The 60,948-nt window shown below is 42.2% G+C and overlaps 2 protein-coding genes across 6 annotated transcripts; both read right to left on the bottom strand.

Annotated features, from left to right (window-relative positions):
* Nucleotides 1-2,602: 2,602 nt before the first annotated feature.
* GZF1 (GDNF inducible zinc finger protein 1) lies at nt 2,603-20,583 on the bottom strand. 2 transcript variants are annotated; one of them, XM_061622486.1, is made up of 7 exons: nt 20,069-20,266; nt 19,636-19,715; nt 15,052-16,412; nt 10,807-10,901; nt 9,318-9,485; nt 6,890-7,047; nt 2,603-5,793 (listed from the first exon to the last, which is right to left on the bottom strand). In XM_061622486.1, the coding sequence occupies exons 1-7, from the start codon at nt 20,097-20,099 to the stop codon at nt 5,434-5,436; spliced, it is 2,253 nt and encodes a 750-aa protein (XP_061478470.1). In that variant the 5' UTR covers nt 20,100-20,266; the 3' UTR covers nt 2,603-5,433. The 2 variants fall into 2 exon arrangements, with proteins under 2 accessions (XP_061478470.1, XP_061478471.1); XM_061622487.1 differs by lacking the exons at nt 19,636-19,715; nt 20,069-20,266 and adding an exon at nt 20,386-20,583.
* Nucleotides 20,584-25,283: 4,700 nt separating this feature from the next.
* Nucleotides 25,284-41,888, bottom strand: LOC133382881 (GDNF-inducible zinc finger protein 1-like). 4 transcript variants are annotated; one of them, XM_061622483.1, is made up of 9 exons: nt 41,324-41,888; nt 41,008-41,058; nt 40,820-40,896; nt 38,306-39,601; nt 35,578-36,486; nt 34,573-34,667; nt 30,459-30,626; nt 29,501-29,658; nt 25,284-28,624 (listed from the first exon to the last, which is right to left on the bottom strand). In XM_061622483.1, exons 4-9 carry the CDS (start codon nt 39,598-39,600, stop codon nt 28,385-28,387), a joined length of 2,865 nt encoding a protein of 954 aa, XP_061478467.1. In that variant the 5' UTR covers nt 39,601; nt 40,820-40,896; nt 41,008-41,058; nt 41,324-41,888; the 3' UTR covers nt 25,284-28,384. The 4 variants fall into 4 exon arrangements, with proteins under 4 accessions (XP_061478467.1, XP_061478468.1, XP_061478466.1 ...); XM_061622484.1 differs by having other exon boundaries at nt 41,431-41,888; XM_061622482.1 differs by lacking the exon at nt 41,008-41,058.
* Between the last annotated feature and the right edge of the window lie 19,060 nt (nt 41,889-60,948).

Raw genomic sequence — 60,948 nt, 5'->3', positions numbered from 1 at the left:
GCTCCCGCACCATGTTGTTTAACTCCCATGCAGCATGGCCAGTCCTCAGGGATGATGGGAGTCGGGAGTCCAGCATGATCAGGAGGAGCATAGGTTCTCCCCTCCCACTGTTTTTCTCAATCAGCTTCCATAAGCAAGGGAGTAGGCAGTGCGGTAACTGGAATCACAAGAGGACTCTTCATAATGACTCACATTCTTTTTGTGATTTTGCTTTCATTTGCAAAACAATGACCTGTACCTCTTCCCTTTTAACAAAGATGCATGAGGGGTAGGCACCTGCAACTCACACAGCTCTGTCTTCAATGGGAGCTACTCATTCATCTTCTCTTGGTGTCTCCTGTAATGTTCCAGTTCACCCAGGATAAGGCCCTTCACAATACCAATGACATGGACGGATGGGGATGAATATGTATGCAGAGGCCATGTTTCTATGCCACTTGTTTGAACTGTTTGTGGTCATGCCCACTTCTCTGGAGAGAAACAAAAAAACAAGATTCCCAGCTTAAGTGTTACATCTGCAAACCAGGGATTATTGTTTTGCTCAGAACTATATAGTTTGTTCTTGGATGACTGATTGTGGTTTGAGCAAAGCAATCCATGACCTCTGGTTTGGATGTCATTCATACTAAGGCAAAGATCATGGTTTGTTTCCTCCATGCACTAGGGGGAGGAGTAGAACAGCCGAGATAGTGTAGTATGGTCACAGCCAACCTTTAGTTAGTGCAAACTGGGCCTGAGGCCCTATACGTAACAGAGAGAATGTAAACAAGGTTTCTGGGTGTTGATTCTGTCCTCCTGTTTTGCAGCAACCTATTGTGCCCCCTCCCTCATTAAAAGATTCTTTTGCAACCTGTTGCAACTTATAGATCATATTTTGGAGGAACAGACTTGCAAACTGGGGTAGAAGTGTCCTTTCTATTATGGGGAAAAATGCCAGACGTTAAAAAAAATTCTGGCATCTGAGAAAGTTGCAATAACCATTAAGTCACCCTGTGGACCAAAGACTACTCCTATGTCAAGGCACTAATCCACTCCTTTAACAGCTATAAATTATTTGGTGATTCACATCAGTGTTTGCAAGCATCACTGAGAATTTGCTCCCTTACAGGAAGCCTTTTTCCATGTGAGCAAGTTTCCATCAAAACCATGAAGATGTTATTACCATGAAGATGTACTGTAAGTGCTCACATCTGGTTCAGAGAATGGTCTGAAAACATTGGCAGAGTTCTGTTGCTGAAGTGATGAAAAGGGCTGACTGGCTCTCAGCAGGGCCTGGGAACCATATGTAAGGTATTCTGAACTCTCTGGGGAAGGAACTAATTATTTGTTTCACCTTTCTCAGTTATGAGTGCACAAACTGTGCCCTACTGTATTTGCTTGCTGCTGTCCAGCCCTTCCTAGTGAATTTTTAATTTCTTGACCAACATTACTTTTATTCAGCAGATAAGCTGATATCACCATATCCACTGTATCATTTATGGTGGTGAAGCTATGTTTATATAGAAAGAATTCTAATCCAAAAACATCCAGATGGCAGAGAAGTGGCACATGGCATCGTATAGCCAGCTAACAGGAGTGAACAGTCCTAGTGTCCCAATTTGATGTTTCTTTCCTGAGATGGAAAGGCACTTCCTATAATGTCATACAACTTCCTGTTGGAAAGGTCGGACAATGGAACAGATGAGCTAGGGAGGTGGTGGGTTCTACACTGGGGGCATTCAAGAAGCCACCAAGGATACCCACCTGTTGGGTATGCTTTAATTTGGATTCCTGCAGTGAGCAGGGGGTTGAACCTGATGGCCTTATAGGTCTCTTCCATCTCTATTATTCTAGGATTTTATACATCAACAGTAATGAAACATACCGTAGTCGTGCTGGGATTTCCCCCTTTTGAGATATTTCTGGACCTTACCTTAAGAAAAAGCTTTTAATGGTGGCAGCACATGAAGCAGACAGGTCTTTAACACATGCAGCAGTCATAGCCCTGCTACCACCACCCCTGGCCATGCAGGTTATTGTGAAACATGTTTCTATTGGAGAAGCAATCTTAAAACCCTCCTCATATTAAAGAGGGCAAAACAACAGGCATACCTCCAGATAGTTCCAGCAACAGAATGCGCACACTGACAATACAACTAGAATTGGATTCCCATTTTTTCCCACGTTTATGGTGAGCTGAAAGTTGACCAATGTAGAGTTGGCTTGTAATTATGCCATTTTAGCATCTAGCTGCTCTAATTATAACACACATATATAAGTTAGCTCTGGTAATTTGAAGTACAGTATGAATGCTTGAGACAGATTTACAGGGGCTAAGGTTGATAGATTTGTAGGCTTGCAGGATTGGTATAATCCTTTAAGATTACTCTTTAACCCTTGGCCATTATAAAACATATATATAATTAGCTATCAGCAGATACATATAGTGTATGTACCCATGGAATGAAAGAACTGCCTTAGTGGTGCTGATTTGAAAACTGGAAATAAGTCAGGGATACACTCGCCCTCTTCTTTACACACATTAGTCACTCTTCTAGGTCACATTAGAATCTCTTCATAGAACTGTATAGCCTTCGGGTAAAATCACAAGTCACAACAAAGATTGTACTATTTTAAAAATGTTTTAATAGGGCTTATCAGTTCATACAAGTTAACCCACTTTCACATCTTTGTAGAATACAAACAAAAAAATTAAAAAAATCCCTACCTACAGTTAACGTAAGGATTTAAATATTTACTACAAATTCTTGTAACTGGTCATTAAAATTCAATCACCAAAAAGGAGCACATGGCTTACAAAATAAATATTTAAATATAAGCTCCTGCAATCTTTCTAAAAAGATCCCTTTTAGTTGATTAAATAAACAAGGAGTAAATGGTAACATCAAACTCCTATTAAGGGGGTTTACAAAAAAATAACCCGTGATACATACTCGGACAAATCTTTTATCGCATTGTGTTTTAGCAAATAATATGTGACAGCAGGACCCTCAAAAGGTATCTGTTTGTGATACTTTTATCAAAGGTGGCCTAGATGTTTTCTTCTGCAAGTGATTTTGAATTTAATGAATGAAAGAAAAAAGTTCTAGAGAAGGTAAAGCCTGAATCCAGAGCATAACTTTGCAAAAACCTACAGCAACATTCCAAGGGCCAGATCTGCAGAAGTAAATTAACTTTGAATTGACCAAAAGCACCTTGAACTGATAAACTGAGTCTATCATTACCTTGAGAAAATAATTTTCTGTTATGCACTTGGATTGCTTTTGTGAAAATTATCTTCCTTTGGAAGTAACAATACTTTGTCACTACTTAGAGCATACTCATTTGTATGCTACTCTCATGAAAGGGTGCAGGGCCAATCCTATAAGTAAGCCAGAGCAAGAGAAGGCTCCCTATCAGGCTCTGTTTAACTCTTCCTTAATTACCATTGTGACCACTTCTTTGAAAGAAATGATGCATCAGAATATATTAACTGAAAAATAGTAAAATCATAGTTTGAAAGGAACTATTTAACATTCTCATTGTATTTTACAAAACTTTGTCCTGTAATAACACTAAGCTAAAACACTTGATCTTATTTTATCTCTAGATGGAAAGAATAGTTGAAAACCAGATTCAATTTGCACTTAAGAGCAATGTTTCATGTTGAGAGGTGCCAGTACCTTAGTGGGCTGAGTGATATATTACTCTAAAGTAAGATTCTTCTCAACAGTTAGACTAGCAAGTTCAAGTTCTTCTGGAATTCAGTGGAATGCGAGACTTGTAAGATTTGGATTTGGCACTTGGATTCCCCCCCCTGAATTTAAAAATAGGAAGGCACAGTATTGATGCATTTTTAGCAAAAACAAAACAAGTCTTCACCTTTGTAACCCCTACAACAAAGAAACAACATGTTTTAAGAGAGACCTGCATTTCTTCACATTGGCTGCTGCTTTGCCTTAGTTATACTACAAGGCCTTGTCTTCCAGCTATCTCCACAAAAGCTCCAATTAACTATAATTTCAGAAAACCTTTAGCAGTTTAACTTGGAAATCTAAACAACTCTGCCTTTCAAATGGCTGCTTACCGTTGCTTTGAATGCCAGGTCTGGTTGTAACTAGAATTCTCCAATAGATTCTGTAGCCTTTGGTACAAATATTGTAGCAAATACAAAAGCAACAAGAGTATTTACCCAGAAAATGAGACTAGAGCTAGAAACCTGAATTAAGAATATTTTACCAGCTTTAACACAAAATGTTAATAAAATTCATTGGCAGGGAGATGAGAGGGAGCCACAACAGAATACTTACCACAGCAGGTGCAGTCCCTCATTTGAGAATTCAGTCATTATTTTGGAGCAATTTGTTCTAGAGGTATGCTGCCAGTGAAATTTATAAAGTGACAGAATGCTGCATCTCCCGGCCAGTATACAACTCTGATAAGTGAAGCACTGGGATCAGAAGAGGTTGAGAACAGTATTAAGGCCCTTTGGGGAATGAAGAACAGTTTAGAAGTGCAGTGCCTTATCAATGTCCCCTCTGTACAGGGAATGTATGCAAGTGAGGGTGTACCTATAACAGAAGGTGAAGCTGTGCATGAAGCTATGGTGTGTGTGTGTTACAATACAGGCCGAAGAGATCAGTAACAGACAGTGAGTACAGGCAAACCAGAGGACAAGGGACAAGTGGTTTGCAGAGTGCCAGGTACTTAGAAGAAAGGCTGAATCACAGAGGGAAAAAGCTTGTGAAATTCCTCCACAAATTCTGAACGAACCTCAGTAGTGTTTCTGCGGAAACCACTTCAAAGTAGCTTAGAACAAGTGCAGATTTATCATATGAACTGCAATAGAGCACCAGCAATTTAACAAACCTAGCTTCTCAAATATTTCCCCAAACATTTCACTGTTTGAAAGAGAAGGGGTACACAATTCCCAATATTTGTTTTAACAAGAGGATTACATTTTTTAAAACAGCTATATATGAAAATTCCATTAAATATTGGGCCCAGAGAAACTGCTATAAGATTTCACATTTATTTGCATACAATGTGGAATGAAGGTTGATAAAGAGATGTTTTAAACAAATCCAGAATTACTCTCCTTTCAGAGGGACAACTGAAAAACAATCTATAGACAAACCATTCTGCCAATGGAAAGGAAAAACCTGGATTAAAACAGTAGTGAGCCGTCACTGTTGTTGCACTGACTGTGTAATCTGAAACCTCCTTCAAAACTACACAGACAACACATGAAAGAGAACAATTTTCTCTTTAACAAATGGGATAAGATAGAATTCTTCAGTTGAGAGACAACTCTAGAAATATTGATTTGGGGAGAACACAGGATGTTGAGATCATCCACAGTAACCCTTAACTATTCCTTTGCAGTTCATGGATACTGAGACAGTCTAAAGAATTAGATTATCCTTAGCTGGGGTTTCTTCTTTGCAGCTGATGCTATTCTATAGTCACCAAGGTGTGAAGAGGTGGCTGAAGTGAGTCAGTCTGGGTGTGTAACACTGTGAGATCATGCAAAGTTGTAGCTATGGGGGCTTCTGGGGGCCCTGAAGTGCCCCCTGATTTGCAGTCCGTTACTGCAGGGGATTCATTTTCATGCAGAGCAGTCACACTCCCTTGAATAGCAGTCAGACTTTGATAGTGCCCATTTTCAGAGAACGACAGCAGTTTCTCAGATATTTTGGAATGAGCCACATCATATTCTGCATCAGGAAGCTCCATCTTATGATCCTCATCATTCTTAGAGGCTCCTTCAACAACTACAAGGAAAGACTTCCAGGGTGTGTTTTTATCATGAATCTGAAAAAAAGAAAAACAACACACATGCAAAATTCACCACTAGCACTCATGACATTATACAGTGCCTTCAACCTACTCTGAATTCTGATTTTTAAATTGCTGTCTAAACAATAACAGCTCACTGTGCACAGGGTTCTAAGTGGATGACTTTTAGTCAGGCAGGGAGCTAGTGAGTTTAGCTACTGTTCCTGCATCCCCAACAAAGACTTACTTATTTTTACTTGTTTTTCCAGAGAACAGCACAACCTGTTTTTTTGGGTCTGCAACTACCTCCAACAACCTAAGCCTGCTTTTAAATAGTTTAAAACCCACTGATGAATAATGGCTAGGAGTAATTAAAATGTAAAAACAGTAGAAAATGTATCCATCCCAAGTTATGGTGTAGGAGATAAAAAAACCCACAAGCACAGGAAGAGTATATAAAAAGCTTAAAATTACAAGCAAATTAGATAAGTGCAGTTTCTCATTATTTATGAGTATATTGTTTTCACTATTTAATCAAGGAACAGCCTTTGGGCTTAGACATGTGTACAACTGAAGCCCCTTACTCTATGCATCACATTGCAGACTACCATGGAAAACTGACACCTGGTTGGGGAAGGTTATCAAGTACCATAGGCCTATTCAGGTTTTGGCTGAACACGTTAATGCTCAGACTCTGGACAGAGGCACAGAGATCTAACCTGCCATGGCATTAATGAAATCCCTAATTTGGTAGCAGTGTCTATCACTCACAGACCCAAGAACATAGTTCTGAAATCCAGAAAACTGGAAAGTCCCTACCTTAGGATTAGCCAAAGAATACTCCCGCTCTCTCTCTATGCAAAAATAACTGCCCATCAATTCTTCATTTTCAGATGGAGCCATGCTAAGGGGTATACACAATGTCTTCCATCTCTGCCCATGATACATCAGGGATAGGGAACCTGTGGCTCTCCAGATGTTGTGGGACTTCAACACCTATCAGCCCCAGCTAGCATGACCAACAGTCAGGGAGGATGAGAGTTGTAGCCAGTGACATCTGGAGGGCCACAGTTTCCCCACTCCTAATTTACAAGTCTTGCTGGAAAATATATAATGAAATAGTCTTCCTTACTGAGGTGTGCCGCCGAAGAGTAGATTTGTCAGTAAATGTCCGACCACAAGCATTGCACATGAATGGTTTCTCCCCTGTGTGGATCCGATGATGGCGTTGCAAGGCATTGAGCTGGGTGAACTGTTTACCGCACTGATCACAACAGTAGGGACGCTCACCTGTTAACCCAGAGCACACTGTTACTATTGCTTTTTGACTGAATGCCAAAAGGACTGCTCTTGTAGACTTTGATGGTAACCAAGTGCAGGAAGAAAACACTAAACAGTATCTGCAATATCTTCATCTTTGCAGCTGCACCAAATGCACCTTAAGATAAACTAGAGTACAATAACCTCAGAGCACAAATCAGAACCTCTGATGATAACAATGGTGCCATTGATTTCAATGGAGCATTCCCAACACAACACAGGATTGGTCTGAAAATTAAATAAGATTCTTTTATGTTTATATATTAATAAAAGCAACTCCATGAGTAGTTACACATTGTTCTTCAACTCTATCCGCAACATGTACAGTAGGTAACCCAGTTAGCCTGCAGACTGCTACACTGCATTCTTGTCATTATTTATCATACTGAGGTGGTGTATGGCCCTTGTTAATGGGGTTTATGTGCATTGCCTTACTCTATGTTATTTATGAAGTGCCTAAAAAAACTAAATTTTGTACAAAAATAGGATGACAGTCTAATTTAAACTAAAATAATGCTTAAACACAGGCTTGCTGAAATAAATTAGTAAGGCGTTTTAAAAAGAGGAGGAAGAGAATCAGTTGAACATCATTTGATAAGAGAGCTCCATAGATAAGGGTAGTAAGGGAAAAAGCAGGAAAGGGAACAGAGGAGGACACAGGGTGTAACAACCAACAGGAAACAGGAGGAGAAATCAGAAATGAAAATTAAACAGGAGGTAGTGAAAGAACACACATGAAAGCAAGAAGAGGAACCTGAAATTGAAAGCCAAGAGAAGATGGTAGCCAATAAAGAGACATCAAAAGCGAGACATGTTAAAATTTGCATGGAGGGAAAGGAATGAAGAAGCCAATGTAAGAACAAACCAAAAGCTTAAGCTGGGAATAGGAAAAACCAACTAAAGGACCATTATGGTTAAAGAAAACAGCCGAGGGAAGGAACTACTGTTTTCAGAAGCACTGAACTCAAACGCCAACAGTCGGAAATAAATGTTTAATGACTAATCATGTACCTAACAGCATTAGCAACATACAAAATCCTTCCAATCCTCTTTTATTCAGTCTCGCAACTCCTTCCATGCACCCACAGAGGTTGATCACAATTATTCTTATTGTATTGGTACAGATCTGATGCTGAGAGTTCAAGTATGGCCTCAGGAAGTCTCTGGCCTGGGGTTTTAAACCCTGGCAGTACAGATCCAAGCCCAACGCATCACCCACCATGCAGATTTCCCCAAGTATAAATGAATTTGGAAGACACTGAAGCAGGTTCATACAGGATTTGAAAGCCGCTGCTGTTAGTAGACTTTAAATACCAATTCCAAACTGACATTTAACCCTTGTTCAGGAAAGGTCCATGGATGTCTGTACTGACATGGGCAAGGTTAAAGCAGAAACATTTCCACAGGTTGCTTGCCTGGCAACCAGAGCTTTGGAAAGTTGAAAGTCCTTCAAAGGTGCTGTTCTGATTAGAGTTGGCCAAAACAGCTGAGCCATCTGAAAGGGGAATTACTTACTCAAATGCATTTCTAAACCGCTTAACATTTTAAAATCTTTTAGCGGTATACAAGAACACAATATAAAAACAGTATCCTAAAAACAGACACTGTTTTACTGTTTTTATGTTTGCATTATAAAAATGGCGTAGAAGAAGGAACATTCAGTAGTAACAGAGTCTAATCTTATGGGTCAGGGAAAGGCTGGGGGAAAAGACACATCTTTACAATATGGCCAAAGCAACTGATGGATGATGCTTCACGTACGGAAGAGTGAAGAGCATTCCAGAGTGCAGGACCAATGGTGGAAAACGCCTGTTTTGGGGCCAACACCCTTGTGATGTTCTGTAGTACATGGTGCTAAGAAATAAAACTTCACCAGATGATTCAAATAATTTTAGAATAAAGAAAGAGTGGAAGCCAAGGCTGAACATGGCAAAAAAATTGTGGAGGAAACAAGACATCACAGGATGAGAGAGTTTACAAATAGGGAAGAATGTCAACAAGGTATCCTTGGTAATGGAGCAACTGATGAAAACAATGCAAGAGAAAGAGTGATTAAGGGGGCTGTATTTTAGCAGAGATCTGTTCAAACTCACAATCCTTTCTCTCCAAGTCAGCTTTTGCCACATATTTCATAAAACCACAAACAGTATCACCAGGGGAACTAAACGTGAGAAGAGCCCCTCTTCAGTTCACACCAAAGCTTTAAAGCCAGAGTCCCTCCTCCCCCTTCATCTTCATACCTGTATGAACTTTAATATGCTGATATAGTGAATTTCTCTGTGCAAACGTTCGGAAACAAACTTCACATTTAAATGGCTTGGACCCAGTATGGATTCGGTTGTGGTGCTTCAAATACTCCTTAGAGGCAAAGCTCTTCCCACATGTTTCACACATGAAAGGTCGTTCCCCTAGAGGGCACAAGAATCAGAGGGGAGAAAAGATGAAAAGGTTATTTTAAACTACTGATGGCAACAATAAGCAAGCAAGTATTGTAGCAAGAAGATGGACTGAGAGTGATCCACTTCAACTGCACTTTGCATTTGCAGTTTTAACTCTTCTAAGCTGCTGCTTCAGCAATGAATTCTCTAAGGTAGGGCAAGGGAGATGGTGCAGCAGTGTCACCATGTAAAGTGATGCACACCAGAGCAAAAATATCCTAACTTCACATATGCACTAATGGGGTGTAAACTGGGAGTGCCTGTTCAGAAAAGAGATCTTGGGGTTGTGGGTGACAGGTTGATAAAAATGTCAACCATAAGGGCTACAAACTTGCATTTTGAAAACAGAAAGTGAAGGTTCTCACAATTCCAATAGCAGCCTTCAACCCACCGAGAAATGGCTTTGGAAGGCACATTTGGCACGTTGAGTCTATGTTACCCAAATTAAATAAAGTATATTTCTTCTAAACTAAGTACAAAGCTAAACTCTTTTCTCTTAAGAGGAACCAAGTAATGATGTTAGGAAACACTAAGCCCATAATAATACTGGAGAGCCAGTGTGGTGTAATGGTTAGGGTGTTGGACTACAACTTTGGGAGACCAGGGTTTGAATTCCCACTGAGCCATTAAGTTCACTGGGTGACCTTGGGCCAGTCACTGCCTCTCAGCCTAACCTACCTCACAGGGTTGTTGTGGAGATGGAATAGGGAGGAGAGAACCATGTATGCCACCTTGAGCTCCTTGGAGGAAAGGTGGATATATATGTAATAAATAAGTAAAATAAATAATAATTTTCAACAATGGAAGAAATAGCATTGATGTGTGGCTTGAACCTATAACCCCAGTTTCAAGAAAATTGAATACCACCCAATGTGAAGTTAAGTCCAACTCAGAAATTGAAATTAACGGACCTAAGCTAGTCATGTCCACTGATTTCAATGTGTCTATTCCAAGTAGGACACAACCCATTGACTATAAAGAATCAGACTAGGCAGCAGACTGCCCTCTGTTAAAAAAAAACACAGAACCTGAATGTCCCTCCAAATCAAGTGCACAGCTATCAGTACAGTATCAACCTTTATTTTCTGTTTTTCTCTGATCACTTATGAATGATGTCAAACCAGTGGGTTTGCAAATCTGCAATGCTTTGAAAGAAAAACAGACCAGTAATACTGCACCTGTTCCAAATTACTTGCTCTTTGGGATCAATGTGGCCACACACTCAGATATACAGGAAGTCAGACCATGAATGGAACAGTTGGAATGTAAAAAAGCAAGACGATGTTCATACCTGTGTGGCACCTTTTATGATATATAAGCATGTGATTTTGTGTAAATCTTGCTCCACAATCACTACAAACAAAAGGCTTTTCACCAGTATGGATTCTGAAATGAAAAAACAATACAAATCAATACAAGTATAGTACGTGTTCTCCTTTACTAAGCAGTAATTAGCAACTGGCACTCTACCATATTGACTGTGGTTGTTCTTGCCAATCCAGTGATGGGACTCTCTTTCTTAGCCCCCAAAGCTCCAGAAACTGAATGCAGCTCAAAACCAAATGCTCCACATCAACTTGTGTAGGAAGTTCACGGTCGAATAGAGGATGTGCACACAGAAGTCATCCTCTGCATGCACACTGGAAGGATGGGTGATAATCTCAACAACTATTACACTCCACCCCACCCCTGGTCTTACTCTCTTGTGCCAAGCCAGCAGAAATGCTTTAAAGTAAGGTACAAAAAAAGAACCCCAAAACTTGTTTAGAATGTGCTGCTTTAAATTAAAACTATATTGAAGAAGTCTTAGTTTTCAGGTATTATTTGCACTTCTTTGTACTAAACAGAACAAAGCAGCCAGCAATATTGGATCAACAAGAATGTTTTCCTGCGGGGGGGAAAATCCAAGCATCATGGCTCACTAATATTTTGGTTTTTTGAAAACTGTGGGGAGGGATGTTTTGCTTGTGGAAGCCATGGAAGAGTTACCTTTTGGATTTTATTCCCTCGACTTAAAAAACACCAACACATATAAAATTAATCACAAGCTGGGTCCTTACCTGCATGCCCTGTTTCTTCTGCTGGGGTCAAACACTGCACAACAACAATCGATATCCCTGGCTCAGCAGGTAAGATGCAAACTTCTTCAACATGCTAAACAGATGGAACTAGGGATAACCCTCCTTTTAGGAGTCCAGTTTTCTAAAACACACCTCTAAAATTGTTACTGTTGCTGAATGAGGCTAACTATGAAGGAGCTGCATGCCCCTTCACCATCTTCATCAAATATGAATTCCAGTCCAAACATGTGAACTGAGAAATGCACCTGAGATATCTAGGTGCCCTGGAAACCCATAGAGCACTTAAGTTTCCTGTGTTTTATACAGACTACCCCATTATCTCTTAGAGGAGGTTGAAGCAGTGTCTCATCCCAGAAAAAGTAAGTTGACTCATAGGGAAGGACTCAGTTCCTTGTCTACTCTGCAGGTTTCAAGTGCTGCTCCACAGTGGGTAGGATGAAAGCAGTGGAAAGACCGTCTAGAGAGAAAGCAATTGCTAAAGCTGGGGTTGAGGAACCTCTGGTCTTCTTAAAGACAGCCTACAGAGAACCAAAGAATTCAAAGCCCTTATTATGGTAAAGAAGTGCCACTTCTACAGCCTGAGATTTGAGGTTCAGCCCAATGAGATTATGACTCTGGGGATGGAAAGTAGCATTGGAAACACTTCAGGAGACCTTTCAGTTTTCACCGAGACAAAATGTTTGCCTTGGATGCTGGCCGCTGAAGAACACATCTCTTTGAATTTTTCATGGGGCAAACGGATCCATCAACAGCACTGAAGTTTTGCTGTCAAACCCATCTCTGAAAATTTGAGAAGGTGAGTGGGAGAAAGAGTGGTAATGTTTAGGATCAAAGGATTCTGCCACTCTTCGTGCTTAGCTAACGTATGGACAATGCTTGCAACACCAAGGGCTACATTCCACCCTTTGCTTCTCTACAACTACAACAGGGATACACAATCCCCATCATCCCTGACTATTAGCCATGTCTGCTGGGACTGATAGAAGCTGTAATTTAACAACATCCAGAGGACCATAGATTCCCCATCCTGAAATTATACAGTACCTTGTTAAGGTTGTAATCTTAAATAAATGTAAGAATTGCCATGCTGGATCAGACCAATCATTTCTTAAGCTCTGTCTCTAACAGATGCTCTTGGGAAGCTCACAAACAGGATACGACAGTGATCGATGCCGTTTGTCTCCATGTTTATTAATCAGTGGCATACTATGAGCACAGATGCTAACAGTCACAGAAAGGCCCTATCCTCCATGTGTTTCTCTAACCCAAATTGCCACATTCTGTGAATTCCATAACTATGCATTGCATGAATCTTCCCTTTGGGCCTAGTTCTCACCGGAGTGTGTGGACTGTACCACCTCAACCTGTACCTGGACTGTACCACTTCAGACTGCTGGCAAGGGCTCACATGACTGAATGATCCTCCATAGTAAAAGATTCACTCTGCACAGAAAATTAGATGCTAGTGAGAAGGGTTCCACTTTTGGCTTTTTCCTGACACTAATTCCCTACATTGTAGGATTGTTTTTTGTATGTGGAAGCAAACAATCAAATGATCACCCACCTGTAGCCTGAAATAGTACAGTCTGGCAAAAGACTGTCCACCTCAGTGTAAACTAAGCCTTTGGGCCAAACTACATGTGAAGCAAGAGATCTGTGATCAGGTATTCCATTGTTTCCATTTTTACATAAAAGCAGTTGGAGACTCTGAACTGGATCAGAGCAGTGACAGGAAAGCATTATTTAGCCCCACCCCTGATATCTAACCCCTACCCTACAAGCTGCTAGTTGCCCTGTGTGGGAACAAACACATGTTCCTATATTTTTATCCCCATTGTGGGTTTAATAGCAGCTTTGGGGTGAGATTTAAAACAGAAAAATGGTGCTGGGAATTTAAACCCCACTTCCCCAATGCCTCTTTTCCAATCTGATTTGGAGTCAGCTGCAGCTGCTGTAAATTTCTCCCCAGCTCCGCTATATACTTTAGACCAGAATATCACACAGCATTCTAAATGTGGTGTCAGAACACACTCTTTTCGATCCATTTGTTACAAGATTCCAATGACCACGTTTGCCTTTTCCCCCGACTTGACACACAGACCTGAACTTTCTACCACTGACCTAAATTTCTTTTTTGTGGTAGTTACAGTCAAACCCTCGTATGTGAAGCTAGGGGTTATGTTGGTACCAATGGCAGCATGTTGCTTCATCTTAGACTGAAGACCCGTCATCTGCTGTTTGTCTACTCTACTGTGTCAGGACATGAGTGACTACACTCAATTTGACTCCTGCTGCTTTCTCTATTGTTCCCATTCAAGCTACCAAAACATTAGTGCTGTTTAGTTCTTCATAACTTAGTATTCTCACACACAATTTTGACGTTACTGTGGTACTCAGCTCATGGTTATCTAAGGACATTCCCACGGGTTTTGGTATTGGACACAACACAAACTTATTACTGCATTAAATGTAAGATGAGGAGTGACACTGGATTATAAGCAGAGCCTCACTTCCCTTGGTGGCCTTTGCCAAAGTGACACTATGATGATGAGACACTATGATGATTTCATACGTAAGATATTGCTCAAATCATATCAGAGTTCAGTATGTTACTTCCGACATAGTGATTGCATTTGGCAGTTTCTTGGACTTACCCATGAGTACACACCATGGAACTCAGTGGTGTTTACTTCTGAGAAGATTGGACTGTAAACTGTGATGATGTAAACTTCAGGGAGCATTCCCAGAAGTATCCAGGTCATTCTTTGACTAAGTTACATTAACTGATTGTCAAGGCATGTGACAGGCTGTTAAGATTTACTTCCACAAAAGTCAACAGGAAGTTGTTCTCAGCCAATTTCTATTCTCTTAGCATGCCATCTCCCAATTTGAAAGTTGCATATATAGAGGTAGAAAACATTCAAGTTTGTATTCTTCCTAGGCATTGTAATGTGTTTTATCCAAATTAGATGACAAAAATCAGACTGGATTGTTAATGATGGTGTTCAATTAAGTCATACTTGGAGAAGACCCAATTTAATAGACATGACTAACTTAGGTTCATTCATTTCAATAGATCTACTCTTAGGACTTAGTTGAATACAACCCAAAGTCTTTTTTTGCCATTTATTTTAACTTCAGTTCTGAGTATTAGTCTGATGAAATCAGGAATCTAATCTGACCAGTTCTTTGCCAAAGGGTTACATATTCTCGCAACTATTTTAAAGACAGGTCATGAGAGTTTGAGCTTGTATTTTAGTGTGATCTGCATAATGGCCTCAGCCTATTCCTTGAAAAGCACAGAATAAACACTACCAAAACTCTTATGAGTAAACCTACTCATAAAACCCTACTTTCTTATTTGACCATTGACAAGCCGCCTTGGGGGATATTACCTGGGTGGGGGGGGGTTGCCCAGAGATTTAACTAATAAGGCCAGTTAAGTCTGTTCATACCTCATGTGTGTTTTAAGTGCCGAAGGCTGAGAAAACTTAGCCTCACACTCTGTGCACCCATAAGGCTTGTCGCCTGTATGTGTCCTTTCATGAAGCCTCAAGGCCGTTTTGGAGCTCAAACCCTTTCCACATTGTAGGCAGTGATGACGCTCCCCACCACCCTCATGAACCTGCAGAATGTGCCGCTTGACGTCCTTCTTCCTCTTGAACTTCTTACCACAGAGCTCACAAGGGAAGTGTCGCTCGCTGCTGTGGACGTGGCGTTGGTGGCTTTTAAGGTTGCACCGGTTGGCAAAAGTCTGGCCGCAGGTTTCACAACGGTAAATAATTTCAGCTGCAATCCCATGCCTGTGCCTTATGTGTTTCAGAAAGCTCTTCTCATACAGGAATTCTCTCTCACAGGTGCTGCACGTAAAGTTACCACCACGGTTCTTTTTCTCCTCCTCTGATTTATTCAAACTTCCTTCCAGATCATCAGTACCAACACACTCTTTACTTTCAGGTTTCACACTGTTTGCTGCTTGCCCTATCTTTTCCTCCTCCTCCTCCCAATGCATGCTGTGGTCTTTGGCGAGCCTGCTTTCTTCAGCAATGGCTTCGGCATACTTTTGCTGCTCTCGCAAGCGCCTTGTATACTTTTTCTTGGGTATTTCCACAAAGACTTTCCTGCCAGCCAGTCTTCCACTGGCCCTCCTGATTTTGGCACAAGGAGCCTTCAGGGCTTCTGTCTTCTTGTCTAACTTCTCCTTTAATTTAGCAGTGGGAGCCTCAAGGCTCTCTCTGTCTCTGGGTCTCTCAAGCGGAGAATTTGTAACATAGTCCATGTTGCCACTTGGTATGTCAACGACTGCCTTTGGCTCAAATAAACCGCATGGCTGGGAAAGACTGTCCTCTTCAGCATCCTGCGATTCAGAAAAATTTTGCAACTCCAACAATACTGATTCAAGCATCTGCTTCTTCAGCTGAAAGCAGGTTTCTGACAAATCCAAGCACTTTAGTTTCTCAGCTATTTCCAACATACGCTGAACCCGCTCTTCTTCTACTTCTACCTTGGCGGTATAGACAAACTCAAGAAAAGATGCAAAGTCAGCTACCTGGACTTCGTTCAATAATACGTTTGTCCTTGGTCCATCCATGCACTTTTCATTAAGAAACACCTCTTTAAAAAACTTGCTTGTTGCTGCCAGGACAGCTTTATGAGCAACAAACTCTGCCCTGACACCTTGATATTCCACACTTACAGTCACATCACAAAGGTGGCCTAGGAGACGCAGCTGGTGCATTTCATTCAGAAGGTTGATTGGCGAGGATTTAGATTCCAAGAGAACAGCATTACTGTCCATCTTCTTCCTTTCTAAAAACTATGAACAGCAAAACCACATATTAATTGCTTGCCAGGAAGTGGATATCAAGAATTATGGAAAATTGTTACCCTAATTATCATTTAAATAGGAAAATAATCCTGCTCTGCAAAAACTGTAAAGCACATGGAACTCTGTCCATTACTGGAAGCGAGACTGTGTGGTCCTAATTTTGCTTAAATAGCAGGAGTTCAAAGATTTGGGCTTAACTGGCAGCTATATTTTTATTTTATTTATTAAAAATTATACCACTTAACAAAAATCTCTAAGCAGTTTACATAAAAACAATAAGAACATAACAACAGCCCCCGATAAAATTTCTTTAAAACTAGTTAAGAACTAGAATGGGCGAAGCTTTCTGCCTCTTACCCTACCTTCTCCTAGGTCCCTGCTAACGTAAAATAGCATTTATTTTAGCCTTGTATACATTTGGAAGAAAAGATACTCAGCCTTTCTGAACCCAAGAGTCCATCAATTCTAACTGTTAGCCTAACCATTTATTTGTGATCACCACCGACCTCTCCTTTCCCCCCGGGGTCCTGTGGCCCATGAAGAGAACCTGGGGGACAAAGGGGGATTTACTCGTGTATCAGATTTTTCTCTCCCTCCCTGTCAGGATTTTGCCATCTATTGCTGGTGTTTACTGCAAAAAACAACCTGCTGCAGAGAAAGAACCTCTCCTTTCTTCCCCATTCTCTGGGAAGGTAAGAGCTGCCTTTTCTCCTGCAAGTTGGAAGTTTTGTAAAAAAAAAACTGGAATAGCACCCCACTGCTGCCCCTTGTACAAATCCAGCAGTAAGGAAAAAAGAAAAAGAAGACCACACTTCTTGGCTGAGAATTTAGAAGGGGGAGGGGTGGTTTTTCTCCCTTCTGTTTGGTCTTTTTCTGGAGGCAACGGTAAGGTTCTGCTGGTAAAAGCCTAACTTGCAGAATTGGGGGAGGGACCTATCCTTTCCTCCAAGGAGAATGGTAGAAGAAAGGAGGGGTAGTTTCTTTCCCACACCACAGCTCTCGCTAGAATTGCAGAGGCAGTTACTGGATCAGGGAAGGGCAGCTGCACTGCTGGCAAAGAGGTGAGAGAATTGATGGAGCCTCATGCTTGATTTTTGAACAGGTGTAGATAACACTGTATCAGTATATAGTGTTTTTATACATAGTTGGGGTTTTCTTTGCAAAATACATAAGAACATAAGAAGAGCCTGCTGGATCAGACCAGTGGCCCATCTAGTCCAGCATCCTGTTCTCACAGTGGCCAGCCAGGTGCCTGGGGGAAGCCTGCAAGCAGGACCCGAGTGCAAGAACACTCTCCCCTCCCGAGGCTTCCGGCAACTGGTTTTCAGAAGCATGCTGCCTCTGACTAGGGTGGCAGAGCACAGCCATCATGGCTATTTTACAGCAAAATAGGGGACACTGTGTCTATGTTAGGAATTTTACCCTCTGAGCCAAATATTAGTTATTTTTGTAATGTTTCCTTCGCAGATGCTCCTAGATGAAATGACCCCAAATTGGCATTCTTGTAACTTGGCATAATGGGAATATAAACATGATTCAGCTGCACACTTAGCTGTAAGACAATTATCACATTTGCTGGCTAGTTAGTATCATGGGATTGTCCACCATGTATATGTAGTAGGTATGGCAAATGACCATACAAATATTAGAAGCTTGTTAAAATGATAATAAAAGCTCAAGGCCGTTCGCCGTGTTCTGCTTTTAGGAGAAGTACATCATTTATGTATACAAGAACAGGCCTCCTCTGCAGTGGCGCTCCAACTGTGAAATACCTCCTGAGGGAGGTGCACCTGGCATGAACACTATATTTTTTTCAGTGCCAGGTTAAACCTTTTTATATGCTCAGACATTTTAATTATATTTTTAAATGGCTGAGTAGCTTTAATCCTTTTCATATTTTGTGGTATTGTTGGTCTGTATTATAATATTTCTGCAGTTTTAAACTACTCTGCATGCTTCCATGGAATTCATTTTTGGATAAAGGTTAATTTATAAATTTTAAAAATAAAATTAATTAATACAGGGATGAGTTGATTTCAGACTTGCATAATCTATGGGTTTTTTTTAAAAAAAAATTAAAATATTCTAAGGCCATATTCACACCATACATTTATTCTATTATTATTCCATTTTAAACTATCATGGCTTCCCCCAAAGAATCCTGGGAATGGTAGTTTGTGAAAGGTGTTGAGAGTTGTTGTTCTCACTGAATTACAATTACCAGAGTGGTTTAACAGCAATTCCTTTTCCCCAGACAACTCTAGAAATTGTAGATTTATGAGGGATGTGTTTTATATTTACAAACCAACAGCACATATTTGGGGTCTCTGAATAATGAAGGTATAGCTAATCTGTGTTCAGTGAACAAAACAGTTGGTCATATCAACAAAAGTATCTCTAGGGATGATAGGAAGCCCTCAGAATCCAAACTAATGGGGGTACAGCTGCTTAACTAGCTGGCTAACAAAGAATAATTCACCAGTAACAAAGAAGTCATCATTAACTCTCCCACCTTCCCAAACTATTGTGGAAAGCACATCTAAGGTGTAGCCTGCTATGTGTGTTTGACTAAAAACACAGTGGGATAATCATGACTACTAAGAAATCCTACGATGCAGCAGTAAAGGAGTTTCAGTGCCTCAATTCAGAAAAGCAAGAGAGATGTGCAACTTGGACCTGGTGTAAGAAAAAAAGCAAAACACCTAGCAAATGCCACATTGTGTGGTGCCTTAGCAACCCACATACTTGATAAAATGTCTATTTTTGTCACGACAATTTCAGTTGCACTTATTCTTATCTCTGGCCAGTGGTTCTGTATGAATAGCATAGCAGAATAAGAATCAGCAGTTCATTCCATCTTTACTCCTTTCACACACACACACACACACACACACAAATGCTCAAGATACTTATACCTCCTGTCATTTTGTTCCAGACAGTCTGGGCATTCCTTAGAAGATAGGAAATGCAGGAGGATCACAGAGCCATGTACATGCTCTGAAGAATACATTGCTGAGACTGCACAACTGAAAGCAGCGTGGCTGTTTTAAGGATTAGTGGCTCACAAACTCATCTTTCTGCATTATCACATTATGATAATCATAGGCCCTAGGCCAGGGCCTTCTTAACCGTGTATGACAATCTAGTCCTGGCCATTATCAGGAAAAAAAAGTGCAGGGCCAAGTGCAACTATTCTTAGTTGTTCCACAACCTTTCTGCAGACCAACTGAATGGGTCTTGTAGGCCACCAGCAGCCCATGGAAAACTGAGCACATCTGATCTCAGATGAACCTGAAACAGATAAACGCTGCAGCTGAACATACTAGCAGTGACAAAATGTGCTTACCCACAGTTCAAAATTCTAACCAACTGTCCCCTTAATCCCAATTCCTTTACTTCAATCAACTCTGCATAGCTTTCTGTTCACCCCAGGATTTGCCACCCAACTCTGTACTAACAGATAGCAAAACCCTCCCTTGTTTTAGAAAGCTGCCCTCTGCAAAATAGCAATTAATTATTTTTACAAAAACTAGTCGGTCATATTATCCTTCCTCTGTACCTCTGACCCCTTCTCCTTAGATAGCACTACTGCCCACCTCACCCACCGCACAGCAAGCCACCACCGTCCCATCTCCCTGGCTCACCTAACACCCACCCTCTTCCTTCCAGCATCATATACGAACATGGGGATCACGATCACCACCCCACCCAGTCTCCAAGCACTGCCGCCCCACGTCCGAGAGACCCTCAGGTGGCGCCCATCTTCTTCCTTGCAACATCCCAAACTAACGTGGGGTGGCTCGCCACTTCTTGCCTCCCAACTCTCTCTCTCTTACACACACACACACACACACCCTCCAAGCATTGCCGTCCTCCAACACCGCCACCCTCTTATCCCACCCCCGCCCCGCATCGGGTTCACAGCTGCCCCCCCACCCCTCACCCCCCACCCCCCACTGACCTGGCAGCTCAGCGCCATCTTCCACGGTGGGAGGGCGACGCCAATGGAGGCGGAGGCTGCGGCGCCGGAGCGAAGAGGGGCGGAGCGAAGAGGGGCAGCCAGCCCTCTTGGAGGGAGCGCTTTGGCCCCTCGGCTCAAACGAAGCGAGGGGGAACGAGGAAAAAGAGAGGAGATTGAAGGCGGAAACGGAGAAGGGGGAAGGGGTTACGTGCAACACCGCAGATGAATGCGTTAGGGCCGCCTCTTAGTCCCCTCGGGGGTTATTTTCAGCGTTAACTTAATGTTTATTAAAGGCAATGTTCAGAAAGCTTTTGGAATATCTTTAGAAAGAAAACAAACATAAAGGCATATCAGATCCCACGTCACTGAAAGTAACCTTTGCATGCATGTTCTTACAAAGAAACACACTGACGAAGATTTAGTCCACATTCCACATTATAAGCAAAAAACAAAAGGCGGCAAAGCTACAGCAATTTAAAATCACCTCAGAAAACGACAAAAGCAACTAATTCTTGATAGTGTAGTGCAGCTGACGGTTCGTTAAACCATTTTCAACAAATATGTTGTAGCAAAAATGCAACAAGTTCTCCCAGGTGGAGAATAACAACACACACACAGGTAAAATCGAGTTCAAGGCCCCTTATTTATTTACTGCAGTAAAGGCAAACCATACACATCACACAAGGGGTGAGGCGTGAGAGAGCCCCGAGGCCCTAAAAACAGGGATTTTTATACCCTTTACAAAACAAGCTGGTTAATTTTACACCCATCGTTTATTATGCTCTGCTTAATCAATAATATAGTTACTCTTTCCTAAGGTCAAACAGTTAATCCTTACTTTTGCAAGCGTATGTTAAACAGTGGGTCACAGTCCACTGACCATGCGTATTTCAAAATGCGAGCCGTAAGCTTTTAAGCAAACAGACAGATACAAGCAGTATTTAGGCAAATAGGCAATACTGTGACCTTTAGATTTTTCAAACTTCACAAATGCATTTAGATCTGAATCTTTCTTGTGTTTTCAGTTTCGTTGCTAATAGTTTACAACTCTCGCAGAAGGGCTGTACCTCAGACTTGTAGTAAAGGAGTACAGAATCGACCTAGCTTGCGCATAGAGGTGAATGTGTAGAATGTACAGTAAAACAATCTTCACAAACCATTACAAGGAAGGAAGGAGGAGCCAAAATAAAAGTAAAACTTGTAATGAGTAGCTCCTGGCACTGAAGGTTTTAACTGGCTTGAATGCTTGAAAACAAACCTGTTGACTAAACTGAAGAGCGTATCTGAAGCCTTGGACATAGCAAGAAGCATGCAGTGCAATTTATGCATGTTGGGAAATAAGTCCCACTGTATTCTGTGGGGCTTCCCCACAGCGTACATAGTTTCTGACAACTAGGAAATTATTACAGTTAAGGGAAGTGTTTTTATTTTATTTTTGAATAGTTTTATATTGTAATGGCCTTATGATCTTGATTTCTTGTGGATGTTTTAATTTATGCTGTCACCCACCCAGGGATTATTGACATGAAGCACATGCTATAAACTGAAGGAAATAAATCAATAAATATGAGAAGGACTGGTGGTCTGGCCAAGTATGGCAGCTTCCTTCGTCAATTGTTCATAAGCACAGAGGTGCATCCTGATGTACTGCAGACATAATCATAAACCATAGTTTTGCATGCTCCTAGTGGCTGCTTACTGAGGTCCTTCCTAGCCCTCCTACCTGAGGTGTTGTTTGTTTTGTTGGAGACACCAGGAACTGAATCTAAGCCTTCCTGCATGCAAGGCACAATGCCACCAGTAACACATAGCAGCCCTCCACAGATTTTTGTACACTACAAGCCAGGGACAGAATTATTACCTGCGCAGAGTACTGCCTGCACTTTTCTTTTTGTCTCTATAAATAAAAGGGCTACAGATTTAATGTGTCTGTGCACGTATGTTCAATTAAAACGGAACATTCATCTACATGGCCTGTCATGATATCCTTGATGGGCCCAGGGCTCCTCTTCCTCCTGCGTGAATGAGTAAGAGCAGCCATCTTCAGTTAACCTTCAGCACTACCTCTCTTGCAACTCCCTTGTCATTAGTGGTGGGATTAGTATATTGCAGAGAGCCCAGGAAACAGAGCCAGTGTGGCGAAGTGATTAGTGTTGGACTAGGACCTGGGAGACCAAGGTTCAAATCCCCACTTGGCCATGAACCTCACTGGGTGCCTCTCAGCCTAATCTACCTCACAGGGTGGTTGTGAAGATAAAATGGGGGGGGAAACTATGTACATCACCTTGAGCTCCTTGGAGGAAAGGTGGGATATAAATTGTAATAAATAATATGGAAGATGACATGATCATACCTTCATGATACGGAAGAAGTCAGACTAGACCACTTCTCCCTAGCATCTAGTTTTTTGTCTGCGGGGATTTTTTTTTATTTATATTTTGGTTTGTTTGTTTTTTGGTATGCAGAAGCATTCACTCATGTGAGTTTCCTTCCACCTGCAGTCTGAAATGATACCGTCCAAACACAGATTTAACCACCACAGTTCATTAACTGTATTTGTGGTCAGGAATCCTGATTTTGAGGACTGTAACTGGGTTCAGCAGGCCACCCTTACTATCACCCTCAGATCTTACTGCTCAAGGCCCATGGCCTCTCTCTGCAGATACAATTAACAGACCTCTGAACAGGGCCAGTGAGAAGGAGGCTTGTTGAAATGGAGTTCTTGGAGGTTCTGCCTGGGGGCAGCTTTAGAAACACTGAATAACAATTGCACAAGACTCACATGGGCCATTTTTTGCACTTACAGGCTAAGATGTGAACATGCAAATATGAGTAACTTTCCTTTCCTGAGAGAAGACTTGCAGACTGCTCAGTGGGTATTATACAGCGGCAAGAAGTGGATTTGTGAATGCTTTACTTGTCTGCTTGTGGTGCTTTCTGTGAGAACTAGAAGGACATGCTTAATTCTGATGCCAAAACAAGCAAATGTCCTGCCCTTTAATCCTCCAAAAAAGGCACAGCCAATTTCTGAGGTAAACTGGGGGCAGGGAAATTCCCAAGGCAACCTACTGACAGAGAAGTGATTTCTGTGGCTCCTTGAGAGGCCCTGAACAATCTTACATAGGTCCCGGAGAAATAAAGGGATTTCTGGAATTTTATTTTGCATATGTGGCAGTTCATGTATTTTGTCACAGAGTTTTACTTTCTGGCATTTATAATACTTGTGAACTAGAATGTCACACTACTGAAGGAGGTTTACTCATATAATGAATCTGAGATGTCCGCAACCTATAAAAAGGGAAACTTATTACCTCAATTGTTTAATTACTAGACTCTAATATATACACTTTATTAATTACATTTACTTCAGCTTTCAATACATTTGTCAATAAAGTCTCTAGTTTGTTGAGGATTGTCCCAAACGTTTACATTAGATTTTTTATATGAAACTTACCATGGAAGAAATCCATACCCACATTTTCTGTTGCAGCGGAACACCCATTTCACAGAAGGCAAACTAGTGAGGCTGAAATTCAAGACACTTGCTGAAGAAATGGAGTACAATGCAGATGCAGGACATGATCCTCCAAATGACTCCTTTGTTGTTGTTATGTGCCTTCAAGGTCATTATGACTTATGGTGACCCTATGAATCAGCGACCTCCAAGAGCATCTGTCATGAACCACCCTGCTCAGATCCTGTAAGTTCAGGTCTGTGGTTTCCTTTGTGGAATCAATCCATCTCTTGTTTGGCCTTCCTCTTTTTCTACTCCTTTCTGGTTTTCCCATCATTATTCTTTTCTAGTGAATCAGGTCTTCTCATTATGTGTCCAAAGTATGATAACCTGTTTCATCATTTTAGCTTCTAGTGATAGTTCTGGTTTAACTTGTTCTAACACCCAATTATTTGTCTTTTTCACAGCCCATGGTATGTGCAAAGTTCACCTCCAACACCACATTTCAAAGGAGTTGATTTTTCTCTTACCTGCTTTTTTCACTGTCCAACTTTCACATCCATACATAGAGATTGGGAATCCCGTGGGCTGAATGATCCTGACTTTAGTGTTCAGTGATACATCTTTGCATTTGAGGACTTTTTCTAGTTCTCTCATAACTGCCCTCCCCAGTCCTAGCCTTCTTCTGATTTCTTTATTGTCTCCATTTTGGTTAATGACTGTGCCAAGGTATTGATACTCCTTGACAAGTTCAAGGTCCTCATTGTCAACTTTAAAGTTACATAAATGTTCTGTTGTCTTTACTTTAGTCTTCTTGATGTTCAGCCGTAGTCCTGCTTTTGTGCTTTCTTCTTCAACTTTCATCAGCATTCATTTCAAATCATTATTGGTTTCTGCTAGTAGTATGGTATTGTCTGCATATCTTAAATTAATTAAATTAAAAATGACTCCTTTGCTCTCACTTCTTCCTGCCTTAACAATACACCCATTTCACAGAAGGCAAGCAAGTTCATTTCCCATCCAAATCAATTCCCTTCAATAAAGTTACTCCCTAGTAATTATTATTCTCAGGTCACCCCTAAAAATTTTTTTCAGTTAATTTGCCTCCCATCCCAAATGAGTATCCCACTCAGAAAATATAAGTCAGTTCTTTTTCAATTACCCCCAATTTCCTACCCATATTTGCCCTGCCCACATCAATTCCTCTTCAATTAGCCATCAATCTACACATTCACACACACCCGCCCCCAGCTGAGCCCCAAAATAATTGCTAGCTCTCTTTCATTTAGCTACCACAATTTTCTCTACCTGGCCAGGTACCTGGGCAAAGAAACCCATTTTATCTACCCATCTCTCTGTCACATGTATGTGTAGTATCAGTTTTGGGGATGGTACAAAATTGTTTTGCTTTCTTGGGGGGGTATTTATATATTATTTATTTCAGACTTTTATTTAATGCTTAATCATTCGCATTTTAAGTGGCGTACATAAAAACAAGCCATACATAAAATACAATAAAATCATCAAAAATTCAAACACTACCTAAGCATGCCTGCTGGAACAAGAAAGTGTGTCATGCACCTGAAGTTCAACATGGGTGTTTGTCTAATCTCAGTTGGGAGGGAGTTCCACAGGCTTGGCCCCACGACACTGAATGCATGACTTCTAATTGCTATAAGCCATGCATCTGAGCCATCCCAACAGAGACTCCCACAAAGATCTCACTAATAGTACCATGCCGGGTGTAGTCATCCAGGGGTGTGGGGCATCACAGACCCGTTACTTTTTGGGGACCAGGGTCCCAACCAGGTCCCTATGTATGAACCAATCATCATAAAAGAGGAGCATGTTAGCCATTAAGAAGAGTCCTTGTCCTTTTGTGCTATTTGGAGCCAATCAGAGTGAAAGGAGGTGAGTTGGCCACTGAAAAGACTCTTCTCAGTAGCTAACACACAGCCCCTCCCTTTCATGCTGATTGGCTGCTAGGGATGTCTGTTATAGTGGTGTGTGGGTTTGCAAAATGATGGGGTGTGCATGAAGGGACCCTGCCCTTCTGAATTTGCCACTACACGAGTGGTACGATGTTATGATTTTAGATATCTGCCTTCCAAATCCTGCAGTCCAGTGCACATTGTGCTTTGCTGGTTCCTGACTTTTATGCTGCAGTCAGAAGACAAAGTAAACAGTGAGCTAATGTATCATAGTGGAATTTTGAGCTATGAGCCCCAGTTTCATTCCTCAGTTCAGTCACACTATGTTGCCATGCAGGGCCATTATTTTTATGACATAAAGACATATACAGTTAAGAATAAACATACAAAATTATTATTTGTTGTGACTTTTACAAAATAACAGGTGTATAAACGGGTGGCATAAATAATAATCAACCAGACAAAGAGAAACAGGTCTGCATTTGTTATCCTCGCCTACAGTTATAAAAATAGCAAATACGCATAGAGACGAACAAAGTTTTCAGGTCCATTTGTCTCAGTGCCTGCATTCTGAAATGAAGAGGACTATCCTTCCAAATGAGGAGCAGTAAAACTTTACAAAGGACTTTTTAATGTTTTCTAGTTAGTATATTAGCAAGTGCCAGTGGTCCATGCAGTCTGGATTGCCCACATGCCGATGTGAAATGTTCTCATCTCAGCAGATTGTCCTGCAACTCCTCTTTCAGTTCTGCCCTTTGTGTCTGCTCCACATCAAATACTTCCCTTTCAATAGTTACTTTCCCTCAACTTCACTTTGTATCCCTGTTTCACAATCAAGGGCAATTTCCCTATTTAATATTGGGCAGATCCACTTACTCTGAAGGTCAAATAAAAAGAAACCTCAGACACTGTGAAGAACATTAAAAAAGGCATGCTTGTGTTTTTAAAATGTTTTTGTGTTTTAAAATTTGTATATTTGTTTTTAATTGCTGTAAACTGCCCAGAGAGCTTCGGCTATGGGGCGGTATATAAATGTAATAAATAAATAAATGCTGGACAATACCAAAGGCCTATCTAATCCAGCATCCTGTTTCCCACAGTGGTCAATGAGACACTCCTGGGGGAAGTACCCAGCCCTCATGACAAGGAGCTACTAGTAGCCTCCATAAATTCTCCTTATCCTCCATAAATTTGTATAATCCCCTTTTAAAGCCATCTAACATGGAGGCTATCACTACATTTTGTGGCAGCGAATTCCAGTTTCACTACACAGTGTGTAAAGAAGTTCCTCATTTTGTCTGTCCTGAGCCTTCCAACATTCAGTTTGATTGGATGGCCCTGGTTTCTAGTATTAGGAGGGGGAGAAAACCACTCTGACTGTGTTTCTCCACACCATGCATATTATTATAACCTTTGTTATATCCTCCCTTTCTCACACTTTTTTCTTAATTAAAAAGCTCCAAAAGTCGTAACCTTTCCTTATAGAGGAGTTGGCTCAATCCTGATAATTTTGGTTGCCCTTTTCTGCACCTTTTCCAATTCTACAATATTATTTGTGAGATGCAGTGTCCAGAATTGTGTAGTGTTCCAAGTGTGGAACACTGTGTATCATGAAAAAGGCATTCATGATATTGGCTCTTTTGTTTTCAATCAATTAATCATTTATTATTACGGTCAAAGACCAGCGATCTGTTTTCTAATGATCCCTAATATGAGATTTGCCTCCCTGCTACCCTCAGCTGCTACACTTTGGGTCAATATTTCCATTGCGTTTATTCACCACAACTCCAAGATCTCTTTCCTGATCACTCATGACCAGTTCAAACCCCATAAAAATATGAGATTTTTGCCTCAATGGAGTTTTGCCTCAGTGCGCATCATTTTACACCTATGTACCCCAACTGCATTTGTTATTTTAATGCCATTTCACCCAGTCTGGAGAGACCTTATTGGTCTTGTAGTCCTTGTAAGTCTTATCCCACGTATAGCTTTAACCATACCCATTAAACATCATCCTTCCCATCTTAAGGTATGCTTCTTTAAAGAAAGTGAAATGATATAATAGAGTGTAGTACAGAGCAATTTCCCCTCAGCACTGAACATATGCAGTCTGTTCCCATACAGGAACACTGCCTTGTTTCAGGGCACACAGCAAAACTCTTACACTGGTCTGAGCACCTATATCTTTTTATTGGAATTAAAATTCCCCACCCCTTCCTTGACAGCCATCTGAGAACAGTCCTAAAAGGGTCTTGAAACTTCAAAAACTTACCACTTATGAAGATACTCCTGTACTCCTATTAAATACAGTAATGCCAGTTCTCCATACTTAACCGTATCTGTTCAATCTGAGCTCCAAGTATCATCCCCCCTGACTCCTGAAAGGCCATTAGTGAAGCCAGAATATAAGCTAAGAAGAAATTATCCATCCACAAGCAATTCAACAACCACCTCTGAGCTGCCCAATGGCTGCGTCTCCCTTCTGAACATGCTGAACTGCTAGTATGTTTAATCTGTAGAACTTGTGGGCAGATGGAGGATGTTCCCCCCACAAGGAACATATGGGAGGTATGTGAAATGTTTTATACCTATGTTTTGCCTTGATTGTTTACAGTCATAAATACATAAGGGAATGATCAGGACCTTGGACATTACTGTTACATGATACGTGTTCCACTTTTTTTACACTAGTGCTTTCTGGTTTATAAAGTTTACTTTGACCATCAGACCAAATCAGAGGAGAGTCCTCTCTCACACAGATGTTAGATAAAGTCTCTATTTTGGACCAGTTATGATCCTTTTTCATAGTAAGATCTATTAAGAAAGTCCTCCAATGAGCATTGCGATCATGGACCTACAGCAGGGAAAGAAAACAAAAAAATACTTTATTATTTAAGTTCTAACCTGATTAAGGCAAACATAAAAGCATCCTAAAACAGAATATTCTTTGTAATTGTGCTAATCAAAACATTTTTAAAAAATGAGATCAGCACCAGTTTACTATCTGATGAACTAGTTGAATATGTTTGTTTTGAAGAGAAAGAGAAAAACCTTCACCATTCAAGGAACCTTATTCTGTATTTAGCTGCAGTGAAACAAGAATATTATTCGTACCACAAAGTTATGGCCTACTTGTTATGGCCTACTTGACATGAAGTCTCCTTCCAGCTACAAAAACTAGGAACGCTATTGCTCTAACATAAGGGAGTGGATCCAGAGAAAGTTGGTCATGCTTTACTTGCATTGAAATCCATGAAACTTCAGTCATGACTAACTTAAGTTCTATTGATTTCAGTAGGACATAAAGTGTGACTAACTTCCTCTGGATCCAACCCAAGGTCCCCAGGGCAGTCAAAGTGGCCTTTGGAATGCTACACTGCAAGGACAGTGTGGGCCTCTCCTTTCCAGAGTTGTGTAAGCCCTGTGCATGGCACAGTCGTGTTGCACAGGGCCATAACATAAATCACTGATGCAATGTTAATTCACTTTGCACAGGCAGCTGTGCATTTAGTTTTCTCTTTCATGCCACAGAAGCTATGCCAAATGGCAGAAAGTGGAAGGGGACGGAGCAAGGACACCAAAGCCATCTAAAACTTGGGTGCTCTAAGCTTCCCCCCCCCCCCCGCAAACACTCAAGGTATCAAGGAAGCATTTTGGCAGACAAAATGGATGAGGGCTTGTTTGTCTGGCCATTCCTATTAAAATTCATAGGACAAGCAGAAGGACATACCAGGACGTGCCTTCTTAAAGTAGACATATCTGTGAATGTTCTCTCACAAGCCCTACATTTGTATGGCTTTTCTCCAGTATGAATACGCTGGTGACGCCTCAGGGCTCCTTGCTGAGTAAATGTCTTTCCACACTGCTCACAGAAATAAGGAGGAGTTTCTGAGAAGAAAACAAATAAACCTCACAAATGTTGGAGCGTTACTAAATCTGTATCTTGCTTATTGACTCAAAAATGGGTCTGCTAAGCGGCTTACAAAGGTAAACACATAAGCTATCAGAAAACAAAGTTCAAAACCTCATTTTTTTCAATCTGTTTCTGAACACTTCTGGCCCTCATCAGAGAAAACCCTGAATATGTCCATCTTGTTGGAACCAAGTGATCTGTGAATCAGCCAGCGATGCAGCTGCTTGTCTATGTACTCTAGAGAACTCGGCTTTCATCAAGGAAAAATGTTGCCAAGTAGGGATGGCACTAGGACCTGGGGAATTTAAAACCCAAGATTTTTAGTGCTGTCAGAAGTTCTACAAATACCGCTGTATATCCAGCATGAATGCAAGGTGAGCAAAAGATTGATTAGGGAAAGACATGGCACACAAGCTTGTTTTAGTGATTTTCAAGGAAAGGCATTATCCACCTTTGCCTAGTACAAGATCAAGTTCAATATGTAGGCTGGAGCACACTTGTAGTACACATGAACTGCAGATTCAAAGATCTGCTTACAAGAGAAATTAATTTGAGTGTATTTAACTAATATAACATTCTCAAATGATGATTATTGCTTCATATTTAAATGAATATGCAAGGTACATTGCTAACTTTGTTTTAAGGTTCTTGATGGTTTGCCTTACACTATACTTGTACAGAATTAACATCACCTACAGTAAAAAAATTCCATCAAAACTATCTGCTGACACATGGATGTTTGTGTCTCCTCCGTCTACCCCAAAGAGTTTATTACCTGCATGAACATTACTATGTTGGGCTAATGAGGCTCTCATTCCAAATGTTTTCCCACACACATCACACTTGTATGGCTTTGCTCCCATGTGGCAACGCTTATGGCACTTTAAGTATTCATTGGTAGCAAAGTGTTTTCCACACACATCACATTTGAATAGACGCTCTCCTGTAAAGGAAATGAATGAACAATTTATTTTATAGTTAATTGCTTGCACTGATGATCATCTGCAGGAGATTTCTAAAACATCTAGGCCACGTATGGGGAATTTCTCCAGATATTGTTGGACTACAGCTCTCATCATCCCTGACTATTGGCCAGACTGACTTGGAATGATTTATTTATTTTTCTCCCAGACTTCTTTTAGGGCAGGCCTTTTAGGTCCCAGGACACTGGTTGGGAGTCCAAAAACATCTGGAGGGCCACAGATTCCCCTTCCCTGGTCTAGGAGGACTTTTCTCCACTCTCTAGCTTTCCCCCAATAGTTTTAGTCTCTTCCTTATCATGGGGTATATAATCTTTTAGTCCTCTGTTACACATCTTTTCCTGTGTTAATATGCTGCAGAAGCCTTGGGCAGATGGACATTTGTAGAAATGGTGAGGAGTATAAAAATGTCGGGAGGAGGAAACTGGGATCAGGTCTGCTGGCCTCATTCCTGATTGCCCTATGTTCAAGGCCCATAGGGTCTATGCGTATATATCCCAAATGCACACATTCTCCTTATATGTGATACATACCATCAATTTTTGTATGGACAGATTACATGCTCAGAGTCTAGGCACAACTGGGACCTCAACCACATGGATGTTGGGGGCAGGGCCAGCAAGCACAATCCCGAATCACATAGGGCTAAGTTATATCTTTCTCACTTATTTTATTTTCTTCTACACAATTGAGTGTAATATAGTTTCCCTTGGCCCCAGTTATAACCAAGTTCTGCATCAAAGACCCATAATTCTGTACCAAGGAAAATCAAAATTGTACAAAATAAGAATGATACATTTTTAAAAGCTTAGGCAGTTCAGTTAATTTGTGCATTGGGTCATTTCCTGCTCATTTTGTCTGCTTTGATCCTAATCAGATATAAGATGGGGCATTATGAATAGGGCAATGTTAGTACAGACCAGAAGAGAAACAGAGAAGTAGACACGCAGGGCCCCACAGCTCATCAGTTACTTATGCCACACCCATCACTATGCACCACGGAAGGTGCCATCACTATACAGGGAAGAATGCTTAACCCTTCCCCTTTTTCCCAAAACCATGTAAAGAGAAAAGCAATTTGCAGGGAAAGGTTTAAGTATTTCCTTCCTTTTGAAGGCTTTTAATTTATTAATTAATTGATTACATTTATATACCGTCTCGTAGCCAAAGCTCTCTGGGCAGTTTACAAAAATTAAAAACACTGAACATTAAAAACAAATACACAATTTTGAAAACCATACAAAGTTTAAAACCATGAAGCACAGATAAACCAGGTGAAAGACCTGGGGACATAGCTCAGCACATGCTGTTAGAATGCCTGGGAGAAAAGGAAAGTCTTGATTTGGCGCCAAAAAGATAACAATGTTGGCGCCAGATGAACTTCATCGGGGAGATCATTCCATAATTTGGAACCACCACTGAAAAGGCCCTTTCCCTTGTGGCCATCCTCCGACCTTCCCTTGGAGTAGGCACCCGGAGGAGGGCCTTTGATGTTGAGCATAGTGTACCGGTGGGTTCATGTCGGGAGAGGCATTTCGTCAGGTATTGTAGTCCTAAGCCGTGTAAGGCTTTATAGGTTAATACCAGCACCTTGAATCGAACTCAGAAACATACAGGCAGCCAATGCAAGCAGGCCAGAATCGGTTTTATATGTTCGAACCGTCTGGTCCCTGTTACCAATTTGGCTGCTGCATTTTGCACAAGCTGCAGTTTCCGAACTATCTTCAAAGGCAGCCTCATGTAGAGTGCATTGCAGTAATCTAATTTGAAGGTTACCAGAGCATGGACAACTGAAGCCAAGACTATCCCTGTCCAGATAGCGGCATAGCTGGGCCACCAACCGAAGGCTACCTGAGCCTCAAGTGACAGAGACGACTAGGAGAACCCCCATACTATGAACCAACCGAAGTCGGTAGAAGGCACTCCGTGCCACCGAGGCTACCTGAGCCTCAATTGGCAGAGATGATTCTAGGAGAACCCCCAAGCTACGAACCTGCTCCTTCAGGGGGAGTGCAACCCCATCCAGGACAGGTTGGACATCCACCATCCGGTCAGAAGAACCACCCACAAGTAGCATCTCAGTCTTGTCTGGATTGAGCCTCAGTTTATTAGCCCTCATCCAGTCCACTGTCGCAGCCAGACACCGGTTCAGCACAATGACAGCCTCACCTGAAGAAGATGAAAAGCAGAAGTAGAGCTGCGTGTCATCAGCATACTGATGGCAATGCACTCCAAAACTCTGGATGACTGCACCCAACGGTTTCATGTAGATGTTGAACAGCATGGGGGACAGAACTGACCCCTGTGGAACCCCATACTGGAGAATTCAAGGGGCCGAGCAGTGCTCCCCAAGCACCACCTTCTGGAATCAACCCGCCAAGTAGGAGCGGAACCACTGCCATGCAGTCCCTCCCACTCCCAACTCAGCCAGTCGTCCCAAAAGGATACCATGATTGATGGTATCGAAAGCCGCTGAGAAATCAAGAAGAATCAACAGAGTCACAGGCTCGGAGGGTCGTAACAAGATCTAGGGCCTTTTCAGTGGCTGCCCCCAAATTATGGAACAGTCTCCCTGATGAGGTCCGCCTGGCGCCTACACTTCTATCTTTTCGGCGCCAGGTGAAAACCTTTTTATTCTCCCAGGCATTTTAATCTACCTTTTAAGCTTTTAATGTATATGAGGTTATTTATTGTTTATATTTATGTTCTATTGTTCTTGTGATGTTATTGTATTTTATCCTATGCTGTACACCGCCCTGAGAACCTTCGGGCTGTGGGCGGTATATAAATTGAACAAAATAAATAATAATAAATAAAATAATTCCCCCTGTCCTTCTCCCGACAAAGGTCATCATTCAGGGTGACCGAGGCTGTTTCCGTGCAAAAACCAGGCCTGAAACCGGACTGAAATGGATCCAGATAATTGGTCTCATCCAAGAGTGTCTGGAGCTGGCCTGCAACCACTAGTTCCAGGACCTTGCCCAGGAATGGAGTATTTGCCACCGGCCTATAGTTATTAAGTTTTTCTGAGTCCAGGGAAGATTTTCTTCAGGAGTGGTCTCACTACCGCCTCTTTCAGGGGCCCCAGGACCACTCCCTCTAGCAAAGAGGCATTAATCACTTCCCTGGCCCAGCCGGCTGTTCCATCCCCGCTAGCTTTTATTAGCCAAGAAGGGCAAGGATCCAGTACAGAAGTGGTTGCACAAACCTGTCCAAGCACCTTGTCAACGTCCTCAAGCTGTACCAAGTCAAACTCATCCAAGAAATCAGGACAAAACTGTGCTCTGGATACCTCACTTGATTCACCTGCTATAACACTGGAGTCTAAGTCCTGGCGGATACCTAAGATTTTATCCTGGAAGTGCCTAGCAAATTCATTACAGTGGGCCTCAGATGGTTCTACCATGTCCTTGGGGCCAGCATGTAATAGACCCCGGACAACTCTGAAAAGCTCAGCTAGGTGGCAAATTGATGATTTAATAGTGGCAGCAAAATATTGTTTTTTTGCTGCCTTCACTGCCCCTGAATACAGCTTACCATAGGGACTTACCAGTGTTTGATTGCACCCACTAGGAATTTGTCTCCATCTGCACTCAAGCCGTCTCCTATATTGTTTCATTGCTCTCAGCTCTGGGGTATACCATGGGTATACCATTTTTGCAATGCAAAAGGGGTTGTTGGGCTAACATTACACATAGCTGCAGTGCAACATGTAGTTTGCCCCTATAGAACTGCCTAGGCAGCTTAGAGTAATGACTTTTTGCTTCACAGGAAACCTAATATCCTCCTACGTTGATCTTTTGTAACTACATGTCGAGGCTTACATAATTCATGAAAAGTAATCAAAATAATGAGGCATCAGGATGCATTGACCTTTGCCATGTTCAAGGAATGGATTTAAACACCTACCTGTATGTGTCCTCTTGTGGCCATTAAGCTTGCCTTTATCTGCAAAGCATGCTCCACAGTCCTCACAGATGTATGGCTTTTCACCTGTATGGGACCTGCAATCAGAAGAACATGAAAATACTGAAAAAGCAGTTTAAGTGTGAAATTGTCTGCTTAGTAAATATTACAAATAGGTTGCCACAATTCCATTACCACCGCCTAAAGCAAGCAACAGAACTTCCAGGGAAATTATTTACAAAAAGGATACTACGTAATCCTGAGGACTGAGATGAAATGATCTTCAGGCTCTTTCAGACTATAGGATTCTATGAGTACAGTAAAAACCTAAATGAAGTCCTCGGCTGACAAAAGAAAAAGTCACCTTACTTATTCTTCTATAGTACAACCGATAACAATAGCCTTGTTTTTTAAAAAATCAGGGAAATTTAAGTCAGGGTGGGGAACCTGTGGTTCTCCAAGCGTTCTTGAACTTCACCTTCCATCAGCCCCAGCCAGAATGCCAATGATCAGGGACGATGGGAATTGTAGTCCAGCAACATGGGGGGGGGAAGAGAGAGGTTCCTTACTCCAGATTTAAGATTTACTGAGAACAAATAGTAGAGGAAAGACGGCATCAGTTGAAGGAAATAGGTTTTTAAATCTGCACCTAAAAAGATGTAAAATTTCTGGAAATTTTGAAGCATAGAAAGTCAGTCCCCACAACATCCTTACTTAGATTCAGTCTGAGGGCTACCTTGTGTATTGTGCACTTCAGATAATACACAAGTAGCATATCATAAGGATTTTACTAGAACTAAATAAATTCCAGTTGTATTATCACACAATTGCTGCTGAAGGTTGATGACGCCACATTAAAAAGTAGGTTGCCTGCACTTATTGGAGCATTTACTGTTTGGTAACATGAGCAGCCAGAATGAGTCAGAAGTAAGTACCTGAAATAGTAGCTGACGCATACAGAATTCGCAAAACAGAAGTGGGAAAAAAAAAAAGACAGTACAGGCTGACCTGGTATGAATCTTGAGCTGCGATGGCTGAGCAAATCTTGAGCAGCAAACACCGCACTGGTATGGCTTTTCCCCTGTATGTGTCCTCATATGAAATACTAGTGCTGTTCTTGAGCTTAAGATCTTCCCACACACAGAACAAAGGGGACGCTTTACTCTTCCCTCGTGCTTCCGCACATAATGCGTCCTCACGTCCCTCTTTCTTTTAAAAGTTGCATTACAGAGGGTGCAGGCAAACCGCCTGTCTTCTGTGTGGACGCTAGCTCTGTGCTCTTTCCAGCTGTTGTAACTTGCAAAGGACTTGCTACAAATGTCACACTGATAAATTTTACCAGGCAAAGAATGGTGGACATTTTTACAGTGGTCAACGTATTTCTTCCGCGATATGAACTTCTCAACACATTTAGTACATGTTATAACATAGGCAGATTTTTTAATTCCCTCATTTTTGTTCACTCCCCTCCTTAATTTGTAATTTGCATCTAACTTGTTTTCTGCTGCATCTTGGTCATTAGAATTGTCGTCACCATCACCATCCGACAAGGGTGCCTCATTATCTTTGTTGCCACTTGTTTCACATTTCCTTTCTCCTTTTACACAGTCTCCTACAGCCATAGTCCTGTGCCCATCAGCTTTTCCTCTCTGAGTATAAGTTTCATCATATTGCTCCTGTCTTTCCTTTTTATTGTCAGACTCTGCTTCCATTGTATGGGAACTCCTGGATTCTTCCTCAAGCTCCTGAGCTTTTTCATCCCCAGGTTCGCTTTTCAAGTTGGTATTTGGTATCTCAAGACCTGTTTTGTCAGCCATGTTGATTTCACCATCTATAACATCTGCTCTTTCTGCTGGTGGGACAGTCATCCAGTAACCTGGCATGTGTTTCCTGTCTTGCCTTGATTTGTGTATTTTTCTGTAGTGGAAAAAATTAGATATAATTTTCTGGAGGCTCTTATTTCATACACAAATCATCCATATGTATATATTCCATATATTCTGAAGTCACTCCCATTGAAAAGCATGTAAGGTTGGAATCCTATAACTACTTACTAGGGAGTAAGCCCCATTGCCTTCAATGGGACTTGCCTCTGAGTAGACATGCATAGGATTGTTCTATGAATGTTTACTTGGCCCTATCCTTACTTGCCTTTCAGTGGGCAGCTAAGATTTAATTTTTTTCAGCAGTTATTTTCTGGCATGGCACTTAGAAAATAATTTTTAGAAAGGGTTTTATCTACTCTTTGCTGTCATCTTAACTTTGTTTTTTTTTAAAAAAAATACTGTTTTTTATTTTAAAATGTTGGACTTGTTTGCCACCTTGGATACGTTTCCTTTTATAGAAAGGTGGGATAGAAATGCTGAATAAAATAAATCTAATTCTCATTATTGGGATTCAGTGAAAGACTGAAGCTGCAGTGGTGTAACACTTTCCTGGGAGGAAGTTCCACTGATCTTAATGGGGATTGCTTCAGAGCAGAGATACATTGGACTGTGCTGTAAAGCATCACTTCAGAATCCTGTTGTCAGCAGCAGCAAGTATAAAGTCCGATGGTAATGTGTATAGATCATTCCTAACAATCCATAGGACATAGACTCCACAGTAGTTTGTAAAAGCTGGCTGATGAGGAGAGCAAATTAAGTGTCACTGTACCTTTGTCTGACTGTGGTTAAGGTTGGCTTTCTGGGCCACAAGTTTTTCAGGCTTCATACCAATTCCTTGGCTAAGAAGCTCATCTATACAAGAGAAAGCATTCATTGCGCTGCCTGTAGGCTGCATGGACTGGATGTAGAAACCATGCAGTAAATACCTTTACACTGATAGAACTACCTAAACGTAACTTTGAAAATATTGCTAAGTTCTACCAGGGCCGGATTAAGCTGAGGAGGGCCCCTAGGCTGATTGGTGTTTGGGACCCCCTTCTCCTCTTAGGCAGAACCACTGAAACAGCCGCAGGAGGGATCGCAGGACAGGAGCTTCTGAGCCACCTGCCATCCCGTCCCATCCCATCCCCCCGCTTCACCTACCTTTCCATTTTTTTTGTGGCTGCGTGCACTGCGCACACAGGTTTGCCATCAACCAAGATGGCGGCTGAGGTTTCCCTAAGGGGCTGAAGCTTCTGCTGCCATCTTGGTTGATGGCAGCAATGAATGTGTGCATCAACTAAGATGGCAGCAGAGGCTTCAGCCCCTTAGGGAAACCTCAGCCGCCATCTTGATTGATGGCAAACCGCAAAAAACAGCAGAGGAAAAGGTAAGTGAAGCAGGGGGATGGCGGGTGGTTCGGAAGCTCTTGCACGGGCCCCCAAGAGCTCCAGGCCCCTAGGCTTCAGCCTACTAAGCCTAATGGATAATCCAGCCTTGAGTTCTACAAAAAGCTAACGGAGACACAAAATTTTCTAAAGCTAGCAAACAAACTCAGGCTTGGAGTACATACTCCCATTTACTGTGAATCCAAGTGCCCTCCCACCCTGGGTTGGGAGTGGTGTACACACAATCTTAGCTACAGTCCATATCTATCATGTATCTAGCCTCTCATTTCTTATGAAATACTACGTTTTCCCCCAAACCAGCTTTTATATGAATTGAGAAAAAGAACGACCTAGCTGCACTTTAAGCCAGTATTGTATACATACCCTTATATTAGCTTTCGTTGTCTGGATACAATTTTTAACATCAAACAGATGAGGATGAAAAACTGTCTCACAATATTTTGAAATGCCCAAAGACTTTACCTTACATGAGTATTAAAGGCAGATCTCTGAGCAAAACTTGCTGGGCAGCATTCACACTTATATGGCTTCTCTCCTGTGTGTGTTCGAATATGAATGGTCAGTCCACATTTGGAGCTGATAACTTTGTCACAGTAGGGACACCTTTGAGGATTCCTTTTCTTTTCATGCACCCTCCGGATATGATGATTGATGTCTTTCTGACACTTAAACTTTTTGTCACACAGCAAGCAGGAGAAGTGCTGCTCAGTGTTGTGAACGGTGAGTCTGTGTTGTCTTAGATTTTGGCAACTGGAAAAGAGTTGGTCACACATATTGCAGCTGTATTTAATGATCCCATCCATGTCGTGTTCTTGTTCCATGTGTAACCGGTACTGCTTAGCAAAATCGAACGAATGATGACACTTGTCACATGCGTATGTTTGCAGTGAGACTTTCGATATATTGCGTGGTGATTTCCTGAGTTTGGTTTCACTAAGTATCAAATTATTTTCATCCTCCTTCTGGGCAGGTAGTATCCTGTTTATAACAGTGCAGTTTTCCTTTGCATCTACCTGATCTAGCGAAGAAAGGCTGATGTTACTTTTCTGCTGGCTGATATTCTTTGTATTGTGAATCTCATGGGTGTCTATTTCGTTACATCCAGTTGACATTGTTGTTTCATCTTTGGGCTCATCAAGAGCAACACCTTTTTTGTTAGGGTGTCCAGGCTTACTTTCATTACCGTCATACATGGCTGTCCATTTTGTATGCTTCTTTCTGTCCCAAAGGTTTCTCTTCATAGGTGTTACCAAAATTTGGGACAAGTCACTCTGTTCCTTGTTTTTTATTTGGTTTGTTTTACTCTGGACAGAACCACCACTTTCATGTATTTTCGAATGAACACTCACATTCAGATTTTCACCTACAGCCTTTGTTTCTTCAAAAACATCAAGCAGATCCTTACATTCAAGTCTTTCAGCTACCTCCTTTATCCGGTGCAATTTGTCCACTTCAATTTCTACTTCTGTTGTGTAGACAAACTTTAGGAAGGAGACAAATTCTTCAGCATGAACGTCCTGGAGGGTCACCCTACAATCCTTGGCATTCAGCATCTCGTCAGTGAGGAACAGGTTTCTAAAGTAATTACTGGAAGCTGCTAATACGGCTTTGTGAACAAAAAACTCCTCCCGTATTCCAAATTGGTCTGTGCATATTATCACATCACAGAAATAACCAAACTGATAGAGAGAATGCAGTGTTCTCAGAAGGTTAGAAGAAGCAACATTGGATTTCATTAAAATTTTCTTTTTCTCCATCCTATCAAACAGAAGAAAAATATAAAATAATGGTTACACACTAGTTCGTATAAATTCCCTCTTTCAACATAAATAAAATCACCTTTCCAGTGTTTTAACGCAGGATTTCACACACTCACACTAATAACAGGACATTATATTTGGTCAAGTTTTTGGAATTCAAAGGATTATATGATTAGTGGCTCTGCAGACTAATAGTGCAATCCTATATATGTCTACCCAGAAGTATGCCTCACTGAGTTCAGAGGAACTTACTTCCAGGAAAATGAGTGTAGGATTACAGCCTAAGACAATGTAACTCAATGTGCCATATATAAGATTGGTTTCATATTCTAGTCTACTAGGGAGCTTTGGGGAAATTATTATATTTTAGCCTCTGCTCTGTACTTGTTGCCCTGTGCAAAACTGAAGACACCTACCTAGGAGAAACAAGGGATGAAGAATAGTAGATATGGATATTTAAATACTACTCAAATCCATGCAATTAATTGGGAGTGGGGAAAATTGAAAAGTGACACCAAATACTTTAAAACCACAGTGTTATTTAATCATTTGTGAACTTTATGTATGAAAGTGGCTAGTGGTAACACACTGTTTGGAAGCTAATTGGACATGGGGGGAGGGGGAATGGAGGGGAAAAGGAAGAGAAAGAGAACCTCTTTGACCCAGCCAATGAGCCAAGAATAGGAAGAATGGACTCTCTTGAATTGCATGATTGTTTACAAGGGATCGCTTTGCAATTTTTATAATGGATCTTCCCCACCAACCGCAACCAAATCAAATGGAATACAGCATATAGGATCCATGACTTTAATGATCAGTGCAGATGCGATGCGTGATTTGACAGTAGTTTTGGGGTATCCCATGGGATAAAAAAACCCCACAAACCCACAAGAAATAGATTTAATCGCATCCTAGTTTATTCATGCAGCAGAACCAAGTGGTAACACATTACGTAGACTGTATAACTTCACATGCAGGTAGAAGTTTGAATAATTATTTCACTGGAAAAGTTCCATACATGTAGAAAAAACAGCATCCCAAGGAGAAGACCAGGCTAGATGACTTCTTTTCAACCTTCTAACTTTTTACATGCAAGGAGGATTCTTGTTCTGGCTAAGGAACATTCAAACATTCCAATTTCTTGCCTGCAGCCTGAAATGGTATAACCCAGGAAAAGCGTTATCACTTGGAGATGTATAAACCTGACCTGACACACCTTTAGAGACAGCTGATAGCAACCTTGGGTAGGCTTCCTTCCTTCATTTCTGGGAATGCTGCATTGAAAGCATCTCCCTAGGAGGAAAAACAACAGTTTTGAGCTTGGAGTTGGAGGGAGAGATGACGGCAGCAGGATAGTGCTTTATAAAATTATGCATGGTGTGGAGAAAGCAGGGAAAGAAATACCTCTCCTGTCCTAAAACTAGGACTTGGGAATCATCCAATGAAACTGACGAGCTGAAGATTCAGAACAAAGGAAAATACTTGTTAACACTCTGCAGACAAAAAAAAGCATAACTTCAAACAATAAACTTAGAGTTTGCTGCCACAAGGTATGGCAATAGCTGGCAGCTTAGATGGCATCAAAACAGGATCGGACAATAAATTCATGGATGCAGAAGGCTTGCAGCAGCTATAAGGAACAGTATAAGCAAATAGAACCTTCATGTCCAGAGGCAGATACCTGTGAATACATGCAAACAACGAGGGAGAGAGTTGTTACCTTTGTGCTCTGCCTTCTGGAAACACGTGGCTGGGCATTGCTGAGAAACAGATGCTGAACTGAACGGACACTTTCTCGGTCAGCTGATCCAACTCCGCTCTGCTTACCTTCTTAGCTCAGTTACCCCGCGACCAGAGGAGCCAGGAGAACGTCAGATGATCCCTCGTGTCTCCAGCGACCTAATCGCGCTGACCAGCCCGCTCTGTGAGCTCACCTGCTGCCCATCCGTTCTCTTTCAGCAGCCCTCAGAGAAAGTGTTTAAAATGATCTGTGGCGGCCACCGTAGCAGCGCAAACTCTGCTAAATTCTAAGCAAATGTGTAGAAAGGGGGGGGTATAAAACCGGAAGGCGCTCGTCAACACCGACCAGATAGCTGCCTGGGCTTCACCCACAGGGACAGAAAGACCTTATGTCTATGGTACTACTCGCTGTTTCACCACTTTAATCTATGGTAAGCATCTTGCTCCAAATCGGCCAGACATCTTTCTCATGGGCTGTGACACCTCAGGAGCCATTTCTGATGTTGGCACAGAAATCTTCCGCTCATGTTTTGTGTGCGGTTGCCGCCTGCTGGAGGGAAGGGAGAGACTATGAAGCGCTGGGTCGGATTTTATACATTTCTACATGGTCGTTTTTCACGGGCTGTGGATATCCTGGCTGTCTCTGGGTTTCTCAGAAGTGGGTGCTCATGAAGCCTAAACACTTAAAAATGTTTATGGTGTTATTTATGTTGTTGTTCATAGTAAAATTCATATGTTATCATTAGTAAAAATGTCGCCATTGCATAATGAGGGTAGAAAGCAGTAAAAAGCAAATTAAGGGTGTGTCAAAACCCATGGTGCAGTGATATGGGTTTATCTGCTGATCTTTTATAGTCGGTTTCAATATATATCTATTGTTTCATTATTGCTTTATGTTGATAATAAAAACGATAAACATATTGATATAGAGCATAAAACCGCAGTAGATAAAACAGCATCACTAAACCACTGTAGTGGCAGACAGGAAAGTGGGCTGCTTTTTCCTACCCATCATGTTTATGCCAGGAACCCTGGTTCCCTTTTAGCTCTTGTTTAAAACAAATCTCCGGTCCTGGAGTTCTTTTCTCAGAAACATTTATCCAGCTAAGAAGTTTTACCCTTTGCATATGCAGGATGGTGTCCTGGTTCTCAAGCTATTTGTTTTTCCCCAGTAAGGGATAACCTCCAATGGAGAAGAATGGTATCCCCAAACAGCTTGGATCTGAGATACTTTACAAAAACTGGGGTGGATAAGCTGGGATGGGAGCAGATGATCTCTTCTGCATAATGTAACTGTACCTTTAAAAAGCATAATGATTTCATCCTACACAATCTTTACAACCACTCTAGTGTGCTACCTTTAAAAAAAAAAAAGCTTCCTAATGCACGTATGCAGGACAAAACCAAACCCAGTGTGGTGTAGTTGTTAGTGTTGGACTAGGACTTGGGAGACCAAGATTCAAGTCCCTGCTCAGCCAAAAAGCTCACTGGATGACTTTGGGTCAGTCGCTATCTCTCAGCCTAACCTACCTCACAGGCTTGTTGTTGTTGGCGTGTGTGCGTTGTTGTGTGAAACAGCATACATTACGTTGGAGTTAAGTTGAGCAAGAAACTTCTTCAGAGCATGTTAAGAGTCTTTATTGAAAGACATTAAGGCCAGAGGCTTAAGAGTAAATACATGTAGAGATTCTTCAGTCACCCCCCTTCTGTTACATCTCTCTCCATTGATAAACACAAACACAGCCTCTCAGCTCAGAGGCATAATTCAGAAGAAAAGAACACATAGACTCTGTTAGAACTTTCCCAGTCGCTATCAGATGGCTACCATAGCAACGACCCTGGCAGTCCGTTCCCAGACAGAGCATAGACATAACTCCCCCTTAACCACAGTTACGTCTTCACACTTGCAGGCTTCATGGAAAACTACTAGAGACAGTAATGCCTACTAGTCACCAGCCCAACAGCTTCCCTTTTTTCCATTAAGACTGCAAAATACACATGAAATACATCTCCATAATACATAGTCATACAGTCATACATTTCTACAATACCTCTTGCAATACATTTCAGTACATTGCATTTTCAGTTCAGTACAGTTCAAAAGTATATCTCAGTACATAGCAGTACATTTCAGAACCTCTCTGTACATTTAGCTAAAACGTTGTTCAATCAAACTTTGGTTCAACACATGTCAAATAAAGTGTCTCAGGATCCATGTCCACAACTTTATTCATTCCAGGACTTGTTATTAATCCCACAGTAAATCTGTCAGGCGGTTTGCCTAAATTCGCTCTTGTGGAGCGTCTTAAAGGAACCAGAGCCTCGGCTCTCTCTGCCCCCCCATTTGTGCTTGTGCTTGGCACAACCTGCGCAGGAGCTTCCATTTCCTCTGCTTTTCGTTTCTTTGATCTGCGTTTTCCAGAAATGAGCTCATTCAAAGCATCTCTGAGAGGTATTTGTGTACCTTCCACTTTAATGTCAACATCTGGCTTAAATTGTGTTCGTGTGTCATTTGTTCCTGTAAGAAGGACTGTCTCCCTTTGATCCCAAGGCTTTTCTGAGACTTTAATGCTTCTGCTCAGAATTAACTGCTGTGTTTCTGGACACCAAACTCTGAAATATGCATTCTGAAATCCCAAAACAAAACCTTGCTGTGCTCTGGGCGCAAGCTTGCCCCTCCTTTTCCCCTGTGGAATGTGGATCCAGCACCTTGCCCCGAATTTTTGAATGTGTTGTATTCTAGGCTTTCTGCCAGTAAGTTTTTCATAAGGAGACATTCCAATAGCACTGTGTAACATCCTGTTGTGAATGTAATTCGCATAAAGAATTGCTTCTGCCCAGAAAGAATTCCCTAAACTGCAATCCAGCAGTATGGCTCTCATTGCTTCCCCAAGCACCCTATTTTTTCTCTCAGCAGTTCCATTGGAAAACGGGCTGTGTGGAGCAGTGAAATTCTGGTTTATTCCCTTACTCTCCAGAAAGTCACTCAATGCTTTACTCGTAAATTCCCCACCTTGGTCTGAGCGTAAAGCCCCCACCGTGACCAAGTGTTGAGTTTCGATTCTCTTAATGAACAGTTTCAGCTTCTGCTCAGCTTCACTTTTATGCTTTAACAGAAAAACATGACAAAATCTTGAAAAATCATCTACCAGTACCATGTAGAATTTCGCACCTCCTCGTGAAGCATTTATTGGCCCTGCTAAATCAACATGTACTAGCTGGTAGGGAGCTGTTGTGGTTCTCTCAGCCTCCCGGTTTATTGGTGCAATAGTCATTTTAGCTTGATTACAAGAATCACAATCCATTATCTGTCCGCAATCTCTTAAACGCATGTCTTTACTGTGCAAAGGGGTTTTCCTTATCGTGTCAAGGTTTGCATGCCCCAGCCTTTGATGCCATTCATGGACGCAGCCCTGATGTACCTGTGCCTCAGCGTTTAACACAGCACACCCTGCTTGACTGCTCTTTATTACAAACTGTGAATCATTAAGGCTTCCCTGCATGCACACTTCATCTCCCCTCATTATAAAACATTGGTCTTTGTGGAACAAAATTGAATAATTACAACTCACCAGTTTGCCCACTGATAAAATATTATGAGCCAAGTCCGGAACGAACAAACAGTCTGTCATTATGCCAAGCTTGTCAAATTTCACCAGACCACGTGCTTTTACGGATTTCCGTGACCCATCAGCAAGTAAAACAAAGTCCTGCTCATCTGTAGATGTGTAAAACAGACTCCTGTCTTTAATTAATATATGGCTTGCTCCGCTGTCGAGCAACCAGTTCACAGGTCGTAAATCTTGAGAGTTCTGTTTACAAACAAAGTTCACACTTCCCTGCTTCAAGCCTCCGTCCCTGGAGTTTCGCTTGACCGGACAATCCCGCTGGAGATGTCGTCGATCTCCGCAAACAAAACAAGCCTTCAGCCTCTGTTGCTGCTCCTGTTTATTATCCTTCGGCACGGCATGTTTCACCTCTTGCTTCCTGACAGCCTCCATCGACTCGGCTCTTTTCGCCTCCTGTCTCCGCTGCCACTCCTGGGACAAATCCTGCAACGCGTCCCAGATCTGTTTAGCCGACGGCTCATCTCTCACACACATCAGTTGAGAATCTGATAGAGCCAAGATTATAAACGCCTGCGCCCTCTGGTCTCGACGCTTCCAGGCCGCGGTCGGTACCGCCGGGGTTTTTTCCTCAATCACGTCCCATAAATCCTCTGTTATCAGCAAAGCCCTCATCCTCGGCTTCCAGCTGCCAAAATTCTTTTCATTAAGTCGTTCCATTGGCAAGCCTCCCCCAGACAGGTTTACAGCCATGTTGCTCACCTCCGTCTGGTTCAATCAATCAAGCTGCCCTCTCTGGAACTCTGTCTGCCGTTCAGACCAGCAACTTACTCCCGTGTAATGCGCTGTGGAGCGTAACCATCCTCTGCTACCACTGTTGGCGTGTGTGCGTTGTTGTGTGAAACAGCATACATTACGTTGGAGTTAAGTTGAGCAAGAAACTTCTTCAGAGCATGTTAAGAGTCTTTATTGAAAGACATTAAGGCCAGAGGCTTAAGAGTAAATACATGTAGAGATTCTTCAGTCACCCCCCTTCTGTTACATCTCTCTCCATTGATAAACACAAACACAGCCTCTCAGCTCAGAGGCATAATTCGGAAGAAAAGAACACATAGACTCTGTTAGAACTTTCCCAGTCGCTATCAGATGGCTACCATAGCAACGACCCTGGCAGTCCGTTCCCAGACAGAGCATAGACATAACTCCCCCTTAACCACAGTTACGTCTTCACACTTGCAGGCTTCATGGAAAACTACTAGAGACAGTAATGCCTACTGGTCACCAGCCCAACAGTTGTGAGGATACAATGGGGAGATTAAGAACCATGTATACCCCCTTGAGCTCCTTGGAGGACAGGTGGATAAAAATAAATAAATAAATAAAATTAAAGACTCTTGCATCTCCATTCATATGCTTTCAGATAATACATTTGGTCCAGCAGAGAGATGTAAAGTACTGTCTGAAGCAATCTGTGCAAATGGTATGCATTCACTGTTTAAAAACAATAGCATGCATTCCTGATTCCTAAAAGATTTCATCATTTGTCAAAATTCCTGGAGGTCCAAATGTCAGTGAAGAACGAGGAATTGAGGTAGACTAACGGAACAGAGCAGGGACTTTTAAATCCCACCTGCCTGTCATTGAAAAGCAAGTGTGTCTTTTGGCTTTAATCAGTCTTTGTAAATTGTATCTAACTTTATTTTAAAATTCTCCTTTCAGTCATAGAAATAAGAGATGCCAAAAACTACTCCCCCCCCCAGTCATTGGGATTGCAGTGCAGGAGGAGAGAGTTAACCTAAACCTCATGGGGGGGGGAGATGCTATTTATTTATTTAAAAGCATTGATAAACCGCATTGTATTTTAGTTACCTTTAGTAAATTTACAGAAGAAAGAAAAAAGATACACATAACGTTGAACACTTGTTGAACTCCACAGGTAGTTTGGGGCTTAGCGTGAAAAGGTTACATGCAGGAATGTTCTTTTCTCATCCTTCTCATAATTAGTAGGTTTTTCTTTTTGCTGGAGTTCCTAGTGAAACAGGAATCTGTATCATCTTTTATGTGAATTTTATGTGAATTGGGGCCCAATGATCATAAGAACATTAGTAGAGGTCTGCTGGATCAAATCAAAGGTCTATGTAGTTCAGTATCTACCACCACCACCCCACACGGTGACCAACCATATGTTGGCCTCTCTGTCTGGCCCTCTCCCCAGGCCACACCCCATCTCCAGCCACTCCCCTCACTGGCTTGCCTTTGCATCTTCCTTGAGTGTTTTTGCTTGGTTTGAATGTGTCCTTGAATGCCGATAATTCTTCTTGCTTGCTTGAGTATTTGAGTTTGTATATAAACAAGCCTACCATACAAAGGTAAAATTAACATTAGTTACTCATCCACTTTTCCTTATGGCCCTGCCCACCGCTGGCCTAGAATAGAATGTGGCCTTTGGTCTGAAACAGATTCTCCATGCCTGCTTTAAAGCCAAACAAATTGCATGTCATGTCTCTTTCAGTTCTAGTAACTTTTGCTGCTGTTGTGTTTTTAATCATGATGAAGCTGCAATTTCTGTGGATGCTGTCAAAACATATGTACCCAACCTGACAACATGATATTATGTTGAGATTTACATGAAGAACTTTTACTCTGCCACTGACGGCTTACAGAAATGTAAAATCCATTTCAGTTCATTTACAAGGAGAAAATGGGCAGGGCACATGCTCATTTTCAAGCAGAGCAAGGACAAAAGGAATGTTCAAAAATTAAAAGATGCAGACTGAGAAGATGGAACATGCACTATAAATTACATCTGGAAGAAAACAACAACAATCAACTGCTGTTAAATCATTTGCCATGAATATGTTTAGTTAAAATATAAGGCTTCGTCTGTTTTAATGAAAATTCAGGGACTATTCCCAAGTGAACAGCCAAGGCGATGGAATGCAGTATTTCTCCCTGGCAATAGCCCATAAAACATTCATGCTTATGTAACGGTATTAGGGTTCTTATTCTTTGCAAAGTGAAGTTGCTATTTATTTAGTTTGATTTATGAAATATGCCTAAGCAACACTTTAGTGATACACAAACACACACAAACACACTTATATTTAACCAAGATTACAAATGGAACTTGTCTATACGTGCTTCCAGTCTGTCATTGTTTTTGGATGGGATTCAATCACATTCAGGTTGTGCAATTATATGGGAGGTCTTGTGCAACAAAACCACTTCCCCAATAGATCAGACTTGTTGGGGTAAGAAAAGTGATGGGGAAATGCAGTGGAAAGTGTGGGATAACACTTGCTTTCCTGCAACACTGTCTAGCCTCTCTAAACAAATCAGAGTGAATGCTCATTAAATAGCCAGCAACAACTAATCTTGCTGCAAACTAATCAGGATGAATGCTCAATAAACAGGTCACCTAGAAGCACCTTGTGATAACACAATCTCTTCTATTTACATTGCCCATCAAATAGAGTCAACTGGGCACAGTCTTGTGATGATGATAGCAGTCAGATCCCAACTCATCCTGGGGAGGTCGGCAAACATCCAGGCCCCAATCTAGCACTAATAGTTCACAAGAAGCCAGTAGCATGTAATGGCAAGTTGCTCTGGGTTGGGATGTACAGCCCACCCACCCCCACATCAGAAGATGCTGTTGGAATATGTGGTTCAGCTCCAACTTGTGGGTTGAGGGTGCATGGAGTTAAAAAGGGTAGCTAGAGAGGAGACCTCCTGATTGCTAGGCTAATACCTATCCTTTGATCTCCTGCTGACTCTCCCTGCTAGACTGATATGCATAGGATGTTGACCACATCTCCTTCCTCCTCCTCCTTTCTCTTGAGAAGGAGAACAGACATATTCTTTTTGTCTCTCCCTCTCCTCCAAGCATGAGGGCAAACACTAGGCTTAGTGTTTGTATCTCCAACTTAGCTGTTAGCTAGATGTAGAACTCTTTCCTATCAAGTATGTACTTCCAGAATAAAGTATTTCTTATTTTAAAGCTTAAAGTCTCTGTCTGACTAATTTGCAGGGAAGGTGTAATCTTTAGCAAAGATTCAAACACATAAAGGCTCAATCAGTCTCTCCATTCCCAGTTTTGCCACTCTGCGACAGATGCATCCAGCCATTTCAAAACCAATGCATGCAGTGAATGCACAGTCATTTGCAGAGCCACATCTGCATTAGGTGTGCGTGTAGAAGAGTCCCTCATTTGTATCGTATAATTTCTCTCTGGAAAAGAGCCTAGCCTGTAAAAATCAGTTTATTTCATACATATGCCAGAGAGATCAGCAACTGTCTGAGAAGTCTTTGGTGACTCTTGTCCTTAGAAACAACATGGATGGCACCACCCAGACACATGGAAGGTGGAGGCAGAAAATTTGTGGAGCAAACACACAAACTGCATGCTCAAGCTGAGAGAGAGCTTGGCAAGCAACAGGTTAAAGACTCAAGTCACCATCACTTCCTGATTTTTCTCCTCTTCACCCTCTTAGCCCATCTATATCCCATCAACAGCTGCTGCTGCAGAAGGGGTGCAGCTGAGTGATGTCAATAGGGACATCCCACAAGATGCAGTTATGGCCACCAACTTGGATGGCTTTAAAAGGCGGTTAGAAAAATTCATGGAGGATAAGGCTGTCATATTAGCCACAATGGCTATGTTCTACCTCTGTTGTCAGAGGCAGCATACCCCTGTATATCAGTTGCTGGGAATCACGAGTAGAGACAGCACTATTGCATTCAGATCATGCTTGTGGGCTCCCCATGGGCACCTCATTGGCCACTGTGAGAACAGGATGCTGGACTAGATGGGTCTTTGGCGTGATCCAGGAGAACCTTTCCTATGTTCTTATCTGACTTTTTCATGCTCCTTATCTCTCTAATTCAGCTGTTCTCTCAACTTTGCCATTATTTTCTAATCTTGGAAGTGAAGACAGAAAACAACAACCTTCCTTCATCGACTTGTCTCCACAACTTTTTAAAAATCTCTTTTAGGTACCCTTCTTAGATCCCACCTTTCTTCAATCATGACACTCCAGGCATTGTATATAGGATTCCCTAGTGGCTTCCCATCCAAGCACTGACCAGACCTGCTTAGCTTCAGTAAGGTGGCTGTCTCATGTTTCCCTATCCAATATTTTCTTCCCGCCCATATTATTAGCCTCCCCACACCCAAGTTTCATTTTCCATAGGCATATATAAAGCTGCTTTATGCTGGTTCATCTCATCCAGGGGACTGACAGCAACTCCCCAAGGTTTCAGGCAGGATCTTTTCTTGGCCCAGCTACCTAAAAACTAGAAATGCTGGGGAACTGAACTTGGCACCTTCTGCACACAAAGGGCTATGCAGAAGCGCTATAACAGACAGTGTAGTCCTGCATGTGTTTATTCAGAAATAAGTTCAGTTGCTTTCAGGCACGTGACATGCCTACCTGTGGATTCCCAGCTCCAGCCCAGCAGGCACATCTGGAGGGCCAGAGGTTAGCCACTCCCTGATGTATGGGTATGGTAGCCTGAGCTAGGACCACTCCAATATTTGTTCATTTCCAAAATCTCCTTCCACCCTGCACAAACATTCTCTGGAAGCAGGACTCAGTCCAAGGTAGGGCTTCCCACAGCACAGCTCCAGCATTTTCTTCTATGCTGGTGCCCAGATCTTCAAAACACTTGAATACACCTCTCAGATATCCGTTGAATGTAAAGGGCTTTCTAAATTCTTAAATAATAATGAAATTAGCAGCAGGCAGCTGTGATTATGCAGGATTTTTTTTAAAAAAAGTGTTTTGGTATTTCAGCACTCAGTCATCGCAGCCAATCTCTCACAGACACTCAGTTACAGGAAGCCCTCCCAAGTCAGGGCCAAATGACACATGATGCCAAACACATCACTTGAGGTCCTGCGGATCTTTCCTTAAATGCTAGAAACAGCTGCAGGGAAGGGAGAGCAGGATCGGGACCACGACAGGTAGGGAGTGGAGGGTTAAGTCTCCCCTGCAATCGTGATGAGCTTCCCCCGCTATTTGCATCTCAGAGGAAATACCCATCAGTACCAACGCTGGAAGGGTTGTCTGGTACTAATACTGAATTAAGCACTGCCTACAGTGTGGTGTAGTGGTTAGAGTGTTGGACTGCGACCTGGGAGATCAGGGTTTGAATCCCCACACAGCTGTGAAGTGCACTGGGTGACCTTGGGCCAGTCACTCCCTCTCAGTCTTCATCTGTTCTCCTGCTCAGGCTTCTACACAATCTCACCAGCTTCTAATGGTTGGTAGGAGTGGCTTGCATCCCTGAAGGCGCGTAATGTAATAGCTATGCATTTTCCAATCACACCACCAGATGTCACTAAAACCTTTTGGAATGTGTGCTGGGATTGAAAACCTGCAAACCTGATGAGATCCTCAGGGCTGTTGTACATCTTGGAAAGGGCAGAATTAAAGCTGGCACCTGCCTATCTCTTCTTTTCCTTCACTTGGCAAAAGGTGCAGTTAGGTAGGAAATAAGGTGCTTTTGTGGCCAGCAGGGAAATGAGTATCAGCAGCACTGCAGGTAGGGTAACTCCACCCCCACCCTTTTCCTGATAGGCTTTCTGTGTCTTTCACAGCTGCACAACAGGCAGCTCAACTAAGCTGTCCATGTCACGGCAACTCCCAAGTTTGGGATGGCTGCACCTGTTGATTTTGTGTCTGATCATGATGCAATTAAAAGGCCCTACTAGAAAAAGCAGGCAGCTAATCAAGGCTGGTAGGGACAGGAAGATGGAGCAGCAGCACTGCACATATTTAATGTATGGAAGCCAGATGGCAGGCAGGACCCAAGAAGTAGGGAAACGACTGTCCCTACTACCATTTGAACAATAAATAGACTCTTGTGATTATGGCTTTTTTCTTTCCTTTTCTGCTGGTTTCCCTAGAACTGTGGCTGAGTCAAAGCCAAGGTATTAAACAGCTGCAGTCAAGACATAGACTGTGCAGCACCATAGGAAACCAAGAATTTGACCATGCAGTTATCTTCAAGATGATCATTGTGACGCCCTTCCCTGGCTCTCCCTGTCAGGTTCCTACCTGCTCGTGGTTACTGCCTGTCACTAGGCATCACCAGGGACTCCACCAGTCCGGACCGCTCTCTCTTATGGTTTCTCTCCCCGCTCTAGCACAGATCTCAACAGATCCCCCTGCTAGGCAACCACCAGTAACGTCCCAATACTAGTATTCCCAGAGACTCTGAATACTGGTATTGTTATTCTCTTCACCGCTGCCACCATTTGTTACAGTTCCCCTTCAGCCTTGGTCATTACCTTACCCTCCCTTCTGGTCTGTGAAACCCCAGCCAAGGATCAGGCCTTTGGTAAACCAAATTAAGTATTTATTACAGATAACAAAGCTAACAAGATTAACAAGATTTCTTCTTAAGGCACATAAGCATATGGTTTTACTCAATACTAATCCGAACTCCACCTCCCTCCTGGCAAACAACTCTCTAAACCCCACCAAGCAACCCACTCAGTTCTCTTCTCCCCCCCAGATTCCACTCTCACTCTTCCTTTTATACGTTCAGCCACTTTAAACACTCAGCCAATCATCTCGCATTCTACTGCCCATTCACTCCCCCTCTTTCACTCCACTTACCATGTATCTTCTAAACAACAACACTTACCATATATACATTAATATAGGAACATCACAATCATCCCTGGCAAGTTTCTTTTTATTGTTAATTTTTTTCGTCCTAGGTGACAACTGTGGATACCATTGCTGTTTTGTATGTGTGATTAACAGAGTATGTTGCAGTTTCTCACATATGCCCCTTCCTGAAGTTGACCATGATTTTGCAAACTTCACAAGAGATAATATAACGTGTCCTCTTTGGAGGCTACTGCTAGAGTCTATTCAGAAGCTTCAACTGGAGTGGAATGCAAATTCAGAGAAGCATAGCCTATCAGGAAACACATTAAACCAGTGCTTGACAATTGGCATTAGTTTCCAGTGTGTGCCCAGGTATTATTTAAGGTTTTCAGTAGGATGGATGTTCGTTTGCTTCCTATTACTTTAGAGATCAACTTTGCTCCAAATATCTTTCTGGGAAATAAGATCAGTAAATGGTTCCACTAATGGTTCCTAATGTCTGTCTTTAATAAGCTTTACATGTCATAGTATTGGCAGGGTGTAGTCATCTAGGGTCTCAGGGAGACTTAGACCCTTTACTTTTGGAGGAGCAGGGCCCCTATGTCTCTACTGTCCTATGAGGCAATCAGCATGAAAGAGGAGTGTGCTAGCCACTGAGAAGAGTCTTCTAACTTGCTTCCTTGTCCTTTCCTGCTGATTGGAGCCAATGCCGATTGGCTCCTAGAGACATGTGTTGTTGTGGGCGAAGGCATTAACAAGGATCTCATTCTCAACCCAGCAGAAGAAGAAGAAAAAAGGGGGAGGGTATGTAGCTGTGACTATCATGAAGGGACCTTGCACTTTTGAATTTGCCGCTACATTACTGATTATTGGAAGTCCTAACCCCCTTTCAACTGGTGCAACTTTTCCTGTCACTGTAACACCATGCTAATATACCTCCTGTGGCTGTTTCATGACAGAGTCTAAACTTTGCAATAGGTGATGATCTAAGTGTGATTATAGACCTACCAATAATCAGCAAGGACTTGGTCTCTGCCTGTAGAATTTAATAGCATAAACAGTCCTGAAAGTAGTCAGGAACCCAGTGCAAGTTCTGAAAAGAATAAATGAGTCACATGTTTTTTTTCTCCTACAAGCAAGTGGATCATTGCAGTTGATAGCACGCTAGATTTATGCTGCAATCCTAACCATGTCTACTCAGGGTAGAGACACACTTGCTGTTCTGCTGGTTCCAGTGTGTCTCCACCTCTCCTGAAAACAAGGGCAAACAATGTTAGTCAAACTCCACCCCCTTTTCCTGTAAAACCTGGTGGGATCAGCTTGAATGTGTGTTTTTTTTAAATGCTTCAAAGAGATTTTGCAACTGATTGGCAGATCAACCCGTTCCCCTTCTAGGTGTTGCCAATGGAAATGCTTTGCTGTAGGCGACTAGTGTGCTCACAGCCTCAGTCAGAAGTAAAACCCACTGGATTCAGTGGAGCTTTCTCCCAGGTAAGTGGGGTTAGGATTGCAACCTTTATATACTGTGAAATGGAAATGGACTGTCTTCAAGTCGATTCCGACTTATGGCGACCCTATGAATAGGGTTTTCATGGTAAGCAGTGTTCAGAGGGGGTTTACTATTGCCTTCCTCTGAGGCTGAGAGGCAGTGACTGGCCTAAGATCACCCAGTGAGCATCATGGCTGTGTGGGGATTGGAACCTTGGTCTCCCAGGGCATAGTCCAGCACCTTAATCACTACACTGTAGAAAATGGATAAAACCTGCAGGTCAGTGACAGTTCTAGGTTTTGAAGGACCCTTGGTAGGGGTGAGGGTTGCAAATCTATCTAATTCACACTTTATTTTAATGTAAATCTACCTAACCCACACTTCCTAAAACAGTATGTGAACTGAAACAAAGCTATTGTTCAAAATATGCACTTTCTGAATTTTGTAGTGCTGCTTTCAAACTAAAAGATGTGTACAAAATATGTGTCTAAAATGCATGTATTAGTGGAAATAACACACAAACTTATATTGAGGAAAATTGCTTTCAAAAATGTGTATGTTAGGAGAAATGCCTATACCAATTAGGAGGTGCCTTCATAGCACTTTGTAATGCCTGCTCAACACTTTTTGTTTAGATAAGCCTACACAGATGTGTAATTTTATTATGTATATTTGTTTTTTATATTGATCATTTGATTATGTCTGGTTTCAATATTTGTTTATTTTATTGGAATTTTCTAATGAGTATTTTATATTACTTTAGTGTGGTTGGGTTTTTTTGATTAAGCAGTATAGAAATCTTAAGTAAAATTTCCTGACTACTAACATTCTGTTTCCTGACTCCTAACTGAGCAGAGCAGAGGGAGCTTTCTCAGCTGGTCCACAGGTGAGGAGATATAAGCAAGCCAGCTTTCAGAGAGCAAGCAAACAGAGCGAGCGAACATGGAGAACAAACAGGAGTTTGACAAAGGAGTTTGACAAAGGAGTTTGACAAAGGAGTTTGACAAAGGAGTTCGACAAAGGAGTTCGACAAAGGAGTTCGACAAAGGAGTTCGACAAAGGAGTTCGACAAAGGAGTTCGACAAAGGAGTTCGACAAAGGAGGTCAAGGGGGAGGTCCCTACAAAATAAATAAATTACTAATTCTCCTTGTACAGTGCACCACGTACCAGTGGGACTCTCAAGTTTATCCTGAAGTAGGACAGGACAAAGCATAGGCCACTCCAAAACAAGTAGTTACAAAGAAACAAAAGGTAGAAGAGAGTATGAACAGGAAGGATACTCCAGTGGTTGTGACCTGCAAGATGTGTGCCATTTTTGTTTTCTTGTCTGAGAACACCATGGCATACACATGGCAACAAGTACAAGCTCGTGGCACTGTTGGAAGAAAAAGTGAGAGGCCTGGAACAGTGGGTGGCCACACTGAGGACTGTAAGAGAAGATGAAGAGTTCTTAGACAGAACGTTGGAAAAACAGCAGCAAAGAGAAGTGGAGGTGAAGAGCAACAGCATGTGGTAGCAGAAGAGGAGACTGCTTTGGAGAGGAACAACGAAGTGGAGGAAACCCCATGGGAAAGGGTGACAGGAAAAGAAGAGCTAGAAGACACCCTTCACCAGTGGAACTGTGGAACCGCTTTCAACCACTCGAGGATGAGACTGGAGGACAGCGGGTGGTGGAAGAATTACAGGAGACCCCGTGTGAAAACGAGCAACAGGCTGAAGCTCAATCAAGCGGGGGCAATGAAACCACGCCCCACAACAAGAAGAGAAGAGTACTAGTAGTGGGAGACTCCCTATGGCGAAGGATTGAAATCCAAGTATGCAGAGAAGATCCGTGGATTCGCCAAGTATGCTATCTACCAGGAGGACAGATTAGAGATGTGATGGAAAGGTTGCCATCACTCATCAAGTCCACCGACAGGTATCCCTTTGTCCTCATCCATGTGGGAACAAATGATACTGCCAAACGGAGCTATGAAGAAATCACATCAGACTTTGAAGCTCTGGGAAGGAAACTCAAGAACTTTGGGGCCCAGATAGTTTTTCCATCCATCCTTCCAGTACTTAGAAGAGGAGTAGAAAGGGAAAGAAAAATACTGTGTATGAATGAATGGCTACAAAGGTGGTGCCGATGTGAGAGATTGGGATTCTGGGCCCGTGGGCTATGCTTCCTGGAAGATGGACTGCTGGCAAGTGATGGGTTACATCTCACAAGGACTGGGAATAATGTGTTTGGCCACAGCATGGAGAAGTTCATCAGGAGGGCTTTAAACTTGGTGGTAACGACTGATGAAGGCTTGCGCACAGTAACGGAACCAGAGAGATTGGTTCTAATAGGGCCCAGTAACAGTCCTCAGAAAAATGTAGTAAGGAAGCCAAGCCAAAAATCACATGGCCTTCAATGCCTGTATACTAATGCACAGAGCATGGGAAACAATCAGGAAGAACTTGAACTCTTAATACAGGAGGGTAATTACGACTTGATAGGTATAACTGACACTTGGTGGGATGACTCCTGTGACTGGACTACAGCAATTGAAGGATATAACTTGTTCAAAAAGAACAGAAGGAATAAAAAGGGAGGTGGAGTCGAGCTATATGTTAAAAATATATATCCCTGCACAGAAACACAGGAAGATGAGCTTGGTAGTTCCACCGAGAGTATCTGGATTAAAATTAATGGGGCAAGTAATAAAAGGAATGTGGTGCTTGGAATCTACTACCAACCACCCAATCAAGGAGATGAGAATGTAACTTTTGAAAAGCAAATTGCCAATGTTTCGAGGAGGCATGATGTAGTAGTAATGGGGGACTTCATGATATCTGTTGGGAGACAAATTCTGCCAAACACGGACCCTCCAAGAAATTTCTGACTTTTGTTGGAGATAACTTTCTCCTATAGAAAGTGGAGGAAGCAAACAGAGAATCAACTATCCTGGACTTGATTCTAATCAATAGAGATGATTTGGTGGATGAAATGGCAGTTACGGGAACTCTGAGGGAAAGTGACCACAACATACTTGAATTCTTGATTTCAACAGAAGCAAAAGCTGAGAATAGCCAGACATGCACCCTGAACTTCAGGAAAGCTGATTTTAATAAACTCAGAACAATTGTAAGTACCGTTCCATGGCAAGCAACCTTAAGGAGAAAAGGAGTCCAAGATTGGTGGGAGTTTCTAAAAAAGGAAATTGAAAAAGCTCAATAGCAAGCAATTCCAACAAGGAAAAAAGGGGGGCAACAGCAGAAGAAGCCAATGTGGCTTCACAAAAAGCTTAGAGATGACCTGAAAACAAAAAAGTATACATACAGAAAGTGGAAAGAAGGCCAGGCCACAAAGGAAGAGTACAGGCAGGTATCACGGAATTGCAGGGATGGTGTCAGGAAGGCTACAGCTGTCAATGAGCTGAGGTTAGCAAGGGATGCTAAAAGCAACAAAAAAGCTTTCTTCAGGTACGTCCATAGTAAAAGACAGAGAAAAGAAATGGTGGCACAGCTACTCAATGAGGATGGCAAAATGATAACAGATGACAAAGAAAAGGCAGAAGTGCTCAACTCCTACTTTGGCTCAGTCTTCTCTCAAAAAAGGGTCTATTACCCTCGCGGGAAACATGAGGTAGAAGGGGCAAGATTGGAGCTTGAGACTGATAGACAAACAGTCAAGGAATACCTAATCACTTTGAATGAGTTCAAATCAGCAGAGCCCTATAAACTGCATCCTAGAGTATTGAAGGAACTGGCTGAAGAACTCTCAGAACCACTGTCTATTATCTTTGCGAAATCATGGAGGACTGGTGAAGTGCCGGATGACTGGAGGAGAGCTAATGTTGTCCCTATCTTCAAAAAGGGCAAAAAGGAGGAACCAGGGAACTACAGACCAGTCAGCCTAACATCAGTCCCTGGAAAAACTCTGGAGCAGATTATAAAGTAGTCAATCTGTAAGCACCTTGAAAACAATGCAGTGATTACTAGGAGCCAACATGGATTTATGAAGAACAAATCCTGCCAAACTAATCTTATCTCATTTTTTGATCGGGTAACCTCCCTTGTAGGCTGTGGGAATGCTGTGGACATAATATATCTCAACTTCAGCAAAGCTTTTGACAAAGTGCCCCATGATATTCTGATTAGCAAGCTAGCTAAATGTGAGCTGGATGAAACAACTATCAGATGGATCCACAGTTGGCTCCAGAATTGTACTCAAAGAGTGCTTATCAATGGTTCCTTCTCAAACTGGGCGGAAGTAACGAGTGGGGTACCACAGGGCTTGCTCCTGGGCCCAGTGCTCTTTAATATTTTTATTAACGACTTGGATGAGGAGGTACAGAGCATGCTTATCAAATTTGCAGATGATACAAAATTGGGGGGCATAGCTAATACCGTGGAAGACAGAAACAAAATTCAAAGGGACCTTGATAAGCTGGAGCACTGGGCTGAAAACAACAGAATGAAATTCAACAGGGATAAATGCAAAGTTCTACACCTAGGAAAAAGAAACCAAATGCACAGTTGTAAGATGGGGGATACTTGGCTGAGTAATACGACATGTGAGAAGGATTTTGGAATTGTTGTTGATCACAAGCTGAATATGAGCCAACAGTGCAATGTGGCTACAAAAAAGGCAAATGTTATATTAGGCTGCATTAACAAAAGTATAGTTTCCAAATCACGCGAAGCATTAGTTCCCCTCTGTTCAGCACTGGTTAGGCCTCATCCTGAGTACTGCGTCCAATTCTGGACACTGCACTTCAAGAAGGAGGCAGACAAACTGGAACAGGTTCAGAGGAGGGCAACGAGGATGATCAGGGTACTGGAAACAAAACCCTATGAGGAGAGACTGAAAGAACTGGGCATGTTTAGCCTGGAGAAGAGAAGACTGAGATATGATAGAACTCTTCAAGTACATGAAAGGTTGTCACACAGAGGAGGGCCAGGATCTCTTCTTGATCATCCCAGAGTGCAGGACACGGAATAATGGGCTCAAGTTGCAGGAAGCCAAATTTCGACTGGACATCAGGAAAAACCTCCTAACTGTTAGAGCCATACGTCAATGGAACCAATTACCTAGAGAGGTAGTGGGCTCTCCAACACTGGAGGCATTCAATAGGCAGCTGGACAGCCTTCTGTCGGGAATGCTTTGATTTGGATTCCTGCATTGAGCAGGGGGTTGGACTTGATGGCCTTATAGGCCCCTTCCAACTCTACTATTCTATGATTCTATGAAATAAAGTAAGGAAATTAAAACGCTGATGAACTTTTGTGAGATTTTTTTTTAAAAAAAACACCAAACACCAAACCCACAAATCCAGTACACACTCACACGGGAGTCAGTCCCACTGAACCCAATGGACCTTACTTCTGAGTTGACATGGATTGCAGCCTTTGTCCTTGAGCAAGATGTTTTCATCCCCCCCCCGCCTTTCTGTTTCTGCAGCCCATTCACTTGCCCTTTTCCTCTGGGCCAGTCCATACCACCACGCAAAAGAGAAAAGGTAGGTGAAGTAAAGGCTGCTGCTGTATGTTCTTGTTTCCATCACCATTTGCTTGCTCACTCAGAGAGGGCAGGTGAATGCGTAGTGACAGCAAGGAGGAGGAGTGGGAGAGCCAGAGATGCTGGAGGTTGACAGTGAGGCTTGTGGGGTGGGGTTCCTCTACACAGAAGGACAAGGGCAAGTCAAGTGAAGTCATCCTTCTCCTTGTTTGCTGCCTCAGAGAGGGCAGGTGAACAGGCAGTGATGGCGAGGAGGAGGAGCAAGAGGCACCAAGGCTCTGAAGGTTGGTAGTAAGCCTCAAGCTGGGGTGTGATAGACCTCAGTAAGTGCCAGACTATGCCAAACCTTATGCTGGCCCACCGCAGGTAGAAGGGTCAGCTTAAGGTGCCAAAAAAGTATAAAAAGAGGAAAGTGATGAGGATATGCCATGATGCTAAACCTGCTTCAGACTTTGGCTAGATGCTTTGACCAGAGGGACAGTGTCTGCTGGGTTACAGTATAAGCAGGACATTGACAACTAGTGCCAAAAAAAAGTGATGCTTGTGGTTGCCTGGGGACAGAGAAGGCTCCAATACTGCAGGACCTTGTGGGCTCACCAGCGGAGCATGTGGTGTTTGTGGTGTCTTAGATGCAGGCTGGCAACTAACGTTATATCCTTCTTGTTGTGGACTAATTCACCAAGGATCAGCTTACCCAATACAAGCCCCAAACTACCATTTCCACCATTATCTGTATTGAAGGAAGAGTGGGGTGAGAGAATATACTGTAAGCTGACGGCCTCATTCTCTCATTAGCAACCCCAAGCCAATGGTGAATGGGGCCGGAGGCAGAAGTGGGCAGAGCAATTGGTGGGACTCTTACCTTTGTATAGCAGGCTACATTCCTGTTGCGCGCACCTCATTATGCAAATATTTATGGTGTTTCCTGCATTGTTTTTGATGTTTCTCTTCCATGGAAATGCATTGTAATTGATTATGTAAATTCCATTTGTTTCAGCCATAGCAGATAGGGAGATGAGCAACATCGTTTTTTAGCCGAAGCCAAACTGTAGCAAAATGGAAGCAGTGCTGATGGCAATGAAATCGCTGCCTCCTTACATCCCTAGCCATGCCTGATTGCTGATGGCAGGAGGATGGTGGTGGTGAGAGGGAGCCTCATGGGCTGCCTTGTTCAGTCTGGGGTCCGGCTGCCTGATCCCAGGGCGCTGACTGAAGGCAAAAATGGAATGAAGAAATTGGGCTGGGCTGTGTTGGGTGCTTGCCTAGGGCGTGCAGCCTTCCACCCACCTGCCACCACTGCCAGGTGAGTCCTTACTTACCAACAAGAGTGTGAACATGGTGTGCGTGTATGCATGCAAGCAGGAGAGAGAAACTGAGAGGGAGGGAGGGACCGGTGTGTACAAGCTGATTAAGTATCCTATGTGTGGGTGTGTATGACC

The sequence above is a fragment of the Rhineura floridana genome, chromosome 4, assembly GCF_030035675.1.
Source record: "Rhineura floridana isolate rRhiFlo1 chromosome 4, rRhiFlo1.hap2, whole genome shotgun sequence".
NCBI lineage: Eukaryota > Metazoa > Chordata > Lepidosauria > Squamata > Rhineuridae > Rhineura > Rhineura floridana.
This window is presented reverse-complemented; position numbering and strand designations above follow the sequence as displayed.

Coding starts and splice junctions, on each gene's coding strand:
- LOC133382881 (XM_061622483.1), bottom strand. CDS start 39,600: ATGGAGAAAAAGAAAATTTTAATGAAATCCAATGTTGCTTCTTCTAAC. Junction 36,487..38,305: donor GCCTTTAATACTCATGTAAG/GTAAAGTCTTTG, acceptor TTTCCACTACAG/AAAAATACACAAATCAAGGC. Junction 30,627..34,572: donor CCACAAGAGGACACATACAG/GTAGGTGTTTAA, acceptor TTTCCTTTACAG/GAGAGCGTCTATTCAAATGT.
- GZF1 (XM_061622486.1), bottom strand. CDS start 20,099: ATGATGCTGGAAGGAAGAGGGTGGGTGTTAG. Junction 10,902..15,051: donor GCACTTAAAACACACATGAG/GTATGAACAGAC, acceptor TTTTCATTTCAG/AATCCATACTGGTGAAAAGC. Junction 9,486..10,806: donor TCATAAAAGGTGCCACACAG/GTATGAACATCG, acceptor TGTGCCCTCTAG/GGGAACGACCTTTCATGTGT.